A 69,857-nucleotide genomic window follows, 5' to 3' on the forward strand; every position below is an offset into this window, starting at 1 on the left:
TTAGAGGGAGAGAACCAGGTCAGCAGAACTGCTTTAGAGCCAGAGAACGAGGCCAGCAGAACTGCTCTTGAGGCAGAGAACCAGGTCATGAGCTGATTTAGAGGGAGAGAAACAGGTCAGCAGAGCTGCTTTAGAGCCAGAGAAGCAGGTCAGTAGAGCTGCTATAGAGCCAGAGAAACCAGGTCAGCAGAGCTGCTTTAGAGGGAGAGAGCCAGGTCAGCTGAACTGCTGTTTAGCCAGAGAACCATGTCAGCAGAACTGCTTTAGAGCCATAGAACGAGGTCAGCAGAGCTGCTTTACAGCCAGAGAACCAGGTCAGCAGTGCTGCTCTAGTGGCAGATAACCAGGTCAGCAGAACTGCTTTAGAGGGAGAGAACCAGGTCAGCAAAGCTGCTCTAGAGCCAGAGTATCCGGTCAGCAGAGCTGCTCTAGAGCCAGAGAAACACGGTCAGCAGAGCTGCTTTAGAGGGAGAGAACCTAGGCCAGCAGAGCTGCTTTGGAGCCAGAGAACCAGACCAGCAGAGCTGCTCTAGAGCCAGATAACCAGGTCAGCAGAGCTGCTTTAGAGCCATAAAACCAGGTCAGCAGGGCTGCTTTAAAGCCATAGAACCAGGTCAGAACTGCTCTAGAGGCAGAGAACCAGGTCAGCAGAGCTGATTTAGAGTGAGAGAACCAGGTCAGCAGAGCTGCTTTAGAGCCAGCGAACAAGGTCAGCAGAGCTGCTCTAGAGCCAGAGAAACCATGTCAGCAGAGCTGCTTTAGAGGGAGAGAACCAGGTCAGCAGAGCTGCTTTAGAGCCATAGAACCAGGCCAGCAGAGCTGTTCTAGAGCCAGAGAACCAAGTCAGCAGAGCTTCTTTAGAGCCATAGAACCAGGTCAGCAGAGCTGCTCTGGAGCCTAAGAACCAGGTCAGCAGAGCTGATTTAGATGGAGAGAACCAGGTCAGCAGAGCTGCTTTAGAGGCACAGAAACAGGTCAGCAGAGCTACCTTAGGGCCTAGAACCAGGTCAGCAGAGCTGCCCTAGAGCCAGAGAACCAGGTCAGCAGAGTTGCTTTAGAAGGAGAGAACCATGTCAGCAGAGCAGCTCTAGAGCCAGAGAACCAGGCCAGCAGAGCTGTTCTAGAGCCAGAGAACCAAGTCACCAGAGCTGCTTTAGAGCCATAGAACCAGGTCAGCAGAGCTGCTCTGGAGCCTAAGAACCAGGTCAGCAGAGCTGTTCTAGAGCCAGAGAACCAAGTCAGCAGAGCTGCCGTAGAGCCAGAGAAACCAGGTCAGTAGAGCTGCTTTATAGGGAGGGAACCAGGTCAGCAAAGCTGCACTAGAGGGAGAGAACCAGGTCAGCAGAACTGCTCTTAAGCCAGAGAACCATGTCAGCAGAACTGCTTTAGAGCCTTAGAACCAGGTCAGCGGAGCTGCTTTACAGCCAGAGAACCAGGTCAGCAGAGCTGCTTTAGAGCCATAGAACCAGGTCAGCACAGCTGCTCTAGAGCCTAAGAACCAGGTCAGCAGAGCTGCTCTTAAGCCAGACAACCATGTCAGCAGAACTGCTTTAGAGCCTTAGAACCAGGTCAGCGGAGCTGCTTTACAGCCAGAGAACCAGGTCAGCAGAGCTGCTTTAGAGCCATAGAACCAGGTCAGCACAGCTGCTCTAGAGCCTAAGAACCAGGTCAGCAGAGCTGCTCTAGAGCCAGAGAACAAGGTCGGCAGAGCTGCTGTAGAGCCGGAGAGCTAAGTCAGCAGAGTTGCTTTAGAGCCATAGAACCAGGTCAGCAGAGCTGCTCTAGAGCCTAAGAACCAGGTCAGCAGAGCTGCTCTAGAGACAGAGAACCAGGTCGGCAGAACTGCTGTAGAACTAGAAAAAACCAGGTCAGTAGAGCTGCTTTAGAGGGAGAGAACCAGGTCAGCAGAACTGCTTTAGAGCCAGAGAACGAGGCCAGCAGAACTGCTCTTGAGGCAGAGAACCAGGTCAGCAGAGCTGCTATAGAGCCTAAGAACCAGGTCAGCAGAGCTGCTCTAGAGCCAGAGAACCAGGTCGGCAGAACTGCTGTAGAACCAGACAAAACCAGGTCAGTAGAGCTGCTTTAGAGGGAGAGAACCAGGTCAGCAGAACTGCTTTAGAGCCAGAGAACGAGGCCAGCAGAACTGCTCTTGAGGCAGAGAACCAGGTCATGAGCTGATTTAGAGGGAGAGAACCAGGTCAGCAGAGCTGCTTTAGAGCCAGAGAACCAGGTGAGTAGAGCTGCTATAGAGCCAGAGAACCAGGTCGGCAGAACTGCTGTAGAACCAGACAAAACCAGGTCAGTAGAGCTGCTTTAGAGGGAGAGAACCAGGTCAGCAGAACTGCTTTAGAGCCAGAGAACGAGGCCAGCAGAACTGCTCTTGAGGCAGAGAACCAGGTCATGAGCTGCTTTAGAGGGAGAGAGCCAGGTCAGCTGAACTGCTGTTTAGCCAGAGAACCATGTCAGCAGAACTGCTTTAGAGCCATAGAACGAGGTCAGCAGAGCTGCTTTACAGCCAGAGAACCAGGTCAGCAGAGCTGTTGTAGAGCCAGAGAAACCAGGTCAGCAGAGCTGCTCTAGAGCCAGAGAACCAGGTCAGCAGAGCTTCTCTAGAGCCAGAGAAACCAGGTCAGCAGAGCTGCTTTAGAGGGAGAGAACCAGGTCAGCAGAGCTGTTCTAGAGGGAGAGAACCAGATTAGCAGAGCTGCTTTAGAGTCATAGAACCAGGTCAGCAGAGCTGCTCTGGAGGCAGAGAACCAGGTCAGCAGAGCTGCTCTAGAGGCAGAGAACCAGGTCAGCAGAACTGCTTTAGAGGAAGAAAACCAGGTCAGCTGAGCTGCTCTAGAGCCAGAGAACCAGGTCAGCAGAGCTGCTCTAGAGCAAGAGAAATAAGGCCAGTAGAGCTGCTTTAGAGGGAGAGAACCAGGTCAGCAGAACTGCTTTAGAGCCAGAGAACGAGGCCAGCAGAACTGCTCTTGAGGCAGAGAACCAGGTCATGAGCTGCTTTAGAGGGAGAGAGCCAGGTCAGCTGAACTGCTGTTTAGCCAGAGAACCATGTCAGCAGAACTGCCTTAGAGCCATAGAACGAGGTCAGCAGAGCTGCTTTACAGCCAGAGAACCAGGTCAGCAGAGCTGTTGTAGAGCCAGAGAAACCAGGTCAGCAGAGCTGCTCTAGAGCCAGAGAACCAGGTCAGCAGAGCTGCTCTAGAGCCAGAGAAACCAGGTCAGCAGAGCTGCTTTAGAGGGAGAGAACCAGGTCAGCAGAGCTGTTCTAGAGGGAGAGAACCAGATTAGCAGAGCTGCTTTAGAGTCATAGAACCAGGTCAGCAGAGCTGCTCTGGAGGCAGAGAACCAGGTCAGCAGAGCTGCTCTAGAGGCAGAGAACCAGGTCAGCAGAACTGCTTTAGAGGTAGAGAACCAGGTCAGCAGAGCTGCTCTAGAGCCAGAGAACCAGGTCAGCAGAGCTGCTCTAGAGCAAGAGAAACCAGGTCAGCAGAGCTGCTTTAGAGGGAGCAAACCAGGTCAGCAGAGCTGCTTTAGAGCCAGAGAATCAGGTCAGCAGAGATGCTCCAGAACCAGAGAACTAGGTCAGCAGAGCTACTTTAGAGCCATCGAAGCAGGTCAGCAGAGCTGCTCTGGAGGCAGAGAACCAGGTCAGCAGAACTGCTTTAGAGCCAGAGAACCAGCTCAGCAGAGCTCTTTAGAGGGAGAGAACCAGGCCAGCCGAGCTGCTTTAGAGCCAGATAACCAGGTCACCAGAGCTTCTCTAGAGCCAGAGAACCAAGTCAGCAGAGCTGCTTTAGAGCCATAGAACCAGGTCAGCAGAGCTGCTTTAGAGTCATAGAACGAGGTCAGCAGAGTTGCTTTACAGCCAGAGAACCAGGTCAGCAGAGCTGTTGTAGAGCCAGAGAAACTAGGTTAGTAGAGCTGCTTTAGAGTGAGAGAACCAGGTCAGCAGAGCTGTTGTGGAGCCAGAGAACCAGGTCAGCAGAGCCGCCGTAGAGCCAGAGAACCAGGTAGGCAGAGCTGCTCTAGAGCCTAAGAAGCAGGCCAGCAGAGCTGCTCTAGAACAAAAGACCCAGGTCAGCAGAGCTGCTCTAGAGTAATAGAACCAGGTCAGCAAAGCTGCTCTGGAGGCAGAGAACCAGGTCAGCAGAGCTGCTCTAGAGGCAGAGAACCAGGTCAGCAGAACTGCTTTAGAGGGAGAGAACCAGGTCAGCAGAGCTGCTCTAGAGCCAGAGAACCAGGTCAGCAGAGCTGCTCTAGAGCAAGAGAAACCAGGTCAGCAGAGCTGCTTTAGAGGGAGCAAACCAGGTCAGCAGAGCTGCTTTAGAGCCAGAGAATGAAGTCAGCAGAGCTGCTCCAGAGCCAGAGAACTAGGTCAGCAGAGCTGCTTTAGAGCCAGAGAACCAGGTCAGCAGAGCTGATTTAGAGTGAGAGAACCAGGTCAGCAGAGCTGCTCTAGAGCTAGAGAACAAGGTCAGCAGAGCTGCTCTAGAGCCAGAGAAATCATGTCAGCAGAGCTGCTTTAGAGGGAGAGAACCAGGTCAGCAGAGCTGCTTTAGAGCCATAGAACCAGGCCAGCAGAGCTGTTCTAGAGTCAGAGAACCAAGTCAGCAGAGCTGCTTTAGAGCCATAGAACCAGGTCAGCAGAGCTGCTCTGGAGCCTAAGAACCAGGTCAGCAGAGCTGATTTAGAGGGATAGAACCAGGTCAGCAGAGCTGCTTTAGAGGCACAGAAACAGGTCAGCAGAGCTGCCTTAGGGCCTAGAACCAGGTCAGCAGAGCTGCCCTAGAGCCAGAGAACCAGGTCAGCAGAGTTGCTTTAGAAGGAGAGAACCAGGACAGCAGAGCAGCTCTAGAGCCAGAGAACCAGGCCAGCAGAGCTGTTCTAGAGCCAGAGAACCAAGTCAGCAGCGCTGCTTTAGAGCCATAGAACCAGGTCAGCAGACCTGCTCTGGAGCCTAAGAACCAGGTCAGCAGAGCTGTTCTAGAGCCAGAGAACCAAGTCAGCAGAGCTGCCGTAGAGCCAGAGAAACCAGGTCAGTAGAGCTGCTTTATAGGGAGAGAACCAGGTCAGCAAAGCTGCACTAGAGGGAGAGAACCAGGTCAGCAGAACTGCTCTTTAGCCAGAGAACCATGTCAGCAGGACTGCTTTAGAGCCTTAGAACCAGGTCAGCGGAGCTGCTTTACAGCCGGAGAACCAGGTCAGCAGAGCTGCTTTAGAGCCATAGAACCAGGTCAGCACAGCTGCTCTAGAGCCTAAGAACCAGGTCAGCAGAGCTGCTCTAGAGCCAGAGAGCAAGGTCGGCAGAGGCGCTGTAGAGGCGAAGAGCTAAGTCAGCAGAGTTGCTTTAGAGCCATAGAACCAGGTCAGCAGAGCTGCTCTAGAGCCTAAGGACCAGGTCAGCAGAGCTGCTCTAGAGCCAGAGAACCAGGTCGGCAGAACTGCTGTAGAACCAGAAAAAAACAGGTCAGTAGAGCTGCTTTAGAGGGAGAGAACCAGGTCATCAGAGCTGCTGTTGAGGGGGAGAACCAGGTTACCAGAACTGCTCTTTAGCCAGAGAACCATGTCAACAGAACTGCTTTAGAGCCATAGAACTGGGTCAGCAGAGCTGCTTTACAGCCAGAGAACCAGGTCAGCAGAGCTGTTGTAGAGCCAGAAAAACCAGGTCAGTAGAGCTGCTTAAGAGTGAAAAAACCGGGTCAGCAGAGCTGCTTTAGAGTGAGAGAAGCAGATCAGCAGAGCTAGTCTAGAGCCAGAGAACAAGGTCAGCAGAGCTGCTTTAGAGCCAGAGATACCAGGTCAGTAGAGCTGCTTTGAGACATCGAACCAGGTCAGCAGAGCTGCTCTAGAGCCAGAGAACCAGGTCAGAGGAGCTGCTGTAGAGCCAGAGAAACCAGGTCAGTAGAGCTGTTTTAGAGGGAGAGAACCAGGTCAGCAGAGCTGCTCTAGAGGGAGAACCAGGTCAGCAGAACTGCTCTTTAGCCAGAGAACCATGTCAGCAGAACTGCTTTAGAGCCATAGAACCGGGTCAGCAGAGCTGCTTTAGAGCCATAGAACCAGGTCAGCAGAGCTGCTCTGGAGCCTAAGAACCAGGTCAGCAGAGCTGATTTAGAGGGAGAGAACCAGGTCAGCAGAGCAGCTCTAGAGCCAGAGAACCAGGCCAGCAGAGCTGTTCTAGAGCCAGAGAACCAAGTCAGCAGAGCTGCTTTAGAGCCATAGAACCAGGTCAGCAGAGCTGCTCTGGAGCCTAAGAACCAGGTCAGCAGAGCTGTTCTAGAGCCAGAGAACCAAGTCAGCAGAGCTGCCTTAGAGCCAGAGAATCCAGGTCAGTAGAGCTGCTTTATAGGGAGAGAACCTGGTCAGCAAAGCTGCACTAGAGGGAGAGAACCAGGTCAGCAGAACTGCTCTTTAGCCAGAGAACCATGTCAGCAGAACTGCTTTAGAGCCTTAGAACCAGGTCAGCGGAGCTGCTTTACAGCCAGAGAACCAGGTCAGCAGAGCTGCTTTAGAGCCATGGAACCAGGTCAGCACAGCTGCTCTAGAGCCTAAGAACCAGGTCAGCAGAGCTGCTCTAGAGCCAGAGAACAAGGTCGGCAGAGCTGCTGTAGAGCCGGAGAGCTAAGTCAGCAGAGTTGCATTAGAGCCATAGAACCAGGTCAGCAGAGCTACTCTAGAGCCTAAGAACCAGGTCAGCAGAGCTGCTCTAGAGCCAGAGAACCAGGTCGGCAGAACCGCTGTAGAACCAGACAAAACCAGGTCAGTAGAGCTGCTTTAGAGGGGGAGAACCAGGTCAGCAGAACTGCTTTAGAGCCAGAGAACGAGGCCAGCAAAACTGCTCTTGAGGCAGAGAACCAGGTCATGAGCTGATTTAGAGGGAGAGAACCAGGTCAGCAGAGCTGCTTTAGAGCCAGAGAACCAGGTCAGTAGAGCTGCTATAGAGCCAGAGAAACCAGGTCAGCAGAGCTGCTTTAGAGGGAGAGAGCAAGGTCAGCTGAACTGCTGTTTAGCCAGAGAACCATGTCAGCAGAACTGCTTTAGAGCCATAGAACGAGGTCAGCAGAGCTGCTTTATAGCCAGAGAACCAGGTCAGCAGAGCTGTTGTAGAGCCAGAGAAACCAGGTCAGCAGAGCTGCTCTAGAGCCAGAGAACCAGGTCAGCAGAGCTGCTCCAGAGCCAGAGAAACCAGGTCAGCAGAGCTGCTTTAGAGGGAGAGAACCAGGTCAGCAGAGCTGTCCTAGAGGGAGAGAACCAGGTTAGCAGAGCTGCTTTAGAGTCATAGAACCAGGTCAGCAGAACTGCTTTAGAGGGAGAGAACCAGGTCAGCAGAGCTGCTCTAGAGCAAGAGAACCAGGTCAGCAGAGCTGCTCTAGAGCAAGAGAAACCAGGTCAGCAGAGCTGCTTTAGAGGGAGCAAACCAGGTCAGCAGAGCTGCTTTAGAGCCAGAGAATCAGGTCAGCAGAGCTGCTCCAGAACCAGAGAACTAGTTCAGCAGAGCTACTTTAGAGCCATCGAAGTAGGTCAGCAGAGCTGCTCTGGAGGCAGAGAACCAGGTCAGCAAATTTGCTTTAGAGCCAGATAACCAGGTCACCAGAGCTGCTCTAGAGCCAGAGAACCAGCTCAGCAGAGCTCTTTAGAGGGAGAGAACCAGGCCAGCAGAGCTGCTTTAGAGCCAGATAACCAGGTCACCAGAGCTGCTCTAGAGCCAGAGAACCAAGTCAGCAGAGCTGCTTTAGAGCCATAGAACCAGGTCAGCAGAGCTGCTTTAGAGCCAGAGAACCAGGCAGCAGAGCTGCTCTAGTGGCAGATAACCAGGTCAGCAGAACTGCTTTAGAGGGAGAGAACCAGGTCAGCAAAGCTGCTCTAGAGCCAGAGTACCAGGTCAGCAAAGCTGCTCTAGAGCCAGAGTACCAGGTCAGCTGAGCTGCTCTAGAGCCAGAGAAACACGGCCAGCAGAGCTGCTTTAGAGGGAGAGAACCTAGGTCAGCAGAGCTGCTTTGGAGCCAGAGAACCAGACCAGCAGAGCTGCTCTAGAGCCAGATAACCAGGTCAGCAGAGCTGCTTTAGAGCCATAAAACCAGGTCAGCAGAGCTGCTTTAAAGCCATAGAACCAGGTCAGAACTGCTCTAGAGGCAGAGAACCAGGTCAGCAGAGCTGATTTAGAGTGAGAGAACCAGGTCAGCAGAGCTGCTCTAGAGCCAGAGAACAAGGTCAGCAGAGCTGCTCTAGAACCAGAGAAACAATGTCAGCAGAGCTGCTTTAGAGGGAGAGAACCAGGCCAGCAGAGCTGTTCTTTAGCCAGAGAACCAAGTCAGCAGAGCTGCTTCAGAGCCATAGAACCAGGTCAGCAGAGCTGCTCTGGAGCCTAAGAACCAGGTCAGCAGAGCTGATTTGGAGGGAGAGAACCAGGTCAGCAGAGCTGCTTTAGAGGCACAGAAACAGGTCAGCAGAGCTACCTTAGGGCCTAGAACCAGGTCAGCAGAGCTGCCCTAGAGCCAGAGAACCAGGTCAGCAGAGTTGCTTTAGAAGGAGAGAACCAGGTCAGCAGAGCAGCTCTAGAGCCAGAGAACCAGGCCAGCAGAGCTGTTCTAGAGCCAGAGAACCAAGTCAGCAGAGCTGCTTTAGAGCCATAGAACCAGGTCAGCAGAGCTGCTCTGGAGCCTAAGAACCAAGTCAGCAGAGCTGTTCTAGAGCCAGAGAACCAAGTCAGCAGAGCTGCCGTAGAGCCAGAGAATCCAGGTCAGTAGAGCTGCTTTATAGGGAGAGAACCAGGTCAGCAAAGCTGCACTAGAGGGAGAGAACCAGGTCAGCAGAACTGCTCTTTAGCCAGAGAACCATGTCAGCAGAACTGCTTTAGAGCCTTAGAACCAGGTCAGCGGAGCTGCTTTACAGCCAGAGAACCAGGTCAGCAGAGCTGCTTTAGAGCCATAGAACCAGGTCAGCACAGCTGCTCTAGAGCCTAAGAACCAGGTCAGCAGAGCTGCTCTAGAGCCAGAGAACAAGGTCAGCAGAGCCGCTGTAGAGCCGGAGAGCTAAGTCAGCAGAGTTGCATTAGAGCCATAGAACCAGGTCAGCAGAGCTGCTCTAGAGCCTAAGAACCAGGTCAGCAGAGCTGCTCTAGAGCCAGAGAACCAGGTCGGCAGAACTGCTGTAGAACCAGACAAAACCAGTTCAGTAGAGCTGCTTTAGAGGGAGAGGACCAGGTCAGCAGAACTGCTTTAGAGCCAGAGAACGAGGCCAGCAGAACTGCTCTTGAGGCAGAGAACCAGGTCATGAGCTGATTTAGAGGGAGAGAACCAGGCCAGCAGACCTGCTTTAGAGCCAGAGAACCAGGTCAGTAGAGCTGCTATAGAGCCAGAGAAACCAGGTCAGCAGAGCTGATTTAGAGGGAGAGAGCAAGGTCAGCTGAACTGCTGTTTAGCCAGAGAACCATGTCAGCAGAACTGCTTTAGAGCCATAGAACGAGGTCAGCAGAGCTGCTTTATAGCCAGAGAACCAGGTCAGCAGAGCTGTTGTAGAGCCAGAGAAACCAGGTCAGCAGAGCTGCTCTAGAGCCAGAGAACCAGGTCAGCAGAGCTGCTCTAGAGCCAGAGAAACCAGGTCAGCAGAGCTGCTGTAGAGGGAGAGAACTAGGTCAGCAGAGCTGTTCTAGAGGGAGAGAACCAGATTAGCAGAGCTGCTTTAGAGTCATAGAACCAGGTCAGCAGAGCTGCTCTGGAGGCAGAGAACCAGGTCAGCAGAGCTGCTATAGAGGCAGAGAACCAGGTCAGCAGAACTGCTTTAGAGGGAGAGAACCAGGTCAGCAGAGCTGATCTAGAGCCAGAGAACCAGGTCAGCAGACCTGCTCTAGAGCAAGAGAAACCAGGTCAGCAGAGCTGCTTTAGAGGGAGCAAACCAGGTCAGCAGAGCTGCTTTAGAGCCAGAGAATCAGGTAAGCAGAGCTGCTCCAGAACCAGAGAACTAGGTCAGCAGAGCTACTTTAGAGCCATCGCAGCAGGTCAGCAGAGCTGCTCTGGAGGCAGAGAACCAGGTCAGCAGAACTGCTTTAGAGCCAGAGAACCAGCTCAGCAGAGCTGTTTAGAGGGAGAGAACCAGGCCAGCAGAGCTGCTTTAGAGCCAGATAACCAGGTCACCAGAGCTGGTCTAGAGCCAAAGAACCAAGTCAGCAGAGCTGCTTTAGAGCCATAGAACCAGGTCAGCAGAGCTGCTTTAGAGCCAGAGAACCAGGCCAGCAGTGCTGCTCTAGTGGCAGATAACCAGGTCAGCAGAACTGCTTTAGAGGGAGAGAACCAGGTCAGCAGAGCTGCTTTGGAGCCAGAGAACCAGACCAGCAGAGCTGCTCTAGAGCCAGATAACCAGGTCAGCAGAGCTGCTTTAGAGCCATTAAACCAGGTCAGCAGAGCTGCTTTAAAGCCATAGAACAAGGTCAGAACTGCTCTAGAGGCAGAGAACCAGGTCAGCAGAGCTGATTTAGAGTGAGAGAACCAGGTCAGCAGAGCTGCTCTAGAGCCAGCGAACAAGGTCAGCAGAGCTGCTCTAGAGCCAGAGAAACCATGTCAGCAGAGCTGCTTTAGAGGGAGAGAACCAGGTCAGCAGAGCTGCTTTAGAGCCGTAGAACCAGGCCAGCAGAGCTGTTCTAGAGCCAGAAAACCAAGTCAGCAGAGCTGCTTTAGAGCCATAGAACCAGGTCAGCAGAGCTGCTCTGGAGCCTAAGAACCAGGTCAGCAGAGCTGATTTAGATGGAGAGAACCAGGTCAGCAGAGCTGCTTTAGAGGCACAGAAACAGGTCAGCAGAGCTACCTTAGGGCCTAGAACCAGGTCAGCAGAGCTGCCCTAGAGCCAGAGAACCAGGTCAGCAGAGTTGCTTTAGAAGGAGAGAACCATGTCAGCAGAGCAGCTCTAGAGCCAGAGAAAAAGGCCAGCAGAGCTGTTCTAGAGCCAGAGAACCAAGTCATCAGAGCTGCTTTAGAGCCATAGAACCAGGTCAGCAGAGCTGCTCTGGAGCCTAAGAACCAGGTCAGCAGAGCTGTTCTAGAGCCAGAGAACCAAGTCAGCAGAGCTGCCGTAGAGCCAGAGAAACCAGGTCAGTAGAGCTGCTTTATAGGGAGGGAACCAGGTCAGCAAAGCTGCACTAGAGGGAGAGAACCAGGTCAGCAGAACTGCTCTTAAGCCAGAGAACCATGTCAGCAGAACTGCTTTAGAGCCTTAGAACCAGGTCAGCGGAGCTGCTTTACAGCCAGAGAACCAGGTCAGCAGAGCTGCTTTAGAGCCATAGAACCAGGTCAGCACAGCTGCTCTAGAGCCTAAGAACCAGGTCAGCAGAGCTGCTCTAGAGCCAGAGAACAAGGTCGGCAGAGCTGCTGTAGAGCCGGAGAGCTAAGTCAGCAGAGTTGCTTTAGAGCCATAGAACCAGGTCAGCAGAGCTGCTATAGAGCCTAAGAACCAGGTCAGCAGAGCTGCTCTAGAGCCAGAGAACCAGGTCGGCAGAACTGCTGTAGAACCAGACAAAACCAGGTCAGTAGAGCTGCTTTAGAGGGAGAGAACCAGGTCAGCAGAACTGCTTTAGAGCCAGAGAACGAGGCCAGCAGAACTGCTCTTGAGGCAGAGAACCAGGTCATGAGCTGATTTAGAGGGAGAGAACCAGGTCAGCAGAGCTGCTTTAGAGCCAGAGAACCAGGTCAAGAGAGCTGCTATAGAGCCAGAGAAACCAGGTCAGCAGAGCTGCTTTAGAGGGAGAGAGCCAGGTCAGCTGAACTGCTATTTAGCCAGAGAACCATGTCAGCAGAACTGCTTTAGAGCCATAGAACGAGGTCAGCAGAGCTGCTTTACAGCCAGAGAACCAGGTCAGCAGAGCTGTTGTAGAGCCAGAGAAACCTGGTCAGCAGAGCTGCTCTAGAGCCAGAGAACCAGGTCAGCAGAGCTGCTCTAGAGCCAGAGAAACCAGGTCAGCAGAGCTGCTTTAGAGGGAGAGAACCAGGTCAGCAGAGCTGTTCTAGAGGGAGAGAACCAGATTAGCAGAGCTGCTTTAGAGTCATAGAACCAGGTCAGCAGAGCTGCTCTGGAGGCAGAGAACCAGGTCAGAAGAGCTGCTCTAGAGGCAGAGAACCAGGTCAGCAGAACTGCTTTAGAGGTAGAGAACCAGGTCAGCAGAGCTGCTCTAGAGCCAGAGAACCAGGTCAGCAGAGCTGCTCTAGAGCAAGAGAAACCAGGTCAGCAGAGCTGCTTTAGAGGGAGCAAACCAGGTCAGCAGAGCTGCTTTAGAGCCAGAGAATCAGGTCAGCAGAGCTGCTCCAGAACCAGAGAACTAGGTCAGCAGAGCTACTTTAGAGCCATCGCAGCAGGTCAGCAGAGCTGCTCTGGAGGCAAAGAACCAGGTCAGCAGAACTGCTTTAGAGCCAGAGAACCAGCTCAGCAGAGCTCTTTAGAGAGAGAGAACCAGGCCAGCAGAGCTGCTTTAGAGCCAGATAACCAGGTCACCAGAGCTGCTCTAGAGCCAGAGAACCAAGTCAGCAGAGCTGCTTTAAAAGCCATAGAACCAGGTCAGCAGAGCTGCTTTAGAGCCATAGAACGATGTCAGCAGAGCTGCTTTACAGCCAGAGAACCAGGTCAGCAGAGCTGTTGTAGAGCCGGAGAAACCAGGTCAGGAGAGCTGCTTTAGAGTGAGAGAACCAGGTCAGCAGAGCTGCTATGGAGCCAGAGAACCAGGTCAGAAGAGCCGTCGTAGAGCCAGAGAACCAGGTAGGCAGAGCTGCTCTAGAGCCTAAGAAGCAGGCCAGCAGAGCTGCTCTAGAACAAAAGACCCAGGTCAGGAGAGCTGCTCTAGAGTCATAGAACCAGGCCAGCAGAGCTGCTTTAGAGCCAGAGAACCAGGTCAGTAGAGCTGCTATAGAGCCAGAGAAACCAGGTCAGCAGAGCTGCTTTAGAGGGAGAGAGCCAGGTCAGCTGAACTGCTGTTTAGCCAGAGAACCATGTCAGCAGAACTGCTTTAGAGCCATAGAACGAGGTCAGCAGAGCTGCTTTACAGCCAGAGAACCAGGTCAGCAGAGCTGTTGTAGAGCCAGAGAAACCAGGTCAGCAGAGCTGCTCTAGAGCCAGAGAACCAGGTCAGCAGAGCTGCTCTAGAGCCAGAGAAACCAGGTCAGCAGAGCTGCTTTAGAGGGAGAGAACCAGGTCAGCAGAGCTGTTCTAGAGGGAGAGAACCAGATTAGCAGAGCTGCTTTAGAGTCATAGAACCAGGTCAGCAGAGCTGCTCTGGAGGCAGAGAACCAGGTCAGCAGAGCTGCTCTAGAGGCAGAGAACCAGGTCAGCAGAACTGCTTTAGAGGTAGAGAACCAGGTCAGCAGAGCTGCTCTAGAGCCAGAGAACCAGGTCAGCAGAGCTGCTCTAGAGCAAGAGAAACCAGGTCAGCAGAGCTGCTTTAGAGGGAGCAAACCAGGTCAGCAGAACTGCTCCAGAACCAGAGAACTAGGTCAGCAGAGCTACTTTAGAGCCATCGAAGCAGGTCAGCAGAGCTGCTCTGGAGGCAGAGAACCAGGTCAGCAGAACTGCTTTAGAGCCAGAGAACCAGCTCAGCAGAGCTCTTTAGAGGGAGAGAACCAGGCCAGCAGAGCTGCTTTAGAGCCAGATAACCAGGTCACCAGAGCTGCTATAGAGCCTAAGAACCAGGTCAGCAGAGCTGCTCTAGAGCCAGAGAACCAGGTCGGCAGAACTGCTGTAGAACCAGACAAAACCAGGTCAGTAGAGCTGCTTTAGAGGGAGAGAACCAGGTCAGCAGAACTGCTTTAGAGCCAGAGAACGAGGCCAGCAGAACTGCTCTTGAGGCAGAGAACCAGGTCATGAGCTGATTTAGAGGGAGAGAACCAGGTCAGCAGAGCTGCTTTAGAGCCAGAGAACCAGGTCAAGAGAGCTGCTATAGAGCCAGAGAAACCAGGTCAGCAGAGCTGCTTTAGAGGGAGAGAGCCAGGTCAGCTGAACTGCTATTTAGCCAGAGAACCATGTCAGCAGAACTGCTTTAGAGCCATAGAACGAGGTCAGCAGAGCTGCTTTACAGACAGAGAACCAGGTCAGCAGAGCTGTTGTAGAGCCAGAGAAACCAGGTCAGCAGAGCTGCTCTAGAGCCAGAGAACCAGGTCAGCAGAGCTGCTCTAGAGCCAGAGAAACCAGGTCAGCAGAGCTGCTTTAGAGGGAGAGAACCAGGTCAGCAGAGCTGTTCTAGAGGGAGAGAACCAGATCAGAAGAGCTGCTCTAGAGGCAGAGAACCAGGTCAGCAGAACTGCTTTAGAGGTAGAGAACCAGGTCAGCAGAGCTGCTCTAGAGCCAGAGAACCAGGTCAGCAGAGCTGCTCTAGAGCAAGAGAAACCAGGTCAGCAGAGCTGCTTTAGAGGGAGCAAACCAGGTCAGCAGAGCTGCTTTAGAGCCAGAGAATCAGGTCAGCAGAGCTGCTCCAGAACCAGAGAACTAGGTCAGCAGAGCTACTTTAGAGCCATCGAAGCAGGTCAGCAGAGCTGCTCTGGAGGCAAAGAACCAGGTCAGCAGAACTGCTTTAGAGCCAGAGAACCAGCTCAGCAGAGCTCTTTAGAGAGAGAGAACCAGGCCAGCAGAGCTGCTTTAGAGCCAGATAACCAGGTCACCAGAGCTGCTCTAGAGCCAGAGAACCAAGTCAGCAGAGCTGCTTTAAAAGCCATAGAACCAGGTCAGCAGAGCTGCTTTAGAGCCATAGAACGATGTCAGCAGAGCTGCTTTACAGCCAGAGAACCAGGTCAGCAGAGCTGTTGTAGAGCCGGAGAAACCAGGTCAGGAGAGCTGCTTTAGAGTGAGAGAACCAGGTCAGCAGAGCTGCTATGGAGCCAGAGAACCAGGTCAGAAGAGCCGTCGTAGAGCCAGAGAACCAGGTAGGCAGAGCTGCTCTAGAGCCTAAGAAGCAGGCCAGCAGAGCTGCTCTAGAACAAAAGACCCAGGTCAGGAGAGCTGCTCTAGAGTCATAGAACCAGGCCAGCAGAGCTGCTTTAGAGCCAGAGAACCAGGTCAGTAGAGCTGCTATAGAGCCAGAGAAACCAGGTCAGCAGAGCTGCTTTAGAGGGAGAGAGCCAGGTCAGCTGAACTGCTGTTTAGCCAGAGAACCATGTCAGCAGAACTGCTTTAGAGCCATAGAACGAGGTCAGCAGAGCTGCTTTACAGCCAGAGAACCAGGTCAGCAGAGCTGTTGTAGAGCCAGAGAAACCAGGTCAGCAGAGCTGCTCTAGAGCCAGAGAACCAGGTCAGCAGAGCTGCTCTAGAGCCAGAGAAACCAGGTCAGCAGAGCTGCTTTAGAGGGAGAGAACCAGGTCAGCAGAGCTGTTCTAGAGGGAGAGAACCAGATTAGCAGAGCTGCTTTAGAGTCATAGAACCAGGTCAGCAGAGCTGCTCTGGAGGCAGAGAACCAGGTCAGCAGAGCTGCTCTAGAGGCAGAGAACCAGGTCAGCAGAACTGCTTTAGAGGTAGAGAACCAGGTCAGCAGAGCTGCTCTAGAGCCAGAGAACCAGGTCAGCAGAGCTGCTCTAGAGCAAGAGAAACCAGGTCAGCAGAGCTGCTTTAGAGGGAGCAAACCAGGTCAGCAGAACTGCTCCAGAACCAGAGAACTAGGTCAGCAGAGCTACTTTAGAGCCATCGAAGCAGGTCAGCAGAGCTGCTCTGGAGGCAGAGAACCAGGTCAGCAGAACTGCTTTAGAGCCAGAGAATCAGCTCAGCAGAGCTCTTTAGAGGGAGAGAACCAGGCCAGCAGAGCTGCTTTAGAGCCAGATAACCAGGTCACCAGAGCTGCTCTAGAGCCAGAGAACCAAGTCAGCAGAGCTGCTTTAAAAGCCATAGAACCAGGTCAGCAGAGCTGCTTTAGAGCCATAGAACGAGGTCAGCAGAGCTGCTTTACAGCCAGAGAACCAGGTCAGCAGAGCTGTTGTAGAGCCAGAGAAACCAGGTCAGTAGAGCTGCTTTAGAGTGAGAGAACCAGGTCAGCAGAGCTGCTGTGGAGCCAGAGAACCAGGTCAGCAGAGCCGTCGTAGAGCCAGAGTACCAGGTAGGCAGAGCTGCTCTAGAGCCTAAGAAGCAGGCCAGCAGAGCTGCTCTAGAACAAAAGACCCAGGTCAGCAGAGCTGCTCTAGAGTCATAGAACCAGGTCAGCAAAGCTGCTCTGGAGGCAGAGAACCAGGTCAGCAGAGCTGCTCTAGAGGCAGAGAACCAGGTCAGCAGAACTGCTTTAGAGGGAGAGAACCAGGTCAGCAGAACTGCTTTAGAGGGAGAGAACCAGGTCAGCAGAGCTGCTCTAGAGCCAGAGAACCAGGTCAGCAGAGCTGCTCTAGAGCAAGAAAAACCAGGTCAGCAGAGCTGCTTTAGAGGGAGCAAACCAGGTCAGCAAAGCTGCTCTAGAGCCAGAGTACCAGGTCAGCAGAGCTGCTCTAGAGCCAGAGAAACACGGCCAGCAGAGCTGCTTTAGAGGGAGAGAACCTAGGTCAGCAGAGCTGCTTTGGAGCCAGAGAACCAGACCAGCAGAGCTGCTCTAGAGCCAGATAACCAGGTCAGCAGAGCTGCTTTAGAGCCATAAAACCAGGTCAGCAGAGCTGCTTTAATGCCATAGAACCAGGTCAGAACTGCTCTAGAGGCAGAGAACCAGGTCAGCAGAGCTGATTTAGAGTGAGAGAACCAGGTCAGCAGAGCTGCTCTAGAGCCAGAGAACAAGGTCAGCAGAGCTGCTCTAGAACCAGAGAAACAATGTCAGCAGAGCTGCTTTAGAGGGAGAGAACCAGGTCAGCAGAGCTGCTTTAGAGCCATAGAACCAGGCCAGCAGAGCTGTTCTTTAGCCAGAGAACCAAGTCAGCAGAGCTGCTTTAGAGCCATAGAACGAGGTCAGCAGAGCTGCTATGGAGCCTAAGAACCAGGTCAGCAGAGCTGATTTGGAGGGAGAGAACCAGGTCAGCAGAGCTGCTTTAGAGGCACAGAAACAGGTCAGCAGAGCTACCTTAGGGCCTAGAACCAGGTCAGCAGAGCTGCCCTAGAGCCAGAGAACCAGGTCAGCAGAGTTGCTTTAGAAGGAGAGAACCAGGTCAGCAGAGCAGCTCTAGAGCCAGAGAACCAGTCCAGCAGAGCTGTTCTAGAGCCAGAGAACCAAGTCAGCAGAGCTGCTTTAGAGCCATAGAACCAGGTCAGCAGAGCTGCTCTGGAGCCTAAGAACCAAGTCAGCAGAGCTGTTCTAGAGCCAGAGAACCAAGTCAGCAGAGCTGCCGTAGAGCCAGAGAATCCAGGTCAGTAGAGCTGCTTTATAGGGAGAGAACCAGGTCAGCAAAGCTGCACTAGAGGGAGAGAACCAGGTCAGCAGAACTGCTCTTTAGCCAGAGAACCATGTCAGCAGAACTGCTTTAGAGCCTTAGAACCAGGTCAGCGGAGCTGCTTTACAGCCAGAGAACCAGGTCAGCAGAGCTGCTTTAGAGCCATAGAACCAGGTCAGCACAGCTGCTCTAGAGCCTAAGAACCAGGTCAGCAGAGCTGCTCTAGAGCCAGAGAACAAGGTCAGCAGAGCCACTGTAGAGCCGGAGAGCTAAGTCAGCAGAGTTGCATTAGAGCCATAGAACCAGGTCAGCAGAGCTGCTCTAGAGCCTAAGAACCAGGTCAGCAGAGCTGCTCTAGAGCCAGAGAACCAGGTCGGCAGAACTGCTGTAGAACCAGACAAAACCAGGTCAGTAGAGCTGCTTTAGAGGGAGAGAACCAGGTCAGCAGAGCTGCTCTAGAGCAAGAGAAACCAGGTCAGCAGAGCTGCTTTAGAGGGAGCAAACCAGGTCAGCAGAGCTGCTTTAGAGCCAGAGAATCAGGTCAGCAGAGCTGCTCCAGAACCAGAGAACTAGGTCAGCAGAGCTACTTTAGAGCCATCGAAGCAGGTCAGCAGAGCTGCTCTGGAGGCAGAGAACCAGGTCAGCAGAACTGCTTTAGAGCCAGAGAACCAGCTCAGCAGAGCTCTTTAGAGAGGGAGAACCAGGCCAGCAGAGCTGCTTTAGAGCCAGATAACCAGGTCACCAGAGCTGCTCTAGAGCCAGAGAACCAAGTCAGCAGAGCTGCTTTAAAAGCCATAGAACCAGGTCAGCAGAGCTGCTTTAGAGCCATAGAACGATGTCAGCAGAGCTGCTTTACAGCCAGAGAACCAGGTCAGCAGAGCTGTTGTAGAGCCAGAGAAACCAGGTCAGTAGAGCTGCTTTAGAGTGAGAGAACCAGGTCAGCAGAGCTGCTGTGGAGCCAGAGAACCAGGTCAGCAGAGCCGTCGTAGAGCCAGAGAACCAGGTAGGCAGAGCTGCTCTAGAGCCTAAGAAGCAGGCCAGCAGAGCTGCTCTAGAACAAAAGACCCAGGTCAGGAGAGCTGCTCTAGAGTCATAGAACCAGGCCAGCAGAGCTGCTTTAGAGCCAGAGAACCAGGTCAGTAGAGCTGCTATAGAGCCAGAGAAACCAGGTCAGCAGAGCTGCTTTAGAGGGAGAGAGCCAGGTCAGCTGAACTGCTGTTTAGCCAGAGAACCATGTCAGCAGAACTGCTTTAGAGCCATAGAACGAGGTCAGCAGAGCTGCTTTACAGCCAGAGAACCAGGTCAGCAGAACTGTTGTAGAGCCAGAGAAACCAGGTCAGCAGAGCTGCTCTAGAGCCAGAGAACCAGGTCAGCAGAGCTGCTCTAGAGCCAGAGAAACCAGGTCAGCAGAGCTGCTTTAGAGGGAGAGAACCAGGTCAGCAGAGCTGTTCTAGAGGGAGAGAACCAGATTAGCAGAGCTGCTTTAGAGTCATAGAACCAGGTCAGCAGAGCTGCTCTGGAGGCAGAGAACCAGGTCAGCAGAGCTGCTCTAGAGGCAGAGAACCAGGTCAGCAGAACTGCTTTAGAGGTAGAGAACCAGGTCAGCAGAGCTGCTCTAGAGCCAGAGAACCAGGTCAGCAGAGCTGCTCTAGAGCAAGAGAAACCAGGTCAGCAGAGCTGCTTTAGAGGGAGCAAACCAGGTCAGCAGAGCTGCTTTAGAGCCAGAGAATCAGGTCAGCAGAACTGCTCCAGAACCAGAGAACTAGGTCAGCAGAGCTACTTTAGAGCCATCGAAGCAGGTCAGCAGAGCTGCTCTGGAGGCAGAGAACCAGGTCAGCAGAACTGCTTTAGAGCCAGAGAACCAGCTCAGCAGAGCTCTTTAGAGGGAGAGAACCAGGCCAGCAGAGCTGCTTTAGAGCCAGATAACCAGGTCACCAGAGCTGCTCTAGAGCCAGAGAACCAAGTCAGCAGAGCTGCTTTAAAAGCCATAGAACCAGGTCAGCAGAGCTGCTTTAGAGCCATAGAACGAGGTCAGCAGAGCTGCTTTACAGCCAGAGAACCAGGTCAGCAGAGCTGTTGTAGAGCCAGAGAAACCAGGTCAGTAGAGCTGCTTTAGAGTGAGAGAACCAGGTCAGCAGAGCTGCTGTGGAGCCAGAGAACCAGGTCAGCAGAGCCGTCGTAGAGCCAGAGAACCAGGTAGGCAGAGCTGCTCTAGAGCCTAAGAAGCAGGCCAGCAGAGCTGCTCTAGAACAAAAGACCCAGGTCAGCAGAGCTGCTCTAGAGTCATAGAACCAGGTCAGCAAAGCTGCTCTGGAGGCAGAGAACCAGGTCAGCAGAGCTGCTCTAGAGGCAGAGAACCAGGTCAGCAGAACTGCTTTAGAGGGAGAGAACCAGGTCAGCAGAACTGCTTTAGAGGGAGAGAACCAGGTCAGCAGAGCTGCTCTAGAGCAAGAAAAACCAGGTCAGCAGAGCTGCTTTAGAGGGAGCAAACCAGGTCAGCAAAGCTGCTCTAGAGCCAGAGTACCAGGTCAGCAGAGCTGCTCTAGAGTCAGAGAAATACGGCCAGCAGAGCTGCTTTAGAGGGAGAGAACATAGGTCAGCAGAGCTGCTTTGGAGCCAGAGAACCAGACCAGCAGAGCTGCTCTAGAGCCAGATAACCAGGTCAGCAGAGCTGCTTTAGAGCCATAAAACCAGGTCAGCAGAGCTGCTTTAATGCCATAGAACCAGGTCAGAACTGCTGTAGAGGCAGAGAACCAGGTCAGCAGAGCTGATTTAGAGTGAGAGAACCAGGTCAGCAGAGCTGCTCTAGAGCCAGAGAACAAGGTCAGCAGAGCTGCTCTAGAACCAGAGAAACAATGTCAGCAGAGCTGCTTTAGAGGGAGAGAACCAGGTCAGCAGAGCTGCTTTAGAGCCATAGAACCAGGCCAGCAGAGCTGTTCTTTAGCCAGAGAACCAAGTCAGCAGAGCTGCTTTAGAGCCATAGAACCAGGTCAGCAGAGCTGCTCTGGAGCCTAAGAACCAGGTCAGCAGAGCTGATTTGGAGGGAGAGAACCAGGTCAGCAGAGCTGCTTTAGAGGCACAGAAACAGGTCAGCAGAGCTACCTTAGGGCCTAGAACCAGGTCAGCAGAGCTGCCCTAGAGCCAGAGAACCAGGTCAGCAGAGTTGCTTTAGAAGGAGACAACCAGGTCAGCAGAGCAGCTCTAGAGCCAGAGAACCAGGCCAGCAGAGCTGTTCTAGAGCCAGAGAACCAAGTCAGCAGAGCTGCTTTAGAGCCATAGAACCAGGTCAGCAGAGCTGCTCTGGAGCCTAAGAACCAAGTCAGCAGAGCTGTTCTAGAGCCAGAGAACCAAGTCAGCAGAGCTGCCGTAGAGCCAGAGAATCCAGGTCAGTAGAGCTGCTTTATAGGGAGAGAACCAGGTCAGCAAAGCTGCACTAGAGGGAGAGAACCAGGTCAGCAGAACTGCTCTTTAGCCAGAGAACCATGTCAGCAGAACTGCTTTAGAGCCATAGAACGAGGTCAGCAGAGCTGCTTTACAGCCAGAGAACCAGGTCAGCAGAGCTGTTGTAGAGCCAGAGAAACCAGGTCAGCAGAGCTGCTCTAGAGCCAGAGAACCAGGTCAGCAGAGCTGCTCTAGAGCCAGAGAAACCAGGTCAGCAGAGCTGCTTTAGAGGGAGAGAACCAGGTCAGCAGAGCTGTTCTAGAGGGAGAGAACCAGATTAGCAGAGCTGCTTTAGAGTCATAGAACCAGGTCAGCAGAGCTGCTCTGGAGGCAGAGAACCAGGTCAGCAGAGCTGCTCTAGAGGCAGAGAACCAGGTCAGCAGAACTGCTTTAGAGGTAGAGAACCAGGTCAGCAGAGCTGCTCTAGAGCCAGAGAACCAGGTCAGCAGAGCTGCTCTAGAGCAAGAGAAACCAGGTCAGCAGTGCTGCTTTAGAGGGAGCAAACCAGGTCAGCAGAGCTGCTTTAGAGCCAGAGAATCAGGTCAGCAGAACTGCTCCAGAACCAGAGAACTAGGTCAGCAGAGCTGCTCTAGAGCCTAAGAACCAGGTCAGCAGAGCTGCTCTAGAGCCAGAGAACCAGGTCGGCAGAACTGCTGTAGAACCAGACAAAACCAGGTCAGTAGAGCTGCTTTAGAGGGAGAGAACCAGGTCAGCAGAGCTGCTCTAGAGCCGGAGAACCAGGTCAGCAGAGCTGCTCTAGAGCAAGAGAAACCAGGTCAGCAGAGCTGCTTTAGAGGGAGCAAACCAGGTCAGCAGAGCTGCTTTAGAGCCAGAGAATCAGGTCAGCAGAGCTGCTCCAGAACCAGAGAACTAGGTCAGCAGAGCTACTTTAGAGCCATCGAAGCAGGTCAGCAGAGCTGCTCTGGAGGCAGAGAACCAGGTCAGCAGAACTGCTTTAGAGCCAGAGAACCAGCTCAGCAGAGCTCATTAGAGAGAGAAAACCAGGCCAGCAGAGCTGCTTTAGAGCCAGATAACCAGGTCACCAGAGCTGCTCTAGAGCCAGAGAACCAAGTCAGCAGAGCTGCTTTAAAAGCCATAGAACCAGGTCAGCAGAGCTGCTTTAGAGCCATAGAACGATGTCAGCAGAGCTGCTTTACAGCCAGAGAACCAGGTCAGCAGAGCTGTTGTAGAGCCAGAGAAACCAGGTCAGTAGAGCTGCTTTAGAGTGAGAGAACCAGGTCAGCAGACCTGCTGTGGAGCCAGAGAACCAGGTCAGCAGAGCCGTCGTAGAGCCAGAGAACCAGGTAGGCAGAGCTGCTCTAGAGCCTAAGAAGCAGGCCAGCAGAGCTGCTCTAGAACAAAAGACCCAGGTCAGGAGAGCTGCTCTAGAGTCATAGAACCAGGCCAGCAGAGCTGCTTTAGAGCCAGAGAACCAGGTCAGTAGAGCTGCTATAGAGCCAGAGAAACCAGGTCAGCAGAGCTGCTTTAGAGGGAGAGAGCCAGGTCAGCTGAACTGCTGTTTAGCCAGAGAACCATGTCAGCAGAACTGCTTTAGAGCCATAGAACGAGGTCAGCAGAGCTGCTTTACAGCCAGAGAACCAGGTCAGCAGAGCTGTTGTAGAGCCAGAGAAACCAGGTCAGCAGAGCTGCTCTAGAGCCAGAGAACCAGGTCAGCAGAGCTGCTCTAGAGCCAGAGAAACCAGGTCAGCAGAGCTGCTTTAGAGGGAGAGAACCAGGTCAGCAGAGCTGTTCTAGAGGGAGAGAACCAGATTAGCAGAGCTGCTTTAGAGTCATAGAACCAGGTCAGCAGAGCTGCTCTGGAGGCAGAGAACCAGGTCAGCAGAGCTGCTCTAGAGGCAGAGAACCAGGTCAGCAGAACTGCTTTAGAGGTAGAGAACCAGGTCAGCAGAGCTGCTCTAGAGCAAGAGAAACCAGGTCAGCAGAGCTGCTTTAGAGGGAGCAAACCAGGTCAGCAGAGCTGCTTTAGAGCCAGAGAATCAGGTCAGCAGAACTGCTCCAGAACCAGAGAACTAGGTCAGCAGAGCTACTTTAGAGCCATCGAAGCAGGTCAGCAGAGCTGCTCTGGAGGCAGAGAACCAGGTCAGCAGAACTGCTTTAGAGCCAGAGAACCAGCTCAGCAGAGCTCTTTAGAGGGAGAGAACCAGGCCAGCAGAGCTGCTTTAGAGCCAGATAACCAGGTCACCAGAGCTGCTCTAGAGCCAGAGAACCAAGTCAGCAGAGCTGCTTTAAAAGCCATAGAACCAGGTCAGCAGAGCTGCTTTAGAGCCATAGAACGAGGTCAGCAGAGCTGCTTTACAGCCAGAGAACCAGGTCAGCAGAGCTGTTGTAGAGCCAGAGAAACCAGGTCAGTAGAGCTGCTTTAGAGTGAGAGAACCAGGTCAGCAGAGCTGCTGTGGAGCCAGAGAACCAGGTCAGCAGAGCCGTCGTAGAGCCAGAGAACCAGGTAGGCAGAGCTGCTCTAGAGCCTAAGAAGCAGGCCAGCAGAGCTGCTCTAGAACAAAAGACCCAGGTCAGCAGAGCTGCTCTAGAGTCATAGAACCAGGTCAGCAAAGCTGCTCTGGAGGCAGAGAACCAGGTCAGCAGAGCTGCTCTAGAGGCAGAGAACCAGGTCAGCAGAACTGCTTTAGAGGGAGAGAACCAGGTCAGCAGAACTGCTTTAGAGGGAGAGAACCAGGTCAGCAGAGCTGCTCTAGAGCCAGAGAACCAGGTCAGCAGAGCTGCTCTAGAGCAAGAAAAACCAGGTCAGCAGAGCTGCTTTAGAGGGAGCAAACCAGGTCAGCAAAGCTGCTCTAGAGCCAGAGTACCAGGTCAGCAGAGCTGCTCTAGAGCCAGAGAAATACGGCCAGCAGAGCTGCTTTAGAGGGAGAGAACATAGGTCAGCAGAGCTGCTTTGGAGCCAGAGAACCAGACCAGCAGAGCTGCTCTAGAGCCAGATAACCAGGTCAGCAGAGCTGCTTTAGAGCCATAAAACCAGGTCAGCAGAGCTGCTTTAATGCCATAGAACCAGGTCAGAACTGCTCTAGAGGCAGAGAACCAGGTCAGCAGAGCTGATTTAGAGTGAGAGAACCAGGTCAGCAGAGCTGCTCTAGAGCCAGAGAACAAGGTCAGCAGAGCTGCTCTAGAACCAGAGAAGCAATGTCAGCAGAGCTGCTTTAGAGGGAGAGAACCAGGTCAGCAGAGCTGCTTTAGAGCCATAGAACCAGGCCAGCAGAGCTGTTCTTTAGCCAGAGAACCAAGTCAGCAGAGCTGCTTTAGAGCCATAGAACCAGGTCAGCAGAGCTGCTCTGGAGCCTAAGAACCAGGTCAGCAGAGCTGATTTGGAGGGAGAGAACCAGGTCAGCAGAGCTGCTTTAGAGGCACAGAAACAGGTCAGCAGAGCTACCTTAGGGCCTAGAACCAGGTCAGCAGAGCTGCCCTAGAGCCAGAGAACCAGGTCAGCAGAGTTGCTTTAGAAGGAGAGAACCAGGTCAGCAGAGCAGCTCTAGAGCCAGAGAACCAGGCCAGCAGAGCTGTTCTAGAGCCAGAGAACCAAGTCAGCAGAGCTGCTTTAGAGCCATAGAACCAGGTCAGCAGAGCTGCTCTGGAGCCTAAGAACCAAGTCAGCAGAGCTGTTCTAGAGCCAGAGAACCAAGTCAGCAGAGCTGCCGTAGAGCCAGAGAATCCAGGTCAGTAGAGCTGCTTTATAGGGAGAGAACCAGGTCAGCAAAGCTGCACTAGAGGGAGAGAACCAGGTCAGCAGAACTGCTCTTTAGCCAGAGAACCATGTCAGCAGAACTGCTTTAGAGCCTTAGAACGAGGTCAGCAGAGCTGCTTTACAGCCAGAGAACCAGGTCAGCAGAGCTGCTTTAGAGCCATAGAACCAGGTCAGCACAGCTGCTCTAGAGCCTAAGAACCAGGTCAGCAGAGCTGCTCTAGAGCCAGAGAACAAGGTCAGCAGAGCCGCTGTAGAGCCGGAGAGCTAAGTCAGCAGAGTTGCATTAGAGCCATAGAACCAGGTCAGCAGAGCTGCTCTAGAGCCTAAGAACCAGGTCAGCAGAGCTGCTCTAGAGCCAGAGAACCAGGTCGGCAGAACTGCTGTAGAACCAGACAAAACCAGGTCAGTAGAGCTGCTTTAGAGGGAGAGAACCAGGTCAGCAGAACTGCTTTAGAGCCAGAGAACGAGGCCAGCAGAACTGCTCTTGAGGCAGAGAACCAGGTCATGAGCTGATTTAGAGGGAGAGAACCAGGCCAGCAGACCTGCTTTAGAGCCAGAGAACCAGGTCAGTAGAGCTGCTATAGAGCCAGAGAAACCAGGTCAGCAGAGCTGATTTAGAGGGAGAGAGCAAGGTCAGCTGAACTGCTGTTTAGCCAGAGAACCATGTCAGCAGAACTGCTTTAGAGCCATAGAACGAGGTCAGCAGAGCTGCTTTATAGCCAGAGAAACAGGTCAGCAGAGCTGTTGTAGAGCCAGAGAAACCAGGTCAGCAGAGCTGCTCTAGAGCCAGAGAACCAGGTCAGCAGAGCTGCTCTAGAGCCAGAGAAACCAGGTCAGCAGAGCTGCTTTAGAGGGAGAGAACCAGGTCAGCAGAGCTGTTCTAGAGGGAGAGAACCAGATTAGCAGAGCTGCTTTAGAGTCATAGAACCAGGTCAGCAGAGCTGCTCTGGAGGCAGAGAACCAGGTCAGCAGAGCTGCTATAGAGGCAGAGAACCAGGTCAGCAGAACTGCTTTAGAGGGAGAGAACCAGGTCAGCAGAGCTGCTCTAGAGCCAGAGAACCAGGTCAGCAGAGCTGCTCTAGAGCAAGAGAAACCAGGTCAGCAGAGCTGCTTTAGAGGGAGCAAACCAGGTCAGCAGAGCTGCTTTAGAGCCAGAGAATCAGGTAAGCAGAGCTGCTCCAGAACCAGAGAACTAGGTCAGCAGAGCTACTTTAGAGCCATCGAAGCAGGTCAGCAGAGCTGCTCTAGAGGCAGAGAACCAGGTCAGCAGAACTGCTTTAGAGCCAGAGAACCAGCTCAGCAGAGCTCTTTAGAGGGAGAGAACCAGGCCAGCAGAGCTGCTTTAGAGCCAGATAACCAGGTCACCAGAGCTGCTCTAGAGCCAGAGAACCAAGTCAGCAGAGCTGCTTTAAAGCCATAGAACCAGGTCAGCAGAGCTGCTTTAGAGCCAGAGAACTAGGCCAGCAGTGCTGCTCTAGTGGCAGATAACCAGGTCAGCAGGACTGCTTTAGAGGGAGAGAACCAGGTCAGCAAAGCTGCTCTAGAGCCAGAGTACTCGGTCAGCAGAGCTGCTCTAGAGCCAGAGAAACACGGTCAGCAGAGCTGCTTTAGAGTGAGAGAACCTAGGTCAGCAGAGCTGCTTTGGAGCCAGAGAACCAGACCAGCAGAGCTGCTCTAGAGCCAGATAACCAGGTCAGCAGAGCTGCTTTAGAGCCATAAAACCAGGTCAGCAGAGCTGCTTTAAAGCCATAGAACCAGGTCAGAACTGCTCTCGAGGCAGAGAACCAGGTCAGCAGAGCTGATTTAGAGTGAGAGAACCAGGTCAGCAGAGCTGCTCTAGAGCCAGCGAACAAGGTCAGCAGAGCTGCTCTAGAGCCAGAGAACCCATGTCAGCAGAGCTGCTTTAGAGGGAGAGAACCAGGTCAGCAGAGCTGCTTTAGAGCCATAGAACCAGGCCAGCAGAGCTGTTCTAGAGCCAGAGAACCAAGTCAGCAGAGCTGCTTTAGAGCCATAGAACCAGGTCAGCAGAGCTGCTCCGGAGCCTAAGAACCAGGTCAGCAGAGCTGATTTAGATGGAGAGAACCAGGTCAGCAGAGCTGCTTTAGAGGCACATAAACAGGTCAGCAGAGCTACCTTAGGGCCTAGAACCAGGTCAGCAGAGTTGCTTTAGAAGGAGAGAACCATGTCAGCAGAGCAGCTCTAGAGCCAGAGAACCAGGCCAGCAGAGCTGTTCTAGAGCCAGAGAACCAAGTCACCAGAGCTGCTTTAGAGCCACAGAACCAGGTCAGCAGAGCTGCTCTGGAGCCTAAGAACCACCAGGTCAGCAGAGCTGTTCTAGAGCCAGAGAACCAAGTCAGCAGAGCTGCTATAGAGCCAGAGAAACCAGGTCAGTAGAGCTGCTTTATAGGGAGGGAACCAGGTCAGCAAAGCTGCACTAGAGGGAGAGAACCAGGTCAGCAGAACTGCTCTTAAGCCAGAGAACCATGTCAGCAGAACTGCTTTAGAGCCTTAGAACCAGGTCAGCGGAGCTGCTTTACAGCCGGAGAACCAGGTCAGCAGAGCTGCTTTAGAGCCATAGAACCAGGTCAGCACAGCTGCTCTAGAGCCTAAGAACCAGGTCAGCAGAGCTGCTCTAGAGCCAGAGAACAAGGTCGGCAGATCTGCTGTAGAGCCGGAGAGCTAAGTCAGCAGAGTTGCTTTAGAGCCATAGAACCAGGTCAGCAGAGCTGCTATAGAGCCTAAGAACCAGGTCAGCAGAGCTGCTCTAGAGCCAGAGAACCAGGTCGGCAGAACTGCTGTAGAACCAGACAAAACCAGGTCAGTAGAGCTGCTTTAGAGGGAGAGAACCAGGTCAGCAGAACTGCTTTAGAGCCAGAGAACGAGGCCAGCAGAATTGCTCTTGAGGCAGAGAACCAGGTCATGAGCTGATTTAGAGGGAGAGAACCAGGTCAGCAGAGCTGCTTAAGAGCCAGAGAACCAGGTCAAGAGAGCTGCTATAGAGCCAGAGAAACCAGGTCAGCAGAGCTGCTTTAGAGGGAGAGAGCCAGGTCAGCTGAACTGCTGTTTAGCCAGAGAGCCAGGTCAGCAGAGCTGTTGTAGAGCCAGAGAAACCAGGTCAGCAGAGCTGCTCTAGAGCCAGAGAACCAGGTCAGCAGAGCTGCTCTAGAGCCAGAGAAACCAGGTCAGCAGAGCTGCTTTAGAGGGAGAGAACCAGGTCAGCAGAGCTGTTCTAGTGGGAGAGAACCAGATTAGCAGAGCTGCTTTAGAGTCATAGAACCAGGTCAGCAGAGCTGCTCTGGAGGCAGAGAACCAGGTCAGCAGAGCTGCTCTAGAGGCAGAGAACCAGGTCAGCAGAACTGCTTTAGAGGTAGAGAACCAGGTCAGCAGAGCTGCTCTAGAGCCAGAGAACCAGGTCAGCAGAGCTGCTCTAGAGCAAGAGAAACCAGGTCAGCAGAGCTGCTTTAGAGGGAGCAAACCAGGTCAGCAGAGCTGCTTTAGAGCCAGAGAATCAGGTCAGCAGAGCTGCTCCAGAACCAGAGAACTAGGTCAGCAGAGCTACTTTAGAGCCATCGAAGCAGGTCAGCAGAGCTGCTCTGGAGGCAGAGAACCAGGTCAGCAGAACTGCTTTAGAGCCAGAGAACCAGCTCAGCAGAGCTCTTTAGAGAGAGAGAACCAGGCCAGCAGAGCTGCTTTAGAGCCAGATAACCAGGTCACCAGAGCTGCTCTAGAGCCAGAGAACCAAGTCAGCAGAGCTGCTTTAAAAGCCATGGAACCAGGTCAGCAAAGCTGCTTTAGAGCCATAGAACGATGCAGCAGAGCTGCTTTACAGCCAGAGAACCAGGTCAGCAGAGCTGTTGTAGAGCCAGAGAAACCAGGTCAGTAGAGCTGCTTTAGAGTGAGAGAACCAGGTCAGCAGAGCTGCTGTGGAGCCAGAGAACCAGGTCAGCAGAGCCGTCGTAGAGCCAGAGAACCAGGTAGGCAGAGCTGCTCTAGAGCCTAAGAAGCAGGCCAGCAGAGCTGCTCTAGAACAAAAGACCCAGGTCAGCAGAGCTGCTCTAGAGTCATAGAACCAGACCAGCAGAGCTGCTTTAGAGCCAGAGAACGAGGTCAGTAGAGCTGCTATAGAGCCAGAGAAACCAGGTCAGCAGAGCTGCTTTAGAGGGAGAGAGCCAGGTCAGCTGAACTGCTGTTTAGCCAGAGAACCATGTCAGCAGAACTGCTTTAGAGCCATAGAACGAGGTCAGCAGAGCTGCTTTACAGCCAGAGAACCAGGTCAGCAGAGCTGTTGTAGAGCCAGAGAAACCAGGTCAGCAGAGCTGCTCTAGAGCCAGAGAACCAGGTCAGCAGAGCTGCTCTAGAGCCAGAGAAACCAGGTCAGCAGAGCTGCTTTAGAGGGAGAGAACCAGGTCAGCAGAGCTGTTCTAGAGGGAGAGAACCAGATTAGCAGAGCTGCTTTAGAGTCATAGAACCAGGTCAGCAGAGCTGCTCTGGAGGCAGAGAACCAGGTCAGCAGAGCTGCTCTAGAGGCAGAGAACCAGGTCAGCAGAACTGCTTTAGAGGTAGAGAACCAGGTCAGCAGAGCTGCTCTAGAGCCAGAGAACCAGGCCAGCAGAGCTGCTCTAGAGCAAGAGAAACCAGGTCAGCAGAGCTGCTTTAGAGGGAGCAAACCAGGTCAGCAGAGCTGCTTTAGAGCCAGAGAATCAGGTCAGCAGAACTGCTCCAGAACCAGAGAACTAGGTCAGCAGAGCTACTTTAGAGCCATCGAAGCAGGTCAGCAGAGCTGCTCTGGAGGCAGAGAACCAGGTCAGCAGAACTGCTTTAGAGCCAGAGAACCAGCTCAGCAGAGCTCTTTAGAGGGAGAGAACCAGGCCAGCAGAGCTGCTTTAGAGCCAGATAACCAGGTCACCAGAGCTGCTCTAGAGCCAGAGAACCAAGTCAGCAGAGCTGCTTTAAAAGCCATAGAACCAGGTCAGCAGAGCTGCTTTAGAGCCATAGAACGAGGTCAGCAGAGCTGCTTTACAGCCAGAGAACCAGGTCAGCAGAGCTGTTGTAGAGCCAGAGAAACCAGGTCAGTAGAGCTGCTTTAGAGTGAGAGAACCAGGTCAGCAGAGCTGCTGTGGAGCCAGAGAACCAGGTCAGCAGAGCCGTCGTAGAGCCAGAGAACCAGGTAGGCAGAGCTGCTCTAGAGCCTAAGAAGCAGGCCAGCAGAGCTGCTCTAGAACAAAAGACCCAGGTCAGCAGAGCTGCTCTAGAGTCATAGAACCAGGTCAGCAAAGCTGCTCTGGAGGCAGAGAACCAGGTCAGCAGAGCTGCTCTAGAGGCAGAGAACCAGGTCAGCAGAACTGCTTTAGAGGGAGAGAACCAGGTCAGCAGAACTGCTTTAGAGGGAGAGAACCAGGTCAGCAGAGCTGCTCTAGAGCCAGAGAACCAGGTCAGCAGAGCTGCTCTAGAGCAAGAAAAACCAGGTCAGCAGAGCTGCTTTAGAGGGAGCAAACCAGGTCAGCAGAGCTGCTTTAGAGCCAGAGAATCAGGTCAGCAGAGCTGCTCCAGAGACAGAGAACTAGGTCAGCAGAGCTGCTTTAGAGTCATAGAACCAGGTCAGCAAAGCTGCTCTGGAGGCAGAGAACCAGGTCAGCAGAGCTGCTCTAGAGGCAGAGAACCAGGTCAGCAGAACTGCTTTAGAGGGAGAGAACCAGGTCAGCAGAGCTGCTCTAGAGCCAGAGAACCAGGTCAGCAGAGCTGCTCTAGAGCAAGAGAAACAAGGTCAGCAGAGCTGCTTTAGAGGGAGCAAACCAGGTCAGCAGAGCTGCTTTAGAGCCAGAGAATCAGGTCAGCAGAGCTGCTCCAGAGCCAGAGAACTAGGTCAGCAGAGCTGCTTTAGAGCCATCGAAGCAGGTCAGCAGAGCTGCTCTGGAGGCAGAGAACCAGGTCACCAGAGCTGCTCTAGAGCCAGAGAACCAAGTCAGAAGAGCTGCTTTAGAGCCATAGAACCAGGTCAGCAGAGCTGCTCTAGAGCCTAAGAACCAGGTCAGCAGAGCTGCTCTAGAGCCAGAGAACCATGTCGGCAGAACTGCTGTAGAACCAGACAAAACCAGGTCAGTAGAGCTGCTTTAGAGGGAGAGAACCAGGTCAGCAGAACTGCTTTAGAGCCAGAGAACGAGGCCAGCAGAACTGCTCTTGAGGCAGAGAACCAGGTCAGCAGAGCTGCTTTGGAGCCAGAGAACGAGGTCACCAGAGCTGCTCTAGAGCCAGATAACCAGGTCAGCAGAGCTGCTTTAGAGCCATAAAACCAGGTCAGCAGAGCTGCTTTAAAGCCATATAACCAGGTCAGAACTGCTCTAGAGGCAGAGAACCATGTCAGCAGAGCTGCTTTAGAGGGAGAGAACCAGGTCAGCAGAGCTGCTTTAGAGCCATAGAACCAGGCCAGCAGAGCTGTTCTAGAGCCAGAGAACCAAGTCAGCAGAGCTGCTTTAGAGCCATAGAACCAGGTCAGCAGAGCAGCTCTGGAGCCTAAGAACCAGGTCAGCAGAGCTGATTTAGAGGGATAGAACCAGGTCAGCAGAGCTGCTTTAGAGGCACAGAAACAGGTCTGCAGAGCTGCCTTAGGGCCTAGAACCAGGTCAGCAGAGCTGCCCTAGAGCCAGAGAACCAGGTCAGCAGAGTTGCTTTAGAAGGAGAGAACCAGGACAGCAGAGCAGCTCTTGAGCCAGAGAACCAGGCCAGCAGAGCTGTTCTAGAGCCAGAGAACCAAGTCAGCAGCGCTGCTTTAGAGCCATAGAACCAGGTCAGCAGAGCTGCTCTGGAGCCTAAGAAAAAGGTCAGCAGAGCTGTTCTAGAGCCAGAGAACCAAGTCAGCAGAGCTGCCGTAGAGCCAGAGAAACCAGGTCAGTAGAGCTGCTTTATAGGGAGAGAACCAGGTCAGCAAAGCTGCACTAGAGGGAGAGAACCAGGTCAGCAGAACTGCTCTTTAGCCAGAGAACCATGTCAGCAGAACTGCTTTAGAGCCTTAGAACCAGGTCAGCGGAGCTGCTTTACAGCCGGAGAACCAGGTCAGCAGAGCTGCTTTAGAGCCATAGAACCAGGTCAGCACAGCTGCTCTAGAGCCTAAGAACCAGGTCAGCAGAGCTGCTCTAGAGCCAGAGAACAAGGTCAGCAGAGGCGCTGTAGAGTCGGAGAGCTAAGTCAGCAGAGTTGCTTTAGAGCCATAGAACCAGGTCAGCAGGGCTGATCTAGAGCCTAAGAACCAGGTCAGCAGAGCTGCTCTAGAGCCAGAGAACCAGGTCGGCAGAACTGCTGTAGAACCAGAAAAAACCAGGTCAGTAGAGCTGCTTTAGAGGGAGAGAACCAGGTCATCAGAGCTGCTGTTGAGGGGGAGAACCAGGTCAGCAGAACTGCTCTTTAGCCAGAGAACCATGTCAACAGAACTGCTTTAGAGCCATAGAACTGGGTCAGCAGAGCTGCTTTACAGCCAGAGAACCAGGTCAGCAGAGCTGTTGTAGAGCCAGAAAAACCAGGTCAGTAGAGCTGCTTAAGAGTGAAAAAACCGGGTCAGCAGAGCTGCTCTAGAGCCAGAGAACAAGGTCAGCAGAGCTGCTTTAGAGCCAGAGATACCAGGTCAGTAGAGCTGCTTTGAGACATCGAACCAGGTCAGCAGAGCTGCTCTAGAGCCAGAGAACCAGGTCAGAGGAGCTGCTGTAGAGCCAGAGAAACCAGGTCAGTAGAGCTGCTTTAGAGGGAGAGAACCAGGTCAGCAGAGCTGCTCTAGAGGGAGAACCAGGTCAGCAGAACTGCTCTTTAGCCAGAGAACTATGTCAGCAGAACTGCTTTAGAGCCATAGAACCGGGTCAGCAGAGCTGCTTTAGAGCCATAGAACCAGGTCAGCAGAGCTGCTCTGGAGCCTAAGAACCAGGTCAGCAGAGCTGCTTTAGAGGCACAGAAACAGGTCAGCAGAGCTACCTTAGGGCCTAGAACCAGGTCAGCAGAGCTGCCCTAGAGCCAGAGAACCAGGTCAGCAGAGTTGCTTTAGAAGGAGAGAACCAGGTCAGCAGAGTTGCTTTAGAAGGAGAGAACCAGGTCAGCAGAGCAGCTCTAGAGCCAGAGAACCAGGCCAGCAGAGCTGCTCTGGAGCCTAAGAACCAGGTCAGCAGAGCTGTTCTAGAGCCAGAGAACCAAGTCAGCAGAGCTGCCGTAGAGCCAGAGAATCCAGGTCAGTAGAGCTGCTTTATAGGGAGAGAACCAGGTCAGCAAAGCTGCACTAGAGGGAGAGAACCAGGTCAGCAAAGCTGCACTAGAGGGAGAGAACCAGGTCAGCAGAACTGCTCTTTAGCCAGAGAACCATGTCAGCAGAACTGCTTTAGAGCCTTAGAACCAGGTCAGCGGAGCTGCTTTACAGCCAGAGAACCAGGTCAGCAGAGCTGCTTTAGAGCCATAGAACCAGGTCAGCACAGCTGCTTTAGAGCCTAAGAACCAGGTCAGCAGAGCTGCTCTAGAGCCAGAGAACAAGGTCGGCAGAGCTGCTGTAGAGCCGGAGAGCTAAGTCAGCAGAGTTGCATTAGAGCCATAGAACCAGGTCAGCAGAGCTACTCTAGAGCCTAAGAACCAGGTCAGCAGAGCTGCTCTAGAGCCAGAGAACCAGGTCGGCAGAACTGCTGTAGAACCAGACAAAACCAGGTCAGTAGAGCTGCTTTAGAGGGGGAGAACCAGGTCAGCAGAACTGCTTTAGAGCCAGAGAACGAGGCCAGCAGAACTGCTCTTGAGGCAGAGAACCAGGTCATGAGCTGATTTAGAGGGAGAGAACCAGGTCAGCAGAGCTGCTTTAGAGCCAGAGAACCAGGTCAGTAGAGCTGCTATAGAGCCAGAGAAACCAGGTCAGCAGAGCTGCTTTAGAGGGAGAGAGCAAGGTCAGCTGAACTGCTGTTTAGCCAGAGAAACCAGGTCATGAGCTGATTTAGAGGGAGAGAACCAGGTCAGCAGAACTGCTTTAGAGCCATAGAACGAGGTCAGCAGAGCTGCTTTACAGCCAGAGAACCAGGTCAGCAGAGCTGTTGTAGAGCCAGAGAAACCAGGTCAGCAGAGCTGCTCTAGAGCCAGAGAACCAGGTCAACAGAGCTGCTCTAGAGCCAGAGAACCCAGGTCAGCAGAGCTGCTTTAGAGGGAGAGAACCAGGTCAGCAGAGCTGCTCTAGAGCCAGAGAACCAGGTCAGCAGAGCTGCTCTAGAGCAAGAAAAACCAGGTCAGCAGAGCTGCTTTAGAGGGAGCAAACAAGGTCAGCAGAGCTGCTTTAGAGCCAGAGAATCAGGTCAGCAGAGCTGCTCCAGAACCAGAGAACTAGGTCAGCAGAGCTACTTTAGAGCCATCGAAGCAGGTCAGCAGAGCTGCTCTGGAGGCAGAGAACCAGGTCAGCAGAACTGCTTTAGGATCAGAGAACCAGCTCAGCAGAGCTCTTTAGAGGGAGAGAACCAGGCCAGCAGAGCTGCTTTAGAGGGAGCAAACAAGGTCAGCAGAGCTGCCTTAGAGCCAGAGGATCAGGTCAGCAGAGCTTCTCCAGAACCAGAGAACTAGGTCAGCAGAGCTACTTTAGAGCCATCGAAGCAGGTCAGCAGAGCTGCTCTAGAGCCAGAGAACCAAGTCAGCAGAGCTGCTTTAGAGCCATAGAACCAGGTCAGCAGATCTGCTTTAGAGCCAGAGAACCAGGCCAGCAGTGCTGCTCTAGTGGCAGATAACCAGGTCAGCAGAACTGCTTTAGAGGGAGAGAACCAGGTCAGCAAAGCTGCTCTAGAGCCAGAGTACCAGGTCAGCAGAGCTGCTCTAGAGCCAGAGAAACACGGTCAGCAGAGCTGCTTTAGAGGGAGAGAACCTAGGTCAGCAGAGCTGCTTTGGAGCCAGAGAACCAGACCAGCAGAGCTGCTCTTGAGCCAGATAACCAGGTCAGCAGAGCTGCTCTAGAGCCAGAGAAACCATGTCAGCAGAGCTGCTTTAGAGGGAGAGAACCAGGTCAGCAGAGCTGCTTTAGAGCCATAGAACCAGGCCAGCAGAGCTGTTCTAGAGCCAGAGAACCAAGTCAGCAGAGCTGCTTTAGAGCCATAGAACCAGGTCAGCAGAGCTGCTCTGGAGCCTAAGAACCAAGTCAGCAGAGCTGATTTAGAAGGAGAGAACCAGGTCAGCAGAGCTGCTTTAGAGGCACAGAAACAGGTCAGCAGAGCTACCTTAGGGCCTAGAACCAGGTCAGCAGAGCTGCCCTAGAGCCAGAGAACCAGGTCAGCAGAGTTGCTTTAGAAGGAGAGAACCATGTCAGCAGAGCAGCTCTAGAGCCAGAGAACCAGGCCAGCAGACCTGTTCTAGAGCCAGAGAACCAAGTTACCAGAGCTGCTTTAGAGCCATAGAACCAGGTCAGCAGAGCTGCTCTGGAGCCTAAGAGCCAGGTCAGCAGAGCTGTTCTAGAGCCAGAGAACCAAGTCAGCAGAGCTGCCGTAGAGCCAGAGAAACCAGGTCAGTAGAGCTGCTTTATAGGGAGGGAACCAGGTCAGCAAAGCTGCACTAGAGGGAGAGAACCAGGTCAGCAGAACTGCTCTTAAGCCAGAGAACCATGTCAGCAGAACTGCTTTAGAGCCTTAGAACCAGGTCAGCGGAGCTGCTTTACAGCCAGAGAACCAGGTCAGCAGAGCTGCTTTAGAGCCATAGAACCAGGTCAGCAGAGCTGCTCTGGAGCCTAAGAACCAAGTCAGCAGAGCTGTTCTAGAGCCAGAGAACCAAGTCAGCAGAGCTGCCGTAGAGCCAGAGAATCCAGGTCAGTAGAGCTGCTTTATAGGGAGAGAACCAGGTCAGCAAAGCTGCACTAGAGGGAGAGAACCAGGTCAGCAGAACTGCTCTTTAGCCAGAGAACCATGTCAGCAGAACTGCTTTAGAGCCATAGAACGAGGTCAGCAGAGCTGCTTTACAGCCAGAGAACCAGGTCAGCAGAGCTGTTGTAGAGCCAGAGAAACCAGGTCAGCAGAGCTGCTCTAGAGCCAGAGAACCAGGTCAGCAGAGCTGCTCTAGAGCCAGAGAAACCAGGTCAGCAGAGCTGCTTTAGAGGGAGAGAACCAGGTCAGCAGAGCTGTTCTAGAGGGAGAGAACCAGATTAGCAGAGCTGCTTTAGAGTCATAGAACCAGGTCAGCAGAGCTGCTCTGGAGGCAGAGAACCAGGTCAGCAGAGCTGCTCTAGAGGCAGAGAACCAGGTCAGCAGAACTGCTTTAGAGGTAGAGAACCAGGTCAGCAGAGCTGCTCTAGAGCCAGAGAACCAGGTCAGCAGAGCTGCTCTAGAGCAAGAGAAACCAGGTCAGCAGAGCTGCTTTAGAGGGAGCAAACCAGGTCAGCAGAGCTGCTTTAGAGCCAGAGAATCAGGTCAGCAGAACTGCTCCAGAACCAGAGAACTAGGTCAGCAGAGCTGCTCTAGAGCCTAAGAACCAGGTCAGCAGAGCTGCTCTAGAGCCAGAGAACCAGGTCGGCAGAACTGCTGTAGAACCAGACAAAACCAGGTCAGTAGAGCTGCTTTAGAGGGAGAGAACCAGGTCAGCAGAGCTGCTCTAGAGCCGGAGAACCAGGTCAGCAGAGCTGCTCTAGAGCAAGAGAAACCAGGTCAGCAGAGCTGCTTTAGAGGGAGCAAACCAGGTCAGCAGAGCTGCTTTAGAGCCAGAGAATCAGGTCAGCAGAGCTGCTCCAGAACCAGAGAACTAGGTCAGCAGAGCTACTTTAGAGCCATCGAAGCAGGTCAGCAGAGCTGCTCTGGAGGCAGAGAACCAGGTCAGCAGAACTGCTTTAGAGCCAGAGAACCAGCTCAGCAGAGCTCATTAGAGAGAGAAAACCAGGCCAGCAGAGCTGCTTTAGAGCCAGATAACCAGGTCACCAGAGCTGCTCTAGAGCCAGAGAACCAAGTCAGCAGAGCTGCTTTAAAAGCCATAGAACCAGGTCAGCAGAGCTGCTTTAGAGCCATAGAACGATGTCAGCAGAGCTGCTTTACAGCCAGAGAACCAGGTCAGCAGAGCTGTTGTAGAGCCAGAGAAACCAGGTCAGTAGAGCTGCTTTAGAGTGAGAGAACCAGGTCAGCAGAGCTGCTGTGGAGCCAGAGAACCAGGTCAGCAGAGCCGTCGTAGAGCCAGAGAACCAGGTAGGCAGAGCTGCTCTAGAGCCTAAGAAGCAGGCCAGCAGAGCTGCTCTAGAACAAAAGACCCAGGTCAGGAGAGCTGCTCTAGAGTCATAGAACCAGGCCAGCAGAGCTGCTTTAGAGCCAGAGAACCAGGTCAGTAGAGCTGCTATAGAGCCAGAGAAACCAGGTCAGCAGAGCTGCTTTAGAGGGAGAGAGCCAGGTCAGCTGAACTGCTGTTTAGCCAGAGAACCATGTCAGCAGAACTGCTTTAGAGCCATAGAACGAGGTCAGCAGAGCTGCTTTACAGCCAGAGAACCAGGTCAGCAGAGCTGTTGTAGAGCCAGAGAAACCAGGTCAGCAGAGCTGCTCTAGAGCCAGAGAACCAGGTCAGCAGAGCTGCTCTAGAGCCAGAGAAACCAGGTCAGCAGAGCTGCTTTAGAGGGAGAGAACCAGGTCAGCAGAGCTGTTCTAGAGGGAGAGAACCAGATTAGCAGAGCTGCTTTAGAGTCATAGAACCAGGTCAGCAGAGCTGCTCTGGAGGCAGAGAACCAGGTCAGCAGAGCTGCTCTAGAGGCAGAGAACCAGGTCAGCAGAACTGCTTTAGAGGTAGAGAACCAGGTCAGCAGAGCTGCTCTAGAGCCAGAGAACCAGGTCAGCAGAGCTGCTCTAGAGCAAGAGAAACCAGGTCAGCAGAGCTGCTTTAGAGGGAGCAAACCAGGTCAGCAGAGCTGCTTTAGAGCCAGAGAATCAGGTCAGCAGAACTGCTCCAGAACCAGAGAACTAGGTCAGCAGAGCTACTTTAGAGCCATCGAAGCAGGTCAGCAGAGCTGCTCTGGAGGCAGAGAACCAGGTCAGCAGAACTGCTTTAGAGCCAGAGAACCAGCTCAGCAGAGCTCTTTAGAGGGAGAGAACCAGGCCAGCAGAGCTGCTTTAGAGCCAGATAACCAGGTCACCAGAGCTGCTCTAGAGCCAGAGAACCAAGTCAGCAGAGCTGCTTTAAAAGCCATAGAACCAGGTCAGCAGAGCTGCTTTAGAGCCATAGAACGAGGTCAGCAGAGCTGCTTTACAGCCAGAGAACCAGGTCAGCAGAGCTGTTGTAGAGCCAGAGAAACCAGGTCAGTAGAGCTGCTTTAGAGTGAGAGAACCAGGTCAGCAGAGCTGCTGTGGAGCCAGAGAACCAGGTCAGCAGAGCCGTCGTAGAGCCAGAGAACCAGGTAGGCAGAGCTGCTCTAGAGCCTAAGAAGCAGGCCAGCAGAGCTGCTCTAGAACAAAAGACCCAGGTCAGCAGAGCTGCTCTAGAGTCATAGAACCAGGTCAGCAAAGCTGCTCTGGAGGCAGAGAACCAGGTCAGCAGAGCTGCTCTAGAGGCAGAGAACCAGGTCAGCAGAACTGCTTTAGAGGGAGAGAACCAGGTCAGCAGAACTGCTTTAGAGGGAGAGAACCAGGTCAGCAGAGCTGCTCTAGAGCCAGAGAACCAGGTCAGCAGAGCTGCTCTAGAGCAAGAAAAACCAGGTCAGCAGAGCTGCTTTAGAGGGAGCAAACCAGGTCAGCAAAGCTGCTCTAGAGCCAGAGTACCAGGTCAGCAGAGCTGCTCTAGAGCCAGAGAAATACGGCCAGCAGAGCTGCTTTAGAGGGAGAGAACATAGGTCAGCAGAGCTGCTTTGGAGCCAGAGAACCAGACCAGCAGAGCTGCTCTAGAGCCAGATAACCAGGTCAGCAGAGCTGCTTTAGAGCCATAAAACCAGGTCAGCAGAGCTGCTTTAATGCCATAGAACCAGGTCAGAACTGCTCTAGAGGCAGAGAACCAGGTCAGCAGAGCTGATTTAGAGTGAGAGAACCAGGTCAGCAGAGCTGCTCTAGAGCCAGAGAACAAGGTCAGCAGAGCTGCTCTAGAACCAGAGAAACAATGTCAGCAGAGCTGCTTTAGAGGGAGAGAACCAGGTCAGCAGAGCTGCTTTAGAGCCATAGAACCAGGCCAGCAGAGCTGTTCTTTAGCCAGAGAACCAAGTCAGCAGAGCTGCTTTAGAGCCATAGAACCAGGTCAGCAGAGCTGCTCTGGAGCCTAAGAACCAGGTCAGCAGAGCTGATTTGGAGGGAGAGAACCAGGTCAGCAGAGCTGCTTTAGAGGCACAGAAACAGGTCAGCAGAGCTACCTTAGGGCCTAGAACCAGGTCAGCAGAGCTGCCCTAGAGCCAGAGAACCAGGTCAGCAGAGTTGCTTTAGAAGGAGAGAACCAGGTCAGCAGAGCAGCTCTAGAGCCAGAGAACCAGGCCAGCAGAGCTGTTCTAGAGCCAGAGAACCAAGTCAGCAGAGCTGCTTTAGAGCCATAGAACCAGGTCAGCAGAGCTGCTCTGGAGCCTAAGAACCAAGTCAGCAGAGCTGTTCTAGAGCCAGAGAACCAAGTCAGCAGAGCTGCCGTAGAGCCAGAGAATCCAGGTCAGTAGAGCTGCTTTATAGGGAGAGAACCAGGTCAGCAAAGCTGCACTAGAGGGAGAGAACCAGGTCAGCAGAACTGCTCTTTAGCCAGAGAACCATGTCAGCAGAACTGCTTTAGAGCCTTAGAACCAGGTCAGCGGAGCTGCTTTACAGCCAGAGAACCAGGTCAGCAGAGCTGCTTTAGAGCCATAGAACCAGGTCAGCACAGCTGCTCTAGAGCCTAAGAACCAGGTCAGCAGAGCTGCTCTAGAGCCAGAGAACAAGGTCAGCAGAGCCGCTGTAGAGCCGGAGAGCTAAGTCAGCAGAGTTGCATTAGAGCCATAGAACCAGGTCAGCAGAGCTGCTCTAGAGCCTAAGAACCAGGTCAGCAGAGCTGCTCTAGAGCCAGAGAACCAGGTCGGCAGAACTGCTGTAGAACCAGACAAAACCAGGTCAGTAGAGCTGCTTTAGAGGGAGAGAACCAGGTCAGCAGAACTGCTTTAGAGCCAGAGAACGAGGCCAGCAGAACTGCTCTTGAGGCAGAGAACCAGGTCATGAGCTGATTTAGAGGGAGAGAACCAGGCCAGCAGACCTGCTTTAGAGCCAGAGAACCAGGTCAGTAGAGCTGCTATAGAGCCAGAGAAACCAGGTCAGCAGAGCTGATTTAGAGGGAGAGAGCAAGGTCAGCTGAACTGCTGTTTAGCCAGAGAACCATGTCAGCAGAACTGCTTTAGAGCCATAGAACGAGGTCAGCAGAGCTGCTTTATAGCCAGAGAAACAGGTCAGCAGAGCTGTTGTAGAGCCAGAGAAACCAGGTCAGCAGAGCTGCTCTAGAGCCAGAGAACCAGGTCAGCAGAGCTGCTCTAGAGCCAGAGAAACCAGGTCAGCAGAGCTGCTTTAGAGGGAGAGAACCAGGTCAGCAGAGCTGTTCTAGAGGGAGAGAACCAGATTAGCAGAGCTGCTTTAGAGTCATAGAACCAGGTCAGCAGAGCTGCTCTGGAGGCAGAGAACCAGGTCAGCAGAGCTGCTATAGAGGCAGAGAACCAGGTCAGCAGAACTGCTTTAGAGGGAGAGAACCAGGTCAGCAGAGCTGCTCTAGAGCCAGAGAACCAGGTCAGCAGAGCTGCTCTAGAGCAAGAGAAACCAGGTCAGCAGAGCTGCTTTAGAGGGAGCAAACCAGGTCAGCAGAGCTGCTTTAGAGCCAGAGAATCAGGTAAGCAGAGCTGCTCCAGAACCAGAGAACTAGGTCAGCAGAGCTACTTTAGAGCCATCGAAGCAGGTCAGCAGAGCTGCTCTAGAGGCAGAGAACCAGGTCAGCAGAACTGCTTTAGAGCCAGAGAACCAGCTCAGCAGAGCTCTTTAGAGGGAGAGAACCCGGCCAGCAGAGCTGCTTTAGAGCCAGATAACCAGGTCACCAGAGCTGCTCTAGAGCCAGAGAACCAAGTCAGCAGAGCTGCTTTAAAGCCATAGAACCAGGTCAGCAGAGCTGCTTTAGAGCCAGAGAACTAGGCCAGCAGTGCTGCTCTAGTGGCAGATAACCAGGTCAGCAGGACTGCTTTAGAGGGAGAGAACCAGGTCAGCAAAGCTGCTCTAGAGCCAGAGTACTCGGTCAGCAGAGCTGCTCTAGAGCCAGAGAAACACGGTCAGCAGAGCTGCTTTAGAGTGAGAGAACCTAGGTCAGCAGAGCTGCTTTGGAGCCAGAGAACCAGACCAGCAGAGCTGCTCTAGAGCCAGATAACCAGGTCAGCAGAGCTGCTTTAGAGCCATAAAACCAGGTCAGCAGAGCTGCTTTAAAGCCATAGAACCAGGTCAGAACTGCTCTCGAGGCAGAGAACCAGGTCAGCAGAGCTGATTTAGAGTGAGAGAACCAGGTCAGCAGAGCTGCTCTAGAGCCAGCGAACAAGGTCAGCAGAGCTGCTCTAGAGCCAGAGAACCCATGTCAGCAGAGCTGCTTTAGAGGGAGAGAACCAGGTCAGCAGAGCTGCTTTAGAGCCATAGAACCAGGCCAGCAGAGCTGTTCTAGAGCCAGAGAACCAAGTCAGCAGAGCTGCTTTAGAGCCATAGAACCAGGTCAGCAGAGCTGCTCCGGAGCCTAAGAACCAGGTCAGCAGAGCTGATTTAGATGGAGAGAACCAGGTCAGCAGAGCTGCTTTAGAGGCACAGAAACAGGTCAGCAGAGCTACCTTAGGGCCTAGAACCAGGTCAGCAGAGTTGCTTTAGAAGGAGAGAACCATGTCAGCAGAGCAGCTCTAGAGCCAGAGAACCAGGCCAGCAGAGCTGTTCTAGAGCCAGAGAACCAAGTCACCAGAGCTGCTTTAGAGCCACAGAACCAGGTCAGCAGAGCTGCTCTGGAGCCTAAGAACCACCAGGTCAGCAGAGCTGTTCTAGAGCCAGAGAACCAAGTCAGCAGAGCTGCTATAGAGCCAGAGAAACCAGGTCAGTAGAGCTGCTTTATAGGGAGGGAACCAGGTCAGCAAAGCTGCACTAGAGGGAGAGAACCAGGTCAGCAGAACTGCTCTTAAGCCAGAGAACCATGTCAGCAGAACTGCTTTAGAGCCTTAGAACCAGGTCAGCGGAGCTGCTTTACAGCCGGAGAACCAGGTCAGCAGAGCTGCTTTAGAGCCATAGAACCAGGTCAGCACAGCTGCTCTAGAGCCTAAGAACCAGGTCAGCAGAGCTGCTCTAGAGCCAGAGAACAAGGTCGGCAGATCTGCTGTAGAGCCGGAGAGCTAAGTCAGCAGAGTTGCTTTAGAGCCATAGAACCAGGTCAGCAGAGCTGCTATAGAGCCTAAGAACCAGGTCAGCAGAGCTGCTCTAGAGCCAGAGAACCAGGTCGGCAGAACTGCTGTAGAACCAGACAAAACCAGGTCAGTAGAGCTGCTTTAGAGGGAGAGAACCAGGTCAGCAGAACTGCTTTAGAGCCAGAGAACGAGGCCAGCAGAATTGCTCTTGAGGCAGAGAACCAGGTCATGAGCTGATTTAGAGGGAGAGAACCAGGTCAGCAGAGCTGCTTAAGAGCCAGAGAACCAGGTCAAGAGAGCTGCTATAGAGCCAGAGAAACCAGGTCAGCAGAGCTGCTTTAGAGGGAGAGAGCCAGGTCAGCTGAACTGCTGTTTAGCCAGAGAGCCAGGTCAGCAGAGCTGTTGTAGAGCCAGAGAAACCAGGTCAGCAGAGCTGCTCTAGAGCCAGAGAACCAGGTCAGCAGAGCTGCTCTAGAGCCAGAGAAACCAGGTCAGCAGAGCTGCTTTAGAGGGAGAGAACCAGGTCAGCAGAGCTGTTCTAGTGGGAGAGAACCAGATTAGCAGAGCTGCTTTAGAGTCATAGAACCAGGTCAGCAGAGCTGCTCTGGAGGCAGAGAACCAGGTCAGCAGAGCTGCTCTAGAGGCAGAGAACCAGGTCAGCAGAACTGCTTTAGAGGTAGAGAACCAGGTCAGCAGAGCTGCTCTAGAGCCAGAGAACCAGGTCAGCAGAGCTGCTCTAGAGCAAGAGAAACCAGGTCAGCAGAGCTGCTTTAGAGGGAGCAAACCAGGTCAGCAGAGCTGCTTTAGAGCCAGAGAATCAGGTCAGCAGAGCTGCTCCAGAACCAGAGAACTAGGTCAGCAGAGCTACTTTAGAGCCATCGAAGCAGGTCAGCAGAGCTGCTCTGGAGGCAGAGAACCAGGTCAGCAGAACTGCTTTAGAGCCAGAGAACCAGCTCAGCAGAGCTCTTTAGAGAGAGAGAACCAGGCCAGCAGAGCTGCTTTAGAGCCAGATAACCAGGTCACCAGAGCTGCTCTAGAGCCAGAGAACCAAGTCAGCAGAGCTGCTTTAAAAGCCATGGAACCAGGTCAGCAAAGCTGCTTTAGAGCCATAGAACGATGCAGCAGAGCTGCTTTACAGCCAGAGAACCAGGTCAGCAGAGCTGTTGTAGAGCCAGAGAAACCAGGTCAGTAGAGCTGCTTTAGAGTGAGAGAACCAGGTCAGCAGAGCTGCTGTGGAGCCAGAGAACCAGGTCAGCAGAGCCGTCGTAGAGCCAGAGAACCAGGTAGGCAGAGCTGCTCTAGAGCCTAAGAAGCAGGCCAGCAGAGCTGCTCTAGAACAAAAGACCCAGGTCAGCAGAGCTGCTCTAGAGTCATAGAACCAGACCAGCAGAGCTGCTTTAGAGCCAGAGAACGAGGTCAGTAGAGCTGCTATAGAGCCAGAGAAACCAGGTCAGCAGAGCTGCTTTAGAGGGAGAGAGCCAGGTCAGCTGAACTGCTGTTTAGCCAGAGAACCATGTCAGCAGAACTGCTTTAGAGCCATAGAACGAGGTCAGCAGAGCTGCTTTACAGCCAGAGAACCAGGTCAGCAGAGCTGTTGTAGAGCCAGAGAAACCAGGTCAGCAGAGCTGCTCTAGAGCCAGAGAACCAGGTCAGCAGAGCTGCTCTAGAGCCAGAGAAACCAGGTCAGCAGAGCTGCTTTAGAGGGAGAGAACCAGGTCAGCAGAGCTGTTCTAGAGGGAGAGAACCAGATTAGCAGAGCTGCTTTAGAGTCATAGAACCAGGTCAGCAGAGCTGCTCTGGAGGCAGAGAACCAGGTCAGCAGAGCTGCTCTAAAGGCAGAGAACCAGGTCAGCAGAACTGCTTTAGAGGTAGAGAACCAGGTCAGCAGAGCTGCTCTAGAGCCAGAGAACCAGGCCAGCAGAGCTGCTCTAGAGCAAGAGAAACCAGGTCAGCAGAGCTGCTTTAGAGGGAGCAAACCAGGTCAGCAGAGCTGCTTTAGAGCCAGAGAATCAGGTCAGCAGAACTGCTCCAGAACCAGAGAACTAGGTCAGCAGAGCTACTTTAGAGCCATCGAAGCAGGTCAGCAGAGCTGCTCTGGAGGCAGAGAACCAGGTCAGCAGAACTGCTTTAGAGCCAGAGAACCAGCTCAGCAGAGCTCTTTAGAGGGAGAGAACCAGGCCAGCAGAGCTGCTTTAGAGCCAGATAACCAGGTCACCAGAGCTGCTCTAGAGCCAGAGAACCAAGTCAGCAGAGCTGCTTTAAAAGCCATAGAACCAGGTCAGCAGAGCTGCTTTAGAGCCATAGAACGAGGTCAGCAGAGCTGCTTTACAGCCAGAGAACCAGGTCAGCAGAGCTGTTGTAGAGCCAGAGAAACCAGGTCAGTAGAGCTGCTTTAGAGTGAGAGAACCAGGTCAGCAGAGCTGCTGTGGAGCCAGAGAACCAGGTCAGCAGAGCCGTCGTAGAGCCAGAGAACCAGGTAGGCAGAGCTGCTCTAGAGCCTAAGAAGCAGGCCAGCAGAGCTGCTCTAGAACAAAAGACCCAGGTCAGCAGAGCTGCTCTAGAGTCATAGAACCAGGTCAGCAAAGCTGCTCTGGAGGCAGAGAACCAGGTCAGCAGAGCTGCTCTAGAGGCAGAGAACCAGGTCAGCAGAACTGCTTTAGAGGGAGAGAACCAGGTCAGCAGAACTGCTTTAGAGGGAGAGAACCAGGTCAGCAGAGCTGCTCTAGAGCCAGAGAACCAGGTCAGCAGAGCTGCTCTAGAGCAAGAAAAACCAGGTCAGCAGAGCTGCTTTAGAGGGAGCAAACCAGGTCAGCAGAGCTGCTTTAGAGCCAGAGAATCAGGTCAGCAGAGCTGCTCCAGAGACAGAGAACTAGGTCAGCAGAGCTGCTTTAGAGTCATAGAACCAGGTCAGCAAAGCTGCTCTGGAGGCAGAGAACCAGGTCAGCAGAGCTGCTCTAGAGGCAGAGAACCAGGTCAGCAGAACTGCTTTAGAGGGAGAGAACCAGGTCAGCAGAGCTGCTCTAGAGCCAGAGAACCAGGTCAGCAGAGCTGCTCTAGAGCAAGAGAAACAAGGTCAGCAGAGCTGCTTTAGAGGGAGCAAACCAGGTCAGCAGAGCTGCTTTAGAGCCAGAGAATCAGGTCAGCAGAGCTGCTCCAGAGCCAGAGAACTAGGTCAGCAGAGCTGCTTTAGAGCCATCGAAGCAGGTCAGCAGAGCTGCTCTGGAGGCAGAGAACCAGGTCACCAGAGCTGCTCTAGAGCCAGAGAACCAAGTCAGAAGAGCTGCTTTAGAGCCATAGAACCAGGTCAGCAGAGCTGCTCTAGAGCCTAAGAACCAGGTCAGCAGAGCTGCTCTAGAGCCAGAGAACCATGTCGGCAGAACTGCTGTAGAACCAGACAAAACCAGGTCAGTAGAGCTGCTTTAGAGGGAGAGAACCAGGTCAGCAGAACTGCTTTAGAGCCAGAGAACGAGGCCAGCAGAACTGCTCTTGAGGCAGAGAACCAGGTCAGCAGAGCTGCTTTGGAGCCAGAGAACGAGGTCACCAGAGCTGCTCTAGAGCCAGATAACCAGGTCAGCAGAGCTGCTTTAGAGCCATAAAACCAGGTCAGCAGAGCTGCTTTAAAGCCATATAACCAGGTCAGAACTGCTCTAGAGGCAGAGAACCATGTCAGCAGAGCTGCTTTAGAGGGAGAGAACCAGGTCAGCAGAGCTGCTTTAGAGCCATAGAACCAGGCCAGCAGAGCTGTTCTAGAGCCAGAGAACCAAGTCAGCAGAGCTGCTTTAGAGCCATAGAACCAGGTCAGCAGAGCAGCTCTGGAGCCTAAGAACCAGGTCAGCAGAGCTGATTTAGAGGGATAGAACCAGGTCAGCAGAGCTGCTTTAGAGGCACAGAAACAGGTCTGCAGAGCTGCCTTAGGGCCTAGAACCAGGTCAGCAGAGCTGCCCGAGAGCCAGAGAACCAGGTCAGCAGAGTTGCTTTAGAAGGAGAGAACCAGGACAGCAGAGCAGCTCTTGAGCCAGAGAACCAGGCCAGCAGAGCTGTTCTAGAGCCAGAGAACCAAGTCAGCAGCGCTGCTTTAGAGCCATAGAACTAGGTCAGCAGAGCTGCTCTGGAGCCTAAGAAAAAGGTCAGCAGAGCTGTTCTAGAGCCAGAGAACCAAGTCAGCAGAGCTGCCGTAGAGCCAGAGAAACCAGGTCAGTAGAGCTGCTTTATAGGGAGAGAACCAGGTCAGCAAAGCTGCACTAGAGGGAGAGAACCAGGTCAGCAGAACTGCTCTTTAGCCAGAGAACCATGTCAGCAGAACTGCTTTAGAGCCTTAGAACCAGGTCAGCGGAGCTGCTTTACAGCCGGAGAACCAGGTCAGCAGAGCTGCTTTAGAGCCATAGAACCAGGTCAGCACAGCTGCTCTAGAGCCTAAGAACCAGGTCAGCAGAGCTGCTCTAGAGCCAGAGAACAAGGTCGGCAGAGGCGCTGTAGAGTCGGAGAGCTAAGTCAGCAGAGTTGCTTTAGAGCCATAGAACCAGGTCAGCAGGGCTGATCTAGAGCCTAAGAACCAGGTCAGCAGAGCTGCTCTAGAGCCAGAGAACCAGGTCGGCAGAACTGCTGTAGAACCAGAAAAAACCAGGTCAGTAGAGCTGCTTTAGAGGGAGAGAACCAGGTCATCAGAGCTGCTGTTGAGGGGGAGAACCAGGTCAGCAGAACTGCTCTTTAGCCAGAGAACCATGTCAACAGAACTGCTTTAGAGCCATAGAACTGGGTCAGCAGAGCTGCTTTACAGCCAGAGAACCAGGTCAGCAGAGCTGTTGTAGAGCCAGAAAAACCAGGTCAGTAGAGCTGCTTAAGAGTGAAAAAACCGGGTCAGCAGAGCTGCTCTAGAGCCAGAGAACAAGGTCAGCAGAGCTGCTTTAGAGCCAGAGATACCAGGTCAGTAGAGCTGCTTTGAGACATCGAACCAGGTCAGCAGAGCTGCTCTAGAGCCAGAGAACCAGGTCAGAGGAGCTGCTGTAGAGCCAGAGAAACCAGGTCAGTAGAGCTGCTTTAGAGGGAGAGAACCAGGTCAGCAGAGCTGCTCTAGAGGGAGAACCAGGTCAGCAGAACTGCTCTTTAGCCAGAGAACTATGTCAGCAGAACTGCTTTAGAGCCATAGAACCGGGTCAGCAGAGCTGCTTTAGAGCCATAGAACCAGGTCAGCAGAGCTGCTCTGGAGCCTAAGAACCAGGTCAGCAGAGCTGCTTTAGAGGCACAGAAACAGGTCAGCAGAGCTACCTTAGGGCCTAGAACCAGGTCAGCAGAGCTGCCCTAGAGCCAGAGAACCAGGTCAGCAGAGTTGCTTTAGAAGGAGAGAACCAGGTCAGCAGAGTTGCTTTAGAAGGAGAGAACCAGGTCAGCAGAGCAGCTCTAGAGCCAGAGAACCAGGCCAGCAGAGCTGCTCTGGAGCCTAAGAACCAGGTCAGCAGAGCTGTTCTAGAGCCAGAGAACCAAGTCAGCAGAGCTGCCGTAGAGCCAGAGAATCCAGGTCAGTAGAGCTGCTTTATAGGGAGAGAACCAGGTCAGCAAAGCTGCACTAGAGGGAGAGAACCAGGTCAGCAAAGCTGCACTAGAGGGAGAGAACCAGGTCAGCAGAACTGCTCTTTAGCCAGAGAACCATGTCAGCAGAACTGCTTTAGAGCCTTAGAACCAGGTCAGCGGAGCTGCTTTACAGCCAGAGAACCAGGTCAGCAGAGCTGCTTTAGAGCCATAGAACCAGGTCAGCACAGCTGCTTTAGAGCCTAAGAACCAGGTCAGCAGAGCTGCTCTAGAGCCAGAGAACAAGGTCGGCAGAGCTGCTGTAGAGCCGGAGAGCTAAGTCAGCAGAGTTGCATTAGAGCCATAGAACCAGGTCAGCAGAGCTACTCTAGAGCCTAAGAACCAGGTCAGCAGAGCTGCTCTAGAGCCAGAGAACCAGGTCGGCAGAACTGCTTTACAGCCAGAGAACCAGGTCAGCAGAGCTGTTGTAGAGCCAGAGAAACCAGGTCAGCAGAGCTGCTTTAGAGGGAGAGAACCAGGTCAGCAGAACTGCTTTAGAGCCAGAGAACGAGGCCAGCAGAACTGCTCTTGAGGCAGAGAACCAGGTCATGAGCTGATTTAGAGGGAGAGAACCAGGTCAGCAGAGCTGCTTTAGAGCCAGAGAACCAGGTCAGTAGAGCTGCTATAGAGCCAGAGAAACCAGGTCAGCAGAGCTGCTTTAGAGGGAGAGAGCAAGGTCAGCTGAACTGCTGTTTAGCCAGAGAAACCAGGTCATGAGCTGATTTAGAGGGAGAGAACCAGGTCAGCAGAACTGCTTTAGAGCCATAGAACGAGGTCAGCAGAGCTGCTTTACAGCCAGAGAACCAGGTCAGCAGAGCTGTTGTAGAGCCAGAGAAACCAGGTCAGCAGAGCTGCTCTAGAGCCAGAGAACCAGGTCAACAGAGCTGCTCTAGAGCCAGAGAACCCAGGTCAGCAGAGCTGCTTTAGAGGGAGAGAACCAGGTCAGCAGAGCTGCTCTAGAGCCAGAGAACCAGGTCAGCAGAGCTGCTCTAGAGCAAGAGAAACCAGGTCAGCAGAGCTGCTTTAGAGGGAGCAAACAAGGTCAGCAGAGCTGCTTTAGAGCCAGAGAATCAGGTCAGCAGAGCTGCTCCAGAACCAGAGAACTAGGTCAGCAGAGCTACTTTAGAGCCATCGAAGCAGGTCAGCAGAGCTGCTCTGGAGGCAGAGAACCAGGTCAGCAGAACTGCTTTAGGATCAGAGAACCAGCTCAGCAGAGCTCTTTAGAGGGAGAGAACCAGGCCAGCAGAGCTGCTTTAGAGGGAGCAAACAAGGTCAGCAGAGCTGCCTTAGAGCCAGAGGATCAGGTCAGCAGAGCTTCTCCAGAACCAGAGAACTAGGTCAGCAGAGCTACTTTAGAGCCATCGAAGCAGGTCAGCAGAGCTGCTCTAGAGCCAGAGAACCAAGTCAGCAGAGCTGCTTTAGAGCCATAGAACCAGGTCAGCAGATCTGCTTTAGAGCCAGAGAACCAGGCCAGCAGTGCTGCTCTAGTGGCAGATAACCAGGTCAGCAGAACTGCTTTAGAGGGAGAGAACCAGGTCAGCAAAGCTGCTCTAGAGCCAGAGTACCAGGTCAGCAGAGCTGCTCTAGAGCCAGAGAAACACGGTCAGCAGAGCTGCTTTAGAGGGAGAGAACCTAGGTCAGCAGAGCTGCTTTGGAGCCAGAGAACCAGACCAGCAGAGCTGCTCTTGAGCCAGATAACCAGGTCAGCAGAGCTGCTCTAGAGCCAGAGAAACCATGTCAGCAGAGCTGCTTTAGAGGGAGAGAACCAGGTCAGCAGAGCTGCTTTAGAGCCATAGAACCAGGCCAGCAGAGCTGTTCTAGAGCCAGAGAACCAAGTCAGCAGAGCTGCTTTAGAGCCATAGAACCAGGTCAGCAGAGCTGCTCTGGAGCCTAAGAACCAAGTCAGCAGAGCTGATTTAGAAGGAGAGAACCAGGTCAGCAGAGCTGCTTTAGAGGCACAGAAACAGGTCAGCAGAGCTACCTTAGGGCCTAGAACCAGGTCAGCAGAGCTGCCCTAGAGCCAGAGAACCAGGTCAGCAGAGTTGCTTTAGAAGGAGAGAACCATGTCAGCAGAGCAGCTCTAGAGCCAGAGAACCAGGCCAGCAGACCTGTTCTAGAGCCAGAGAACCAAGTTACCAGAGCTGCTTTAGAGCCATAGAACCAGGTCAGCAGAGCTGCTCTGGAGCCTAAGAGCCAGGTCAGCAGAGCTGTTCTAGAGCCAGAGAACCAAGTCAGCAGAGCTGCCGTAGAGCCAGAGAAACCAGGTCAGTAGAGCTGCTTTATAGGGAGGGAACCAGGTCAGCAAAGCTGCACTAGAGGGAGAGAACCAGGTCAGCAGAACTGCTCTTAAGCCAGAGAACCATGTCAGCAGAACTGCTTTAGAGCCTTAGAACCAGGTCAGCGGAGCTGCTTTACAGCCAGAGAACCAGGTCAGCAGAGCTGCTTTAGAGCCATAGAACCAGGTCAGCACAGCTGCTCTAGAGCCTAAGAACCAGGTCAGCAGAGCTGCTCTAGAGCCAGAGAACAAGGTCAGCAGAGCTGCTGTAGAGCCGGAGAGCTAAGTCAGCAGAGTTGCTTTAGAGCCATAGAACCAGGTCAGCAGAGCTGCTCTAGAGCCTAAGAACCAGGTCAGCAGAGCTGCTCTAGAGCCAGAGAACCAGGTCTGCAGAACTGCTGTAGAACCAGACAAAACCAGGTCAGTAGAGCTGCTTTAGAGGGAGAGAACCAGGTCAGGAGAACTGCTTTAGAGCCAGAGAACGAGGCCAGCAGAACTGCTCTTGAGGCAGAGAACCAGGTCATGAGCTGATTTAGAGGGAGAGAACCAGGTCAGCAGAGCTGCTTTAGAGCCAGAGAACCAGGTCAGCAGAGCTGCTATAGAGCCAGAGAAACCAGGTCAGCAGAGCTGTTGTAGAGCCAGAGAAACCAGGTCAGTAGAGCTGCTGTTTAGCCAGAGAACCATGTCAGCAGAACTGCTTTAGAGCCATAGAACGAGGTCAGCAGAGCTGCTTTACAGCCAGAGAACCAGGTCAGCAGAGCTGTTGTAGAGCCAGAGAAACCAGGTCAGTAGAGCTGCTTTAGAGTGAGAGAACCAGGTCAGCAGAGCTGCTGTGGAGCCAGAGAACCAGGTCATCAGAGCCGTCGTAGAGCCAGAGAACCAGGTAGGCAGATCTGCTCTAGACCCTAAGAAGCAGGCCAGCAGAGCTGCTCTAGAACAAAAGACCCAGGTCAGCAGAGCTGCTCTAGAGCCAGAGACCCAGGTCAGCAGAGCTGCTCTAGAGGCTAAGAATCAGGTCAGCAGAGCTGCTCTAGAGGCCAAGAACCAGGTCAGCAGAGCTGCTGTAGAGCCAGAGATACCAGGTCAGCAGAGCTGCTTTAGAGGGAGACAACCAGGTCAGCAGAACTGCAGTAGAGCTAGAGTAACAAGTCAGAAGAGCTGCTTTAGAGCCATCGAAGCAGGTCAGCAGAGCTGCTCTGGAGGCAGAGAACCAGGTCAGCAGAACTGCTTTAGAGCCAGAGAACCAGGTCAGCAGAGCTCTTTAGAGGGAGAGAACCAGGCCAGCAGAGCTGCTTTAGAGCCAGAGAACCAGGTCACCTGAGCTGCTCTAGAGCCAGAGAACCAAGTCAGCAGAGCTGCTTTAGAGCCATAGAACCAGGTCAGCAGAGCTGCTTTAGAGCCAGAGAAGCAGGCCAGCAGTGCTGCTCTAGTGGCAGATAACCAGGTCAGCATAACTGCTTTAGAGGGAGATAACCAGGTCAGCAAAGCTGCTCTAGAGCCAAAGTACCAGGTCAGCGGAGCTGCTCTAGAGCCAGAGAAACAAGGTCAGCAGAGCTGCTTTAGAGGGAGAGAACCAGGTCAGCAGAGCTGCTTTGGAGCCAGAGAACCATGTCACCAGAGCTGCTCTAGAGCCAGATAACCAGGTCAGCAGAGCTGCTTTAGAGCCATAAAACCAGGTCAGCAGAGAGGCTTTAATGCCATATAACCAGGTCAGAACTGCACTAGAGGCAGAGAACCAGGTCAGCAGAGCTGATTTAGAGTGAGAGAACCAGGTCAGCAGAGCTGCTCTAGAGCCAGAGAACAAGGTCAGCAGAGCTGCTCTAGAGCCAGAGAACCATGTCAGCAGAGCTGCTTTAGAGGGAGAGAACCAGGTCAGCAGAGCTGCTTTAGAGCCATAGAACCAGGCCAGCAGAGCTGTTCTAGAGCCAGAGAACCAAGTCAGCAGAGCTGCTTTAGAGCCATAGAACCAGGTCAGCAGAGCTGCTCTGGAGCCTAAGAACCAGGTCAGCAGAGCTGATTTAGAGGGATAGAACCAGGTCAGCAGAGCTGCTTTAGAGGCACAGAAACAGGTCAGCAGAGCTGCCTTAGGGCCTAGAACTAGGTCAGCAGAGCTGCCCTAGAGCCAGAGAACCAGGTCAGCAGAGTTGCTTTAGAAGGAGATAACCAGGACAGCAGAGCAGCTCTAGAGCCAGAGAACCAGGCCAGTAGAGCTGTTCTAGAGCCAGAGAACCAAGTCAGCAGCGCTGCTTTAGAGCCATAGAACCAGGTCAGCAGAGCTGCTCTGGAGCCTAAGAACCAGGTCAGCAGAGCTGTTCTAGAGCCAGAGAACCAAGTCAGCAGAGCTGCCGTAGAGCCAGAGAAACCAGGTCAGTAGAGCTGCTTTATAGGGAGAGAACCAGGTCAGCAAAGCTGCACTAGAGGGAGAGAACCATGTCAGCAGAACTGCTTTAGAGCCTTAGAACCAGGTCAGCGGAACTGCTTTACAGCCGGAGAACCAGGTCAGCAGAGCTGCTTTAGAGCCATAGAACCAGGTCAGCACAGCTGCTCTAGAGCCAGAGAACAAGGTCGGCAGAGACGCTGTAGAGCCGGAGAGCTAAGTCAGCAGAGTTGCTTTAGAGCCATAGAACCAGGTCGGCAGAACTGCTGTAGAACCAGAAAAAACCAGGTCAGTAGAGCTGCTTTAGAGGGAGAGAACCAGGTCATCAGAGCTGCTGTTGAGGGGGAGAACCAGGTCAGCAGAACTGCTCTTTAGCCAGAGAACCATGTCAACAGAACTGCTTTAGAGCCATAGAACTGGGTCAGCAGAGCTGCTTTACAGCCAGAGAACCAGGTCAGCAGAACTGTTGTAGAGCCAGAAAAACCAGGTCAGTAGAGCTGCTTAAGAGTGAGAAAACCGGGTCAGCAGAGCTGCTTTAGAGTGAGAGAAGCAGGTCAGCAGAGCTGCTCTAGAGCCAGAGAACAAGGTCAACAGAGCAGCTTTAGAGCCAGAGATACCAGGTCAGTAGAGCTGCTTTGAGACATCGAACCAGGTCAGCAGAGCTGCTCTAGAGCCAGAGAACCAGGTCAGAGGAGCTGCTGTAGAGCCAGAGAAACCAGGTCAGTAGAGCTGCTTTAGAGGGAGAGAACCAGGTCAGCAGAGCTGCTCTAGAAGGAGAACCAGGTCAGCAGAACTGCTCTTTAGCCAGAGAACCATGTCAGCAGAACTGCTTTAGAGCCATAGAACTGGGTCAGCAGAGCTGCTTTACAGCCAGAGAACCAGGTCAGAAGAGCTGCACTAGAGCCAGAGAACCAGGTCAGCTGACCTGCTGTAGAGCCAAATAAACCAGGTCAGCAGAGCTGCTTTCGAGGGAGAGAAGCAGGTCAGCAGTGCTACTTTAGAGCCAGAGAACCAGGTCAGCAGAGCTGCTTTAGAGCCAAAGAACCATGTCAGCAGAGCTGCTCTAGGTGACACTGACTGACTGACACTGACTGATTGACACTGACTGACAGTGATTGACTGACACTGACTGACACTGAAACTGACTGACACTGATTGACTGACACTGACTGACATTGATTGACTGACACCGACTGACTGACACTGGCTGACACTGATTGACTTGCACTGACTGACTTACACTGACTGACACTGATTGACCGACACTGACTGACACTGATTGACTTACACTGACTGACTGACTGACACTGACTGACTGACACTGACTGGCTGACACTGATTGACACTGACTAACACTGGCTGACTACTCTCTACTGCTCACTCTACTACTCTCTACTACTCTCTACCACTCACTCTCTGCTACTCGACTACTCACTCTCTACTACTCTTTGCTACTCTCTCTCTACTGCTCACTCTCTACTACTCACTGTACTACACTCCACTACTCACGCTCTACTACTCTCTCTCTACTACACACTCTGTACTACTCACTCTCTAGTACTCACTCTCTACTACTTTTTCTTTTTCCAGCACCAATCATAATTTCTATTGCAGAATTAACTCACTCATTGTGTTCCTTTTAAATTAAACTACTCACTCTCTACTACTCACTCGCTACAACTCTCTACTACTCATTCTCTACTACTCACTCTCTACTACTCAATCTCCACTCTCACTCTCGACTACTCGTGCTCTACTACTCACTCTCTACTACTTTACTACTCTCTCTACTACTCACTCTCTACTACTCTCTACTACTCTCTCTTCTACACACTCTCTACTACCCACCCTTCTACTCTACCACTCACTCTCTACTACTCTACTACTGACTCTCTACTACTCTCTCTCTAATACTCACTCTCTACTCACTCTCTACTACTCACTCTCTACTACCTTCTCTGTACTACTCTCTACTACTCACTCTCCACTACTCACTCTCCACTACTCACTCTCTACTACTTGCTCCCTACTACTCTCTACTACTCACTCTACTACTCACTCTCTACTACTCTCTACAACACTCTCTACCTCTTACTCTCCACTACTTTCTCTACTACTTACTCCCTACTACTCTCTACTACACACTTTCTACTAATTGCTCTCTACTACTTGCTCTCTACTACTCACTCTTCTACTCACTCTACTACTCACTCTCTACTACACTCTACTACTCAATCTACTACTCACTCTCTACTACTCACTCTCTACTACTCCACTACTCTCTACTACTCACTCTTTACTACTCACACTCTACTACTCTACTACTTTCTACTACTCTCTCTCTCTCTACTACTCATTCTCTCATACTCACTCTACTACTTTCTACTACACTCTACTACTCACTCTCTACTACTCTCTCTCTACTACTCACTCTCTACTCTCTATTACTCACTCTCTACTCTATACCTCTCTCTACCTCTCTCTCTACTACTCTCTAACTCTCCACTCTTTACTACTCACACTCTACTACTCTACTACTTTCTACTACTCTCTCTCTCTCTACTACTCATTCTCTCATACTCACTCTACTACTTTCTACTACACTCTACTACTCACTCTCTACTACTCTCTCTCTACTACTCACTCTCTACTCTCTATTACTCACTCTCTACTCTATACCTCTCTCTACCTCTCTCTCTACTACTCTCTAACTCTCCACCTCTACCTCTCTACCTGTACACCTCTACCTCTACACCTCTACCTCTCTACCTCTCTCTACATGCACACATATGCACATATATATATGTATATATATGCATATGCATTTATATATAAGTATGTGTATATATATGCATACACATATACACATATATATAATCTGCATATCTATATAAATACAAATATAAATGCATGCATACATATACATATATGCATACATATGCATGTTATGTACATGAAAGTTTGAAAAACACTAATACAAGCAAAGATAAAAAGCCACCTAATTACGAACAGAATTGCTTTAACTTAAACTAGAGTGAGACCTATTGCATTTTCAATGCTTGTTTACTTTGATTCCATCAAGAAGGCATTCAGATGTGTCACACATTTGCCATACATTCTGAATGTTAGCACTCTAGTTACTCATTAGATCACTGTAGTAAAGCTACTGCTTACCAGAGAAGTCTGCTGCTGGTATTCAAAGTGCATGTTTCAGTCTGCATGTTAGAATTTTTAAATGAAATAGAAGAGGATTTGAGAAGTCAAAATGTGCCCTAATTTTTCTTTCTGCAGCACTAATCATGATTTCTATGGCAAAATGAACCCCCTCACTTTGTTCCTTTGCAAAAATAAATGTTTTAAGTGTTACCACTACATTCCAATCAAGATGGCTTCAGGTGTGCCATACTTTTGTCAGAAGTAAGACTGTTAGCGCTCTAGTTGTTCTTTAGAACACTCTGAGACATTCTGTCATTGGGCTATACTTGGGCTACATCTGGGTGATATTTGGGCTACATTTGGGCTCTTTTGTCTCTGGTAGCCATCTTGGGAGACTTGTTTGTTATGAAGTTTCCTAATTTCCTCACTTACTACAGTCTCCTCAGTAGGAAATACTTTCAGTTTTTTACTTTGATTCCATCAAGAAGGCATTCAGATGTGTCCCACATTTGCCATGTATTCAGAATGTTAGCACTCTAGTTGCTTATTAGATCACTGTAGTAAAGCTACTGCTCCCCAGGGAAGTCTGCTGCATGTATTGAAAGTGAATGTTTCAGTCTGCATGTCAGACTTTCTTAACGCCTTAACCGCAGCGGCAATTCCGCCGCGGTGCGGGTGTTCTATTGACTGGGCGGGGCTGCGACGGCCGTTGGCCGTTCGCAGCACTGGGGAGGGAGTGCACCCGTCGGCCAACGGCCAACAGGAGCACCGAAGGGGTTAATGAAATAGAAGAGGATTTGAGAAGTCACTCAAAATGTGCCCTAATTTTTCTTTTTCCAGCACCAATCATAATTTCTATTGCAGAATTAACTCACTCATTGTGTTCCTTTTAAATTAAACTACTCACTCTCTACTACTCACTCGCTACAACTCTCTACTACTCATTCTCTACTACTCACTCTCTACTACTCACTCTCTACTACTCACTCTCTAGTACTCACTCTCTACTACTCTCTACTAACTCTACTACTCTCTACCCCTCTCCACCACTCACTCTCTACTACTCTACTACTCACTCTCTACTACTGTCTACTACTCTCTCTCTACTACTCACTCTCTAGTATTCACTCTCTACTACTCGTTCTCCACTACTCTCTACTACTAATTCTCCACTACTTACTCTCTACTACTCACTCTCTACTACTCACTCTGTACTACTCACTCTGTACTACTCTACTACTCTCTAATACTCTCTCTACTCCTCACTCTCTACTACTCTCTACTACTCACTCTACTACTCTCTCCTACTCTCTACCACTCACTCTCTACTACTCACTCTCTACTCCTCTCTACTATTCTCTCTACTACTCTCTCTCTACTACTCTCTACTACTCACACTACTACTCATTCTCTACTACTCTCTACTACGCACTCTACTACTCACTCTCTACTACTCACTCTCTACTACTCTACTACTCAAATACTCCTCTCTCTCTACTACTCACTCTCTACTACTCTCTAATACTCACTCTCTAGTACTCTCTACTACTCTCTCTGCTACTCACTCTCTACTACTTACTCTCTACTACTGTCTACTACTCACTCTCTACTACTACTCACTCTCTACTGCCCACTCTCTACTACTCTCTACTATTCACTCTCTACTACTCTCTCTACTACTCTCTACTACTCATTCTCTACTTTCTCTTAGTCATCATCTACTTTCTACCTCTCTCTCTCTACTACTCTCTACCTCTACCTCTCAACCTCTACCTCTCTACGTCTACACCTCTACCTCTACAGCTCTTCCTCTCTTTACACGCACACATACGCACATATATATATATATATATATGTGCATTTATATATATATATATATATATATATATGTATGTGTATTTATGAATATATATACATACATATATAAACATATATAAATAATCTGCATATCTACATAAATACTATTATAAATGCATGTATATATATACATATACATATACATATATGCATACATACACATGTTATGTACATATCCGTAGTAGAAATAAGTGCTTATATACAGAGAAATATGCTGTATATTTCTATCTGTTTTTGTATGGTGGTTATGTGGGGAAGATCTGACACAATGACTGTAAAAGTGCTCTAAAGGATGGAGAGCTCACATCTCACCCGCCTCCTCTCACAGGGTCCTGCACGCAGCCGCGTGTATGGCCTCTGTCACAAGAAGGACTGGTGCATCACTGCAGTCCCAGTATCCCTGGGATTGCTTCCACAGGAACTACCTTGTGCTTATAAAAGAGCCTGTGTCACCAGGCAATCTTCCTAAACACCTCTAAATACGTCTCTCAGACACCCCAGGTCACCAGCATCAACAGGGATCAGCAAAGTGGTGCCTTGCAGAAGACCCAAGCACGAAGATTCAAGAAGCCAACACTGAAATATTACTTCTCATTCAAGCCACCCAAAATTTGGAACCCTCCCCACACACACATTGACAATACCACTTCTGCCTCCTTATTGAATAGAGGCCTCAAACAACACTCCCTAGACACGTGTACACCCCAGAACCATCACGGTGGCTTTGTTAACAATCACATCGCTCTCCCTGACTTTGCCACTCGGTTCAGACAAAATTCCATGTCATTATCTTCATCCTCGAAAGCACCTGTCTCCAAGAGGTCGTCAGTGTGATATGATGTCCCTCGATGACTGCAAAGATCTAAACTTGTCGTGGTTTTCTTTTGTCAGCATTTTTAAATTCTTGTCATCTCAGTATGTGGATGGGAAATAACTCTATATAATCGTTCAATCCTTTTTCCTATATCGAACAATCATAATGTGCTACAAACTTTAAATAATTGTCATCTCTGGTAATTCTTCTTACAATACGCAATCAGTTGATGAATGCACTGAATCTAACCTGTCACTCTTTGCTGCTTGAGACATTCGGTGCTCAGATACACCACACCCAGAGTTTTGACCAAAAACGAATAAATAATAATTAAGCCAAGATAGAAAATACATTTTCATCAGTTGCGATATTTCCCAATCCACATATCCTTTAAACACAATAAACATTTTTCCCTTACTGACAATACTTACATAATTCAGCTTAACCTTGCTATTCAAGGTTATGTGAGGAGTAGGGTGGGTACTTGGCTCATCATGGGCTAGTGACTGCAACAACAAATGATGGATGGAATGCCGGGACCAATATCAGCAACCGGACATGTGTTCTGTTAGTAAAGCCTGGCGTACAACACCAACCAAAACCACAACCCTCGTGTAAATCAGGTCCATCCCCACCAGTCCAAGGAGGATAGTTTAAAGAGGAGGTTTGAGACATTCAGAATTCACCATATTTTAGGCTACTTATTTTGTTATTGGGCCGCAATGGGTTATCGCTTTCCCAGAGAACAGGATAAATATATGAGAAGATGGACTCTGTTGTACCTTTCATTTGGATTAAGTCAATCTCTGAGATTGTATATGATGTATCCAAGTTCAGATTCTATTAGGGATTATTTCCGGATCCAAATAGTACTGGAGAAAATAGGCTGTTGTGCCAGATAGAAATTGTATGTCACAAGAATTCGATTTTTTCAATTGTATACTTTGAGGTGATACTGTACATTAATTATTAAATAGCCAGCACGTTTCACCCCCTCTAGATATGGAACATAATTTATGTAATATATTCTATATCTTTGTAGTATTCCGCTCAGGGAACTCACCTATTCACTATTCTTGTAGTGCATCACAAGCCAAGGGAACGGAAAGTACAATGGGTAGAAAAATCTCTTTACATTTGTGGCATTTGAGAAGGGAAGTGAAAGTAAACGTTGCTCTAATATACCCTTCAATGTCTCAGTCCTCTTCAGAATTATAATTACATTTCTGATGGTCCGCTCATGTTTCACCTGTGCGGTGTGTTCCTCTGTCCCTGTACATTCGTTTTTCCTAGTTTAGGTATGAATGTGGTTCTCACAGGCCCACTTAAGTAAAGCTCTGCTTGAATGTAGCACCCAGACCACATAGTCATGTGTGTGTGTGTATTTATGGTGCTGAAAGCAGGACCCTATGGTTATTGCAAGAGTATGTTTGAAGAGACCAGTGCGATTCATTTTAGATGCTCCTGGTAAAACAAAGCACAAGATGGAGGTTGTAGATACTGTAGCCTCACCAAAAAGCGATGGTATACTGCTTGCATTCTTGAGAAGAAGGCTGCAGCCTCAGACACCGAAGAGTTGAAAGATAGAAAGAGGTCTGTTTTAGAAATTCAGCTGCGACCTTAGTTAGCAAGGGACTGTTGACAGTGGGTGTTGGTAGGTTGAGAATAGGGCTCTCTTTTATTGTGCAGGGGGAATATTTAAGGCAATGCCAAGGCCGCTACTCTAGAAGGCTACCAACAGTCAATTGCAGTCTTTGCACTTCATTATTCTTCTGTTTTATTTGCTCTACTTTAGAGAAAGTATTATTTGTACCCCCTGGGAGAGCCATCATCTTCAACAAAGGCTGTCTAATCTACACAAGGAAAACATACTTTTGAAGGGAACCTCTTCAAACTGGTTCCATAACAGCAAACAGGGGAGTTACCACCCCGTATGGAAAACAGCTTTACAAATGTGGCCAAAACCATTTTTAGTTCTGTATCCTTATAACCAATGGAGGGAGTGATCCAAAGAATACTCAAATAACTACCAAGAACCAGTTCTGGTGTTATTGATAGCAAGTCTCCCAGAGGCGAGGGGACATCATACACAAACTGCCCCATCTTGCTTGAAGAACTCTGGATCTGCCTGGTACCTGGAACCCTGCTAGGTTTGCCTAGAGAGGTGCCTGCTGATGCAGTGAAATGAGTGTCAGAGGAGGAGAAGCCCATACACTGTGTTCAGAGCCTGGGGCAGCCCAGAAGATCATACTGAATCAAGGAACTGTAACCGGAACTCATCCAAGTCTAAGAGTGGGTCTCTCTGCATCCACATATGTTTTGAGACCAAACTTTTTATGTTTGAAAAGCTGAGAGTATGGTCATCCATGCAACTGCGATACTGCATCCCACTAAGAATGGACTTACTGATGCTGACTCTATCGGAAACCACGGTCAGAGGATCTGTGACTGCCAACGGTGGAAAGGTTCTTTATTGTTTGGGCATTGGAAGCACTTAGCCTGAATTACTGCTCTGTCGAAGCCAACATATTCCTTGAACAAGAACAGGAAAAGAAAGTGGAGTTGTGTTGTAGTGCGGAAAGACAAACAATTCCACACACAGAATATCGTAAGCAATATGTTTATTGGCCAGAGTATTCATAAGCTCTCCTCCAAAACTGACACTGACAGAACTTCCAACAATTCTTCCTTCCACAACATTCCACATTCCAATCCAACGCAACCATTGAATATGGAATGTAGGTAGAAGCGTACATCACCACAACATCTTTCCCTTTAAACAATGCAAACAATAACCTAAACACATGTCAGTAAAAATATGCAGTGTAAACCAAAAATTAAAAAGTGACCCAAACCGTGAAAAGCTAATACACATGATTACAATACACAATGTACACATCACAATATTTTGCTGGTTTAAGAACTACCCCTTTGCTTTTGCATAAAACAGTGTAATGTAACAACATTTGACTTGAAAATCCATACCCATGCCTGCAATGTCCCACCACATCTCCCTTTCTACCACCTTCATCTGATGAGATCTTATTTCCTCCGATTTGTATTCTTTTTACGCTATCATCATCATCACTTGATTTTACCTTCACCACTCTGCCTTTCTACCATCATTCTTTTAGTAGAACTGCATTTTTAGACACTGTATCCACCTTTTCAGGAGACCTGAACTTGGGCAATCCTTTAGCAATATGAATAGGATCTTTCACACATATCCAGTCACTCACTATGATCTCACTTCTTGCTTCCTTCAATTTGTGCCTGATACCATACTCTTCTTTCATCTTTTCCTAATACCTTTCGACATGAGGTTGTACGACTGCATCTAATGTTTCAGCTTGGTTAGAACTCTGGTAATTTTCTCCCAACCATGCTGGGCACAACAAAGATGCTGGAACACGTCTCCTCATGACTTCAAAAGGACACAATCCTGACACCGCATTGGGACCTGGCCGATAAGCCCACAGCGTGCTCTCAACAGCTTGTATCACCTTTATCTTATTCTGAACAGCCCACTGTAAACATTCCACCAATGTGCAATTGATTTTTTCTACAAGACCGTTGGTCTGAGGATGATACAGTGCTGTACGTTTGTGTTGAATAGCATTCTCCATCAAAAATTCCATCATCTCTCTGGGTACAAATTGCACTCCGTTGTCGGACACAAACTTGTTAGGGTAACTTTCCCTCAAAAACAACTTCTTCAAGAATTTTATAACAGCTGATGTAGTAGGCTTCTCCATGAAATCTACCTAATTGCTGTAGTAGTCCACTGTAACTAAAGCAGATTTATAAAATCGATGGCCAACTTTGACCACGCACCAACAGGTAACACACTAGGTTTGCATGGCATGGTCTCAGTCTTAATACTTTTGACTCTATTGACACAAATGGCTCATGTTCTAACATTAACAACAATCTCAGAGTCTGTACCAGGGCACCAATAACTTTCTCTGAACTTTCTTTTGGTAATGGTTTGACCCAGGTGTCTCTCATGTGGCTTAATCCACTGGGGGAATTAATTTATCATGTCTCATCAGCATACCATTCCTTTCAACAGATAATCAACCTGGATGTAATCTCACAGGTGAAGACTTCTATTTAGGCAAGCTCTCTGTCACCCATTTATTTTACACACACCAGATTGTCATCATCTACCATTCTGGCATTCCACTCATCCTCAATGAAAACATTACCCTCACACACATCTATATTGGCTATTAGGCATTCTTCGTCCTACTCTTTCCAATTCACAGACTGATCTTCATCATTGATGGGAGAACAAGATAAATGATCAGCTCTGAATTTCATTCCACCAGGGAGGTATTCAGTGATAAAATCATATTGCAACAATTTTGAACTTAGTACAACCAGCCTAGGTGTATAATCCCTGATAACAGATCTGCTTAGTATGTTTACTAATGGTTTATGGTCTGTATTGAGCGTGAATTTCCGGAGCTGAAACACTTGAAATGTTGAACTGCACAGCAACAGGCTAACAGTTCTTTTTCAATGCCTGAGAAGTCCATCTCATTTTCCTTCAGAGAACTTACCGCAAAACCCATTGTAACTTCGCTACCAGATCTCTTCATTTGGGCTAGGGTGGCTCCCAACCACTTGTTACTCGCACCAACCACAACAATACACTCTTTGTGGGATCAAAAGGTGCAAGCACATCAGCTGCTTCAATATAATGATTAGGTGAAACAAATCCATCCTGACAGGCATCACTCTACACAAGCACTTTCCTTTGCTTGAGTTGTTCTCACAAATATGTGGTTTTAGCAGAAAAATGTCTAAGGAATTTTGAATTAAACTTGCAAAGCCCCAGAAATGATGACACTTGTTCCTTGCTATTGGGTGTTGGTGCTTTTGTGATCGCATCCGCCAATCCAGTCTTGGTTGCACCCCCTTTTCCAAAATGGCATGCCCAAGATATTGTATGATTTGTTTTCCAAATTCAAACTTGCTAGTATTGGCTACGATTCCAAATTACTGTAACCTTTTCAACACAGTGTGCATGTGTTTATCATGACTGACAGAGTCTTCACCTGCTAGAAGAATATTGCCTTGGATAGTTACCATACTATTGACCCCACAAAGACCATTTTCTAACATCCTTTGAAACACCGATGCAGCCGATGTCAGTCCAAAAGAAATTCTCTTGAACTGGAATGAGCCAACCAGTGAAACAAAAGCTGTAAAATTCCTAGACGACTTGTCTAACTCGACCTATTGCTATGCAAACGCCAAATCGATTTTGCCAAAAGACTTTGGTGCCCGCAAATGTGGTAATGATATCAACAATGCTTGGCAAGGGATGGGACTCAACCAAATCACCTTGTTTAGACTGCATAAATCAATGCACACTCTCAGCTGGCCTTGTTTTTCCTTGCTTCCTCAACAGGGCTAGCCATAAGGATGATTCAACTCGTTCTATGACACCCTCATCACACATTTTCTTTAACCCTTTCGCTGCGGCGGCTATTCCGCCGCAGCGCTAAAGGGGCGGGGCGGCAGCGCGGCCGCCGCATGCTGGTGACAGAACCGCTCCGTCACCAGCTACAGTTGAGCTGTGCTGGTGACGGAGCAATTCCGTCATGACCCGCCCCGCTCATTAAACCTGCCGCGCAGGCGCGAAATCAGCGCCGCGCAGGCGCGGCGGCCGGGCCATGACGGAACCGCTCCGTCATCAGCACAGCTCAACTGTAGCTGATGACGGAGCGGTTCCGTCATCAGCAGGGGAGGGGTTAATATCTCAGCTAGCTACTCACTTATACTGAAAGCCACATTCCTTAATTTGTGTTTTCCGGCATAGCATCACTTTGTACCTTAATACTGTGTTTAAATCCTGTAATCTTTCCTAGATTGCCACTAAACACATCTTCATACACTTCTGTACAAGAGTTGTCTACTTGTTGCCCTTTACTTTCTTGGTTGTCAGATGTTCCATCAGTGACTAAAGATACCTGTACCTTCCCTCCAGGCCTCAGTCACATACCAAATAGTCTTTGATGGTACTAGCCAAGTATACTCAAACCTTTCTTAGCCACATATACCTTACCAAAATGACTTTCACCTTAAATTGTATGTGACATTCGAAATACTCTGTAAGTTCAATTTTTCGTCCATCATAAGGCACATGGTTTCTATCTGGAGGAAATCATCTCCTTTCACCCCATGTCTTATGAAACAATTAATCAGTAATCATAGTCATTCTGGCGCCTGAATCTATGAGCAAATTCAACACTTTGCCATCTACCATGATGTTTTCAAACGGATCTACCCTATTAGTTTCTCCACCCCGTACAACCAAAACAAGATCTCCATCTACACTTTGTTCATCTTCTAAACTTCCACTATATCCTCTAACATGTATAGCATTCATTTGTTCCTTATTCCAGGCAAACTTTAACAAAATGACCCATTTTACCACGGGTCCTACACTTCACATTTTGCACAGGGGAGGGCGACCTTTTGATCCATGTCTAGGGGACCTGCACCTAAAACATACATTCTTGTGTCTGAGAATCCTTCCTTCCCATCCTTTTTCTTTGGGAACTTCTTGCCTTGTTCTCTCGAATTATTGTTAGTATTTTATTTACTATCCCCACAGCACTCTGGGGCATATTACCAACAACTAGCGATAAATATCGCTATGTTGGCTTAGCGGCAATATTTTTATCGCCAAGCTGCGGCGATTTTTATCGCTTAGGAACCTTGCTATTATCAAGGTTTATCTCCTAAGCGATAAAAATCGGCCGAAATGCATGAATATCGCTGAAAAGTCAGCGATATTCATGCATTACCGAGCTAATGCTCTTAGCCATGTTATCCACCTACCATTGGATAACATGGCTAAGAACTGCTCAGGGGCAGGTGTTAGCTTTTGGACATAATCGCTCTTAGCGCGAATATCTCCAAAAGTTGGTAATAGGAGATAGCGATGTTAGCGACTGTTTCCAGACACTAACATCTTGGCACGCCCACTTTGCATGTCATTAGTGATAAATTTCACTGACATGCAAAGCGGGGCCCAAGATGGTCGCTATCTCCTACTAGCTGTCGCTAACTGGTGTTAGCGACAGCTAGGTAATAGGGAGATAATTTTATCTCCGCTTTCTTGGCTTTTAAAGCCAAAAAAGCGGAGATAAACCCCCTTGATAATATGCCCCTCTGTTCTTTGTGTTTTAATTCCGTACAAGACTTACAAGGCAACTTTATACTCTGAACAATATCTATTGTTTTCAACAGCATTGTATTTTTTCAAAGTGAGCAAATTTTTCCTGGACTTTTTTCTCACAACATCGAACCATAATCTGCTTGTGGGTAAGTTGGGAGGTGAAGTTCTTGAACTCACATTCTTCTGCAAGCGTTCATAAAGCTGCAACAGAACTATCAATGAATTCATTTTGCCGTTGCTAACAAGTGAAAAACGTGTGTCTATTCACAATAAGGCTTAGTTGAACATCAAATATATGTTCTAATTTTCTTACTGCCAGCTGGTATTCATCAATGGCATCTTCTTCACCATCAGGTAATTAATAGGGAGGGATGAGTTCACAAATAGACTGAACCTCAAATGCTAAATTGTGTTCTAATCTCTTTAAGTTCTGGACAGTATATGTTGCCACCAATAGCCCCTAGATATTTTGTGAACGCCCTATACCATTTCCACCAAGATATGGCAGGTTCTCCTGGTGTCTGGAAAAAGGGTGGGGGTGCATTGGCACTGCATATTGTGGTACAGAGGGTATGCACCTGTTACAACGCATTTTTTACTCCGCACAACCACTACAACGCAGGCATTACAACGCATAGCGTTACAACGCATGGCGCTGGGGGGCGCTCTAGGATAAGAGGTAAGTTTAATTTACTATCCAACACCTTCCCTAGGGTCCACGGGGACTGGAGTTAGAATAGTAAATTATACTTACCACTATCCAGCACCCCAAAGCGCTATGCGTTGTAGCGGTATGCGTTGTAAATACCGCGTTGTAATGGTATGCGGAGTAAAAGTATGCGTTGTAACGACATACATCCGGTACAGAGATGACTATATGGAGCAATATTTCATCAATTTCCTCCCCAAAACAAAAACTACAATTTACTGACTGTAAGATTGTATGTCTCCCATCTACTGTTTACACTACAATATGGTCACACTATTATTTCTTTTAGGCAATCTGTAAATAGTGAAGCATCAGACATTATATACACAATGAATACCAAACACAGAAATACACTGGCTTTTTAGAATAAAAACCATGTGTGAACACCTGTAACTATGCATGCATGCCACAATGTTTGCCTCTCAATGCAACAGTAGAAAAGGCCTTTATTTTGTTTTGTATTAAATGTTTCCTGGGATGCTGCATAAGCAATAACCTGCAGTGAAAATGTGTGCGCGTCACAGATTGTTTGCTCAAACAGTAACACGCTGTTAAAATGTGGGCATGTCACAGAAAGCTTCCTAGAACCATCAATGAACGTTTACGTGCCGTCTAATCAGAGCAGGTGGAAGTTTGAATTTTTTACTCTTCAAATGCATCCTGTGAGAAGAATAACCCTGCAACACACCTTCAATGTGTGCACATCACAGTGTAGGGTACTTTCGCTACACATGCCTTCCGCGGAATAAATAACTCTGCAACGTGCCTTCAATTTGTGCGTATCACAGTGCAGGCTGAATTGGTGGTTCCCACTTCAAAATTGCTGCGGATGTCGGCCATGTACTGAGCTGCGCCATATGTACTTTGTCAGCAACAGGAGTGTGACAGCTGACTGATTCAGTGTGCATTTGGGATCACGATGGACAAGAACCGGCACGCATCAAAGACAATGCATGCACAAGGTATTTGCTTGCGGTCAGCCATTTGCTCGTGCGTATGGCACTGGAGTACAGTTAACCAACGCAGCCAGCTCTCTGATCCTGCATGAGGTGCTAGGGTACAGTCAATCACCAGCCGCGCTTGCGCACAATGCTAACCCCTCCAAAAGTACAGTGACACGGTTTTATCCTATTGCATTCCAGTCTTTACATTGGGAGGGAGAAAGGGGCGCAAGCACGACCGACTACTATTTTGTGTGTGTAAAAGGCCGCTTTATTGAAACAGGTGCACATCACATTTTATTAAAGCCTGACAAAACGCCTTACAAAACTAAAACCTCTCTAAACATCGATGTACCTGACCCCTTTGTGTTTTTCTCCCCCCACCCCTATGATCCCCACATGATAAAATACCCCCACCCCACAATATACAAATATATAACTCAATTACATCATAATAATATCCAATTTTATCCCCTACATCCTAATTCCAAAACCTCCCAAGACCTACGGTCCTATTTGCATTCTTGCAACTGTAACTAAGTATCCTCTAATGTAACTCCCAAACTGGTTACCCTTTCCCCGCTCCCGTTCATGAACTCCCCAAAGTTAACGATAAAGTACCGAACTCCAGCCAAACTTGGCCAACATCAAAAACAACTCCGCCAGCACCTGTTCCAAGCGACAGCTTACATAAGACTCCCACCTGTGCACCTGTCCCAGCTCAGCCCCCTTTCAACAAACAAACCAACCCAACCTAAAACCTGCCACAAAAACCCATAACAAAGGGAGGGAGGGCAGGACCAAAAAAGCACCTTAATATCCCGCTCCCAGCCACCAGGTCTCAGTACCTAAAATGGTGGCTGGGAGGAAACGGACACTCTGCTTAACCCCTTTGGGCTGCTGACATCATTTTTGGGCTGCCTTTGGGCTATCCCCAGGCAGCCCAATCCGGTAAAACGGCCGCACTTTTGCTCTTCCCCCCTTCCCCCTCCCAAAACTGCTCAGGGGGAAGACCTCGTGGCTCGGCTGCCCCCCAAGCCCCCCATGTTAATCCTCCTACAGCAGCACCATTTGTCACAGCTACAGGACTGAATCCTTGGTAAGGGCATCCACACATTATTCCTCGTCATTGTACACAGTCAAAACAACAACAAGACGCTTCCATCAACTGGCTGCACACCGTTGGGTTCTTCACTGTGGCTAGCTTGTCGCAAGCCTTGTGGTAGTGTGGAAGGACCAAACATGGCACACACTGAAAATCTTAAGCGATATGTTTATGGGCCACAATTTTTGCCAGCTCTCTTCCACAACTGACATTGACAGATAATAAAAGTAAGCATCAAGGCATTCAGCGGGGAGATCAGGAAAGAATATGGTACTTTATAATAATGGAATGAACAGTGATTTAGCCCCAACAGTTTTGGATTCTGCTAGTAAAAGACTATGCCTTGACACTAATGGTATGTATTATGACCAACTCCAGCAATGCATCACTTTAGTTCCAAAAGATGTATCAGAAATTTCTGATACATCCGTGAATTCTTGCGCAATGGAGGAGTGTATTGTAAATACAGTGCATCCATGGTGTCATTTGGGCATTTGCGGCAGACACAAGAAATCTGACGCATTGATGCTGATGTATCACTTCTTGTAAATATGCCCCACAGTTCTGGTGCTACAGCGCGGCTCCAGAAATTATTTCTAATCATCACTCACTATTTCCCTGAAACCTTTAAACTCTCAAAACATGCACCAGTGGGGCCCATAACACTGCGTATTTACCCTGTTCACTTACACTTGGCTTCAAGGCTTCTGATGAATCACAATGGAGAAATGCTGTAACATTTGGTGGAGCGTTTAAAACCTATTTAATATTTACCCTAAAAGTTCAAAACAATTTACCATAGTTTCATATTAAACACTTTTATTCAGACACACCACCCTAATGGCAATGGATCTGCTAGAACGAAAATTAGGCGTAGGAAGAAACAAACACCAGCTTTTAATTCTTCATTTCTCTATTTTTTATTCAAAGCAAACTTTTAGTATGTCTGACATTACGCATTTATTGATTCTTTATTCAATAATTCTTAAACTTTATTTAAAAAATATGATCATTTTATTAAGAGCTCAGAAAAATCACTTGTTATAGCATTCAGTAAAGTTTAGCAAAGAACCGATAGTTCCAAATTCAATCTCTCCTAACATCCCTGACTAACACCCTCATCTTATCCTAACAGTCCTGCAAAGCAAACAAATAGGAAAAACATAAGAGTTCATCAAGCGGGCAGCATCTCCGATAGAAATGGAAAAAGCGACCCCAGCCTTACAAGTCCAGGGGATTTTATACCTTATTTCTCAACTTAATCTATCTAAAAAAGTAACTAACATCACTATCTTGTTTTTGATTGGACAAACTCGGGGTAGATGAGCACTTCCTCACCATTACAGCATTTTTTATTCACATGATTCAGCTAATATTATAAAAGTCTATTGTTTAGACAGTCCGTGGCCTAGCGCATCACTCTTTAGCAACATTGCCCTTATTTCCCATGGTTTGGGCATCCGATCATTCATGCTTGTCACCCATCCTAGGTTCCGGGTGAGGCAATCTTGAACTTCTCCCTCAAGCACAGTCAGCTAACTTGCGCTGGCAGAAATCTTTGATGCGCCTGCACAGACCAATACCCACTCGCAGTAGCTCAGAGCGGCCATTTTCTCACTAGGCCTCACAGGCCACATTCGCAAATATCATAGAAACAAACAAAAATCCATGTTAATTATAGTAATTAAACCCATTCTGTTTACCTCCCACCATACTAATGTTTCCCATTAGTCGTTACCTAGCAATATGCCACACAAATGCGTTTTATACTTAAATAATCAACACTCTCTTTTCACAAAACATGTACAAAAGCACATTTAAATAGCATTTTGTTTATATTGAAGCTATGCTTTAATCCACAACACAATAACAATACATATTAGCTAGTATTATTGCGACATACAAGCAGAATTAGTATTCCCCGTGTATAATAAAAATAATAATAAAATAATGTGTGCATCTTACTCCATGGTTGATTATTTTCACAAAACATGCAATTAGTAAACATTATTGTTATCGGACATTGACTTCATGAGGGGTACACAAAATTTTGTGTTTGCCACCTCGCTCCATCAATTTCCTCATCTGGTGATTTTATCACCAAATATCTCCCAAAATTTTGTAAA

The sequence above is a fragment of the Lissotriton vulgaris genome, chromosome 5 (assembly GCF_964263255.1).
Source record: "Lissotriton vulgaris chromosome 5, aLisVul1.2, whole genome shotgun sequence".
In the NCBI taxonomy this organism is placed as follows: Eukaryota; Metazoa; Chordata; class Amphibia; order Caudata; family Salamandridae; genus Lissotriton; species Lissotriton vulgaris.